Raw genomic sequence first — 72089 nt, forward strand, 5'->3', positions numbered from 1 at the left:
TCCAAGGCAACTCGTTTATTAAAGGCATAAACGTAAAGCTCTACATGCAGTTTCCACTACAATATCAGGAAAAGTCGGCTGTGTTTATAAATTTTGGCGATGAAAGCGATGGTTCCATGGCGTCACAGGTCCTGTTGACAGAAGGAAACTGGCACTTTATTTATATGTCCGTCTTGATCACATAATTATTTTTTTTTTACATTTCACTATGACCAGTTTCGGCCACTTGCAAGTGCTCACTATGTACCTACACGTTTAGTTTGACGTTGATACTACATCAGAATATTTTATGATCTAAACATGGCAGTGGCCGAAACTGGTCGTAAAAAAAAAAGTGATACTGACGGAACTGTAAAGACTGTGCCAAAAATATGATTACGGGTTCATTTTCAAACTTTATGTTTTCAATTAAGAAGGATACTGCACAGCTGCCATGTAATTCGCTCTACAAGATATCTCATAACGGCCACTCAGGTTTAAAATGTCGCTCTGTAATAACGATAGTAATTTGACACACGAGTATTTAAGAACGAAAAATTCTTTCGGTGGCACTGATGCCTTGTTAGTAAATAAATACAGAAATAAAACTTTCACGACGCATCAACGTTACTACTCCTGGGACTTATAGTAGTGTAGCATATCTTTCGCCTGATGGCTGTAGTCATTTCTGTATAAATTACCTTGGATACTATCAGCGATTGTGTGTTCGTGGTGTGAAACACAGGAATAAAATTGTAGCGCTTAATCCGAGAGTCCACTTCGCCTTGCCGCAAGTGCCTACAGAGATAGATCCTTAGTCAGGTATACTCTAAACCAGGGCCGGCCAAATGCTGCAGAAGTGCAGCACAGGTGTGTACATGTCAGCCAGCGGGCAAAGAGGAACAATGACCTTCATGACTAGACACGTATACCAAATGAGCGGGGATGGTTCCTCTTCCTTGTTTATGCGGTACCAGGCGAACCGAAGCAAACCCAGTGTTGCTTCGCTCTGGGCTTACGTGAGACGTACTGAGAAATGACGAGTTTTGGAAAAAAGCAAAGAATGAGAATTATGTGTTCTCAGTCATTTACACTTGACTGGGAACTGCAATTCTTCGTTGTAACAGTAGGTGAAAACTCAACAGTGTTTGCTGTGCCGACGAATAATAGGCGGCCACCGCAAGTTCACGTTTTAAAGGCGTTGAAATGTTCAAATGTGTGTGAATTCCTAAGGGACCAACCTGCTGAGGTCATCGGTCCCTAGACTTACGCACTAAGCTATGATAAGAACAAACAACACATACACCCGTGCCCGAGGGAGGACTCGAACTTCCGGCGGGAGAGGCAGAATACTGAACGGTGAAGAACTGCAAGATAAATGAAGTGTCCGTAAGAAAATCGATGAGCCACATCGACAGGTTTTTAATGTAAGTCATAATAATTATACCTCCTGACCTCTTCGTTTCTTGTCTTAATATTCATCAGTTTTACTGTACAAGGCCCCATTTTCAGTTTTCCAGAATGACAATCACAGTACATCTGCAATAGCAGCAAGTTTCAGAACTGCATTAAGAATAGAAGTTCCGGGAAACAGATTTCGGAAGGGGAGTCTGTAAAAGACTGTTTCATTGAATATGCAAACCTTTTGTGTTCCACAACGTTAGCAGGTTTCAGGAAATTGGCCTTTCCAAACAAACAGTGATACGAAGTGTAAGTGTTATGACCGGCGATGTGCACAAGCTGTTCATAAATACGACAAAGGACATTGTTACTTATCCTGTCGCGTTTGACGAAGCAGATGAAGCAACTGATCTTACAGATACAGCACAGGTAGTGATATACTGAGGTGTAGCCGAGGACGCTTTGGACTTGGGCTTACGTATCGCCAGTTTTGGCAGGAATTAGCAGAAGGTTAAGGCGACATGCCTTACTAAACTGAAGTTCGCTTGCTCAGTCGAAATTAAATGTTGAAAAGAATTTTTGATTTACGTTTGCTCGTAGTACATTTCTTACATGAGAAGGGGAAGAGTGAACCGAAACTAGAACACCCTTGCTGGTTATGAGACATTGCATTTCTCTTGCTGCATTTCAGACATTGCATTTCTCGCGGAAATTATGTCTCATATTAACAGCTTGAAAGTCACTTTGCAAAATAAAATAAAAATAATTCCTGACAACCTGGGAAAACTAAATGCTGTTGACAGAAAGTTTGCTCTTTGGGAGAGCCAACTACTGTCTGAATCCATTTACATTTCCCTGCCCTTGTTGTGTTCCTGGAAAGTGTTAAAGTTCAAGAAAATGTGTTAATAATTGTAAATATTAAGGAGTAATGTTGCCAGTGCGTCTCCTATCATTCCTTTCTCTGCGCGGCCATTCTTAGCATTAGTTGAAGATGCTCCGAATCATCTACAGATGGAACTGATCGACGTGCAGTGCAATACACGGCTGAAGAAAACGTTCTTTGCAGTACGAAGTACAAAATAATTCTACGGAAACTTTCCATAGTAAGAACTTCCAGCACTGCATCGCGAAGCTGTGAGAGCTATACCCACGTGCGGATCTACTTACCTGTGTGAAAGATGTTTCTCAATAATGAAAATGAATAAATGAAGGCTTCGATCGAGTATTAGTGACGAAGATCTTTGCAACTACTTGCATTTATCAATGTGTCGTGCTTTCGTGCTTGGCATTAACTTTATCGTTTCTCTTCACCAATGATAAACATGGTTCGGATTTCTTTCTTTTTCTAATTTAAAACTGTTATTCATTAACTGTGCCTCATACTGTTCCATGTTAAGGAAATGAACATTGTTACGTAAAATATCTGGTGTTTAACCGGTTTTTTTCTTTATTGTGATTTTAATACCCGTATAACAACAGGTAGGCTGGCAGCAGCACATTACGCCGCTCTTCAGCCCAAGATATTATAGTGGTAACACAGAGAAGACACATGAGTTGGAACAAATCGGCGGGGAAAAAACAGTAGATACATGAACATAAATAACATGAAGCCGTTCACACTCGATGACAATCCACACTAAAAACAGTTGACACGACGCACAAGCACTGATGACTTTCGTGGTACACGTGAACGATGGAGCATGACGATGAACACTGAACACAAAACACGATGGTACACATGAGGCACGAATGGTGATGATCTCCGACGCGCGAATGTCCATGTCCAGGGACCTGCCAAGAGGGGAAGAATGGTGAGGTGGGGGGGGGGGGGGGAAGAGGGGAGAACAAAGATGCCAATGGCAGAGGAGATGGGAGGAGGAGTACAGGGACGGGGGAGGGGAAGCCCGGGGGAGGAGTGGGGAGAAAGGGAGGAGCAAGGGAAGGGGGAGAGAAGGAGGGAGGGTGCCCAAAGGAACAAACACAGGAAGAGGGAGGGAGGAGGGAATCATCAGGGAGGGTGAGCTGGCGGAAGCCACCTTGGGAGAGGGTAAGGAGGGTGGAGAGATGGAGACCGTGTGGGACATGGGAATACAGGCATGGCAGCGGGCAGGGGTGGGAGAGGATGGGTGTGACAAGCAGGTGAGGAGGATCGAGTTTATGGGAGGTGTAGAGGATCCGTATCCGTTCGAGGAAAAGGAGGAGGTGGGGGAACGGAATTAGGTCGTACAGGATCCGCATGGGGGAGGGGAGACGGATGCGATAGGCGAGGTGGAGAGCATGGCGTTGAAGGATCTGAAGGGATTTGTAAAAGGTAGGGGGGGGGGGCGCAGATCCAGGCAGGATGGGCGTAACGGAGGACAGGGCGGATGTAGGACTTAAGGTGTGGAGTATGGTGGAAGGGTCCAGACCCCACGTATGGCCGGAAAGGAGCTTGAGGAGACGAAGTCGGGAGCGTGCCTTGGCTTGGATTGTCCGGAGATGGGGGGTCTAGGAGAGGCGACGGTTGAGGGTGATGCCAAGGTACTTAAGGGTGGGGGTGAGGGCGACAGGACGGCCATAGACATTTAGATATAAATCGAGGAGGAGGAAGGTAGGGGTGGTTTGCCTACAATGATTGCCTGGGTTTTGGAGGGATTCACCTTGAGCAACCACTGGTTGCACCAAGCGGTGAACCGGTCAAGATGGATTGGAGAAGGCGTTGGGAACGCTGCAGGGTGGGGGCAAGGGCAAGGAAGGCGGTGTCATCGGCAAACTGGAGAAGGTGGACAGGGGTGACGGCGGCGGCATGTCCGCCGTACACAAAAGGTACAGAAGAGGGGAGAGGACGGAGCCTTGGGGCACACTGGCGGAGGGAAAAAAGGTGTAGGAATCTGTGTTATGGATGGTAACGTAGGAAGGACGGTGGGGGAGAAAGAAGCCAATCAGATGGACGTAGTTAATGGGAAGGGCGAAGGTTTGGAGCTTGAAGAGGAGACCAGAATGCCATACACGGTCATAAGCACGTTCGAGGTCCATGGAGAGGAAGATTGCGGAGCGACGGGAATTAAGCTGTTCGGAAAGGAGATGAGTGAGGTGAAGGAGAAGGTCATCGGAAGAGAAGGACGGCCGAAAGCCACACTGGATGAAGGGAAGGAGGCGGTACTGGCGGTGTTGCTGGTGGATGCGGCGGGTGAGGATGGATTCCAGGACCTTGCTGAAGACCGAGGTAAGGCTGATGGGACGGTAGGAGGAGACGGCGGACGGCGGTTTACCTGGTTTAAGGAACATCAGGATACGGGAGGTTTTCCACAGGTCGGGGTAGTAGCCGGTGGACAGGACTACATTGTAGAGCGTAGCCAGGGTGGAGAGGAAAGAGACAGGAGCTTCACGAACGTGGCGGTATGTGACACGATCGTGATCAGGAGCGGTGTTGCGTTTTGTGCGGAGTGTAGCAATGAGATCCTGTGAAGTGATAGGGGCATTGAGTTCCGTGTGTGCAATGTTGTCCAAGTACTGAAAACCAGGTGCGAGGGGAGGGACAGAGGTGTCAGTTCGATCGCAGACATCTGGGAAGAGGGAGTAATCGAACTGGGGATCGTCGGGGATGGAAAAGACATCGGATGGGTAGGAGGCAAAGTGATTGACCTTACTAAGGGTGTCAGGGAAGGGGTGATCATCATGGAAAAGAGAATAGTAGGGGGGGGGGGGGGGGGGTTAGTTCCGGTAAGGCGACGGAAGGCTGACCAGAACTTGGACGAGTTGATAGGTAGGGTAGCATTTAAACGGGTGCATGTCTGTCGCCAGTCCCGGCGTTTCTTAGCCGCGAGCAAGTTTCGATGTGTCGCTGGAGTTGCCGGTGGCGTCGTAGTGTGTCCGGGTCACGCGTGTGGAGGAAGGCACGGTAAAGACGGCGGGATTTTCACCGGTTGTTCAAGGTATACCTATATACGTCAAAATATCCTTCAATTATTGAGCGAGGTGTTTGATACCCTTGCCTAACGAGGGCGTAAAACCAATCCGGTATATTTATGCACTTTTTATTCTTATGTTTTGTTTTAGAACCGTGACCTTCGTGATAGGGCGATGGAATAACACCATACCTTCCCATGACTGCGTTGGACACTGCGGAAAGATCACGATAGTGCCCCATGTACAGTGTGTCTCAGCTAGTGGGAAAAGCGAAGAGGCGACGTCTTTGCTTAGAGACAGACACTAAATGGGCGGAGCGGTGACGGTTCCGATTCCTTGTTCATATGTCTGATACGTATGCAAACCGTGACCAAGAAGTTGCACATGTGCAGCAACGAATGTGCAGAATTTCTGGTCGGCGCTGTCTTAACGTGTTACTCCAGTTGTACCAATAAGTGAGCCCTGTGAGTTTTGTACTCTTAGAGAACAAATATTTACATATTTTGACAAATAATGCAGAAAATACTTGGTTTCTTTAAAGTGCTATTTTGCTTTTGCTGCAAAGATACAACTTTCGCTAAATGGTTACCTAGTTCGAACTTACGCTATTTTGACGCCAGTGTAGTACAAACGCAGAGCTATCAGAAGAATATTATAGCTCCGGGGTACACACTGATAAGCTCTTTCACTTTTGTGGCCGTAAAATGACTGGCAAAATGTGTGTATGTGTGTGAATGCGCCAACTCCCATCCAGCTGCTCTCTTCGCTGGCCGTCCCCTGCATATAGGCAATCAAGGCGTGTGTCGTCATGGGGACAGTACTACGTATGGATGTTGCAGCAGTAAGCTCATGAACAGTGGAGCAGAAGTCTCACTCCCTGTACTACTCCAAGTATTTCTGCTGAGAACTTTTCAACATATAATCGTGCATGTCGTTGCCATCAATTTTGTCGTCTCTAAGCAGAATATCCATCGATTGTCAATGTAACGCTGCCAACAACGCTACTCCACTATCACGCTAAACAACTACCCAGTTGTGACAGCAACAAAGACTAAGGGGAGTTACCGTGCATACGCAATCCATGAATCCATGAATTCACTTTACACTGGTGAGTAGTAAATTCCATCACTAAACAGAGTAAGAAACACAATCAGAAGGCACACTGACACTCCGTGATATACAAATTACGCATTTCCCAACTGCGTTCCTTCTTCAGTAATGTGTAGGTTGCCATTCCAAGCAGGACACAGGCGTTTTCGGTGAATTTTTTATGCTTTGAATGTATATTTAGAAAACTGCGACCAGCTCCTTATGAAATATTTCTTTATAATAAATTAAGATATATGTGTTCGTTCTTTCCACGTGCTATACCTGATTGGAATAACAGAGAATTGTGAAGGTGGTTCGATTAACTCTCTGCCAGGCACTTAAATGTTTTTTACAGAGGATCCATGTAGATATAGATATTTCAGTTAACTAGTTTCCGATCCTTTAAAATGCGATTGTTAGATAGGACATAAGAGTTCGTATATTATTGACGTATCAGTATACCAATCTTATTAAAACAGCCTCATTAGAACTGCTTTCAAATCTAATTCACCACCTCTTGAGTACGGATACATCTTTGTTCTTTTCATGTTCAGCTGCTCTGATGGAGTTGTAACATTGCCATTCTTATATAACATGACACGATATGTAGATAATGGATGAACTTTCTACTGTGATGACGGTTATTAACCGATTCGAAGTGATATTAAACGACGTATAAACAGCTGCGAGTCACGCATTTCAGAAAACTGTGACGTGTTTGTTGCGCTCTATATCGAACACGTATTTTTTTTTTCGTGTTGTCAGTAGCGGTACAAAAATGTATCTAATTGTAACAGAATACGATTACACAGATCAAGAATGTAAGTGTAAAAAGTACGACAGCTCTGTAATTGTTTCAAGGCGAAAGTGAAAAAGGTAACTCAGAGAGAATACATCTAAGCACTTGTGAAGACCTATAATAGGGTTTGCTTTTCCGGTCGCCATCGTTTCCAGTCAAAGCGCGTGCTCTAACGATCTCGTCTTCGAAAAATTGCTTACCTTCTGCAGTTCAAAATAAATAAAGAATCACAGTTCTTGTAGCATGTATTTTGAATATTTTATTTTAAATATTTTCTTTTTGATAATTCTTTACTTTTTCACCGATTTTATATCCTATCTTGTACAGAACGTAAAATCATACACGATTTACAGACCACCATTCAGTAATTTTTGTGGAAATGGAAAGTATAATTCCTTGTTTCAATGTGTCTCTACCGGGATCAAAAGATGGAGAAGGTCAAAAAGCTTATCTACATATGAAAAGAAATTACCAGCTTTAGAAGAGCATAAAATAATTGTATAATGCGTAAGTTGTATTTGACGACTACTGTTGATTTTTAGAAACAGTAGACGGTACGTAAAACAGATATATTTGTAAATAAGTTACATAAAACTGCAACCTGTCACTTTTTTTAATAATTAATTTTTATTCCATGAACCAGTTTTTGAACCTTTTCAGGTTGATCTTCAGATGGTTTCTGGAGGTTACATCATTATTTATAGTATAGCGCTGGTTGCTGGCTTGCGACAGTATGGGCGGCTTTTTTCCGTTTGAGTCCATCTGTCTGCTTCTATTTTGTGGCCAGTTGGTGTACCACTTCACACACTTTTACACAATGTATATTAATTTACACTCTGACTGCGAAACTTTTCCAACATCCAACATGTGCTGTACAACACTATACATTCATGGAATAAAACGTAATTATTCAAAAAAGGTCACTGGTTGTAGTTTTATGTAACTTATATACATTCAGTTAACAGTCACGCGTTCTAAAGTATCCGTAATGGATAAGCTTAAACACATTTATTTTACCAGATCTTTATGATAAGGGGCCCAGTTAAATTGTGCAAAAGCCCTTGCCCAACATTTTGTGTCTCATATTTGATCATACTTTGAGAATTGTACTTATCTTTTCCATCAGAGCAAAATATTGTCTACCCCACTACTTCTCTAAATGCTTTTAGATAGCACGACTCGGAACGGAACGATCCTTCTCTATATATAAGACAAAAGATTTATATTTACAGTCACAAAATAAAGTTTATGACCTATCTCCCAAAACAGTAATAACGCATGCTATTGTTTTTTATTGTAGAGAAAAGAGGAAAACGGCAACTTTTCAATTGTTGTGTTATGGGCCAGCACTGAAAATTAGTTAGATAGTTTCATATTACACGTACGATTAATCGCAATGATGTAAAACCTGTCATTTTACATTCACTTCACACGGTCATATGTCTATATGGCTACAGGCTGACTGCTTAGAGATCTTTTGGTACCTTTCATTTGTTTAGTTTACTTTTTAAATACATGTGTGAATTAATAATTCATACCTACCACCCTTCACCAGTTGCTGAAGAATAGATAACTCTGTAAAATACACTCCTGGAAATGGAAAAAAGAACACATTGACACCGGTGTGTCAGACCCACCATACTTGCTCCGGACACTGCGAGAGGGCTGTACAAGCAATGATCACACGCACGGCACAGCGGACACACCAGGAACCGTGGTGTTGGCCGTCGAATGGCGCTAGCTGCGCAGCATTTGTGCACCGCCGCCGTCAGTGTCAGCCAGTTTGCCGTGGCATACGGAGCTCCATCGCAGTCTTTAACACTGGTAGCATGCCGCGACAGCGTGGACGTGAACCGTATGTGCAGTTGACGGACTTTGAGCGAGGGCGTATAGTGGGCATGCGGGAGGCCGGGTGGACGTACCGCCGAATTGCTCAACACGTGGGGCGTGAGGTCTCCACAGTACATCGATGTTGTCGCCAGTGGTCGGCGGAAGGTGCACGTGCCCGTCGACCTGGGACCGGACCGCAGCGACGCACGGATGCACGCCAAGACCGTAGGATCCTACGCAGTGCCGTAGGGGACCGCACCGCCACTTCCCAGCAAATTAGGGACACTGTTGCTCCTGGGGTATCGGCGAGGACCATTCGCAACCGTCTCCATGAAGCTGGGCTACGGTCCCGCACACCGTTAGGCCGTCTTCCGCTCACGCCCCAACATCGTGCAGCCCGCCTCCAGTGGTGTCGCGACAGGCGTGAATGGAGGGACGAATGGAGACGTGTCGTCTTCAGCGTTGAGAGTCGCTTCTGCCTTGGTGCCAATGATGGTCGTATGCGTGTTTGGCGCCGTGCAGGTGAGCGCCACAATCAGGACTGCATACGACCGAGGCACACAGGGCCAACACCCGGCACCATGGTGTGGGGAGCGATCTCCTACACTGGCCGTACACCACTGGTGATCGTCGAGGGGACACTGAATAGTGCACGGTACATCCAAACCGTCATCGAACCCATCGTTCTACCATTCCTAGACCGGCAAGGGAACTTGCTGTTCCAACAGCAATGCACGTCCGCATGTATCCCGTGCCACCCAACGTGCTCTAGAAGGTGTAAGTCAACTACCCTGGCCAGCAAGATCTCCGGATCTGTCCTCCATTGAGCATGTTTGGGACTGGATGAAGCGGCGTCTCACGCGGTCTGCACGTCCAGCACGAACGCTGGTCCAACTGAGGCGCCAGGTGGAAATGGCATGGCAAGCCGTTCCACAGGACTACATCCAGCATCTCTACGATCGTCTCCATGGGAGAATAGCAGCCTGCATTGCTGCGAAAGGTGGATATACACTGTACTAGTGCCGACATTGTGCATGCTCTGTTGCCTGTGTCTATGTGCCTGTGGTTCTGTCAGTGTGATCATGTGATGTATCTGACCCCAGGAATGTGTCAATAAAGTTTCCCCTTCCTGGGACAATGAATTCACGGTGTTCTTATTTCAATTTCCAGGAGTGTAGAACTAGTAGTCAAAGAGAAGCTTTACTCGTAGAAAAGGTAACTAGTGACAATGTACTGAATCGAAATGTGATGGACTAAGATTCAAGAGAAAATATGAGTAAACTAATAAATAATTTTCTGAAATATATTTGAGAAGATAGAAGTTAATGGGGCACTTCCTGAGGCATTAAGAAACGGTTGATATGGTAATGGACGAATATGTAGAGAGTGAGTATTGAAGAGGGAGACCATTGCTTTTCTACGGTAAGCAGGTTTAAGGGCGTTCTGGTTTCACTGATTACGGAAAGATGAACAGATTTAGACAGGACAGACTATCGTGGAGGTCTACATCAAAGTAGTATTCAAACTGAAGACCACAACAACAACGACATAGTTATAGAATGCACCTTTTATGTCACTACACCAGTTTACGATACTGTCTCAGTTTTTTTAAAGTCCATAGCTGGGTAAAACTTGTTTTGTCATAACCTTGTACTTTTATACTGCCCTGAATACAGTTGTATGTTCTACAGCCAAATTTATTTTTACTAATACTATTGTTATTATTAACATTTGCAGTAGACGTAATAGCAACATTATTATTGTTCTGATTTTACAAACGTATTCATCGAAATTGTCTTTTACATATTCGTTCTTCTTGCTCTTCTTCCTGACCTTTATCCTGTATCTTAAAGGGGCCGCATATTAATTTTTGGATTTGGCAATGTTGGTGATAGACGGAGGCCAGGTGCCCTTCTTGTCACCCCCCCCCCCCCCCCCCCCCCCTCCCCCCCCCCCCCCCCCCCCCAGTTACCAGGACACAATTTCTGCACTCCATCTATCAGCGTCTGGTGTTACCCTCTGTGGATGTGCGACAAGTTGTTGGAAATGTTTGCAAATCGTGTATCTGAGCCGGCACGCCGACATCAGCCTGGTATTCATCTGGTCGGATGAAGGAAACCTTAAAAACCACATCCAGATTGGCTGGTGCACCGATCAACTACGCATATCCATTGGAGAGATTAGATCCATGGTCGGCGCTCCTCACGAATTCCGGAAATGGAGTGTTAACGCGGGCGACTGTCTGGGCAGGTCAGCATTGCCTGCCAAAGAAGTGGGAAGAGGAAACAAAAGACTTGGCAGTGAAAGCACATTTATCAATAAGGAGCCGCACCTCTGTGGCCTGGATGCGTGCATTGATTTGGTTGGGAACTGTGTCATAAGGCAACTGTTGCCTCTCCTGAGGTTGGCTGATACACAACTGTTGTAACTGATCCTTGCTGTCCTAGATGCTGACACTGGGACAGAGATGACGTCAGACCTGGTCCCTCACATGCCCTCACGGGGACAGATATGGAGACCTTGCTGGCGATGGCTGCCCCTCAACATCACGCATATGCTATGCTATGCTATGAGCCAATGAGCATTGTCCTGTTGGAAAATCGCACCACAATATGGTCCATGCTTCCCAATCACAGTAGCACTCCAGATGCAGCTGTTAGTTTGTGGTGTTAACAACAGCCTAGGCATGAGGCGGTAACTACTTGGTCCTGCTGCTAGTCCGACCAGCGGTGTGAGATAGCACAGAATGTCGCAGGAAGTCTACTTATTATTCTCGCATGGCAGTAGCAAATGAGAAGGGGCTACGATGAGATGAATGCACAGTACGAGGATATTCCCTGGCCATGATCGACTGGAACACTGACGACGAGTATGCCTGTCCTCACATTCTCATGTAGTCCAACATCGGGCCACTGTCACATCCAGATGCCTCCACAAATCTCGACACTACACGATGAGACCTGCCCACCTAGTGTAGACAGACGATCTCTCACGCAAGTATGTGGCCTTTCCGGATTTTTCATAGTGATCACTCAACATCTGAAGCTGTTCATGCCCCTTATACATCCTACAACCCGCGCTAACATCTCTAAATACACACACCACTAGTACATTCTGGTAGACGTTCTACCTGTCATAGAGAGCTGCACCTCTGATCATTTACATACTCGATGGAGGTGTGTAGCATTCAGAGTTACACTGGTATTCGATTCCCCCTTATCGGTGCGTCATTGTTTTTGTCATGCAGTGCATTTCCTTACGAAAGAAAAATAAATGGAAATGAGCGCATGGCATCGTTGGCCGGGAGGCCCCTATTCGGGGAAGTTTGGGCTCCAAATGCAAGTCTTATTTCATTCGACGCCACACTGGGCGACTTGCGCGCAGATGATGAGGACAACACAACACCCAGTCCACGAACGGAGAAAAATCTCCAACCCGGCCAGGAATCGAACCCGGGCTCGCTTGCATGGGAGATGAGCACGTTACCACCGAGCTAAGCAGGCGGACTTCCTTATGAAAAACGCAGGACACAAGACATACAGCGTCTATGACAAATGTAGAATGGAAGTAAAGATGACTGACTTTCTCTGAAAGACGGAGCACTGGTTCAGAGGGGTGCGGCTTGAGAACGGTCCTCTCCGACGGCACGAAGGTCATCCGTCGTGATGCAAGAGAAATTGGCCATCGGCCGCTAACTGGAGCAAGTGGACCGAAACTTGTTGAGCGCCGAGGGGTGCCGCTTCGGTATATATACTGGAGAGCGTCTCAGTGTGGTCACTCGCCTCTCAGTGCGCTCCCCGTAAGCAACATGAAGGTAAGACAGGCGCAGCACAGAAAACACGCGCACCTTACGCACAGTTGGCTACAGAGTCGAATTCCGTATTTCTCAGTTTACAGGTGGCCTTCGGTACACTTTTTCATCGTCACACAGTAAGCAAAACACGTGAAACCGAAATACCAGATGAGATAAGCTACTGGAATGACCACTTTTAACAAATCGTTATTGAAGGAGAGGCACGTCGGAAGGCAGGGCAGCATTCTGTACACATCAAGGTATTGGAATAGGAAAGACTGTTACAAATCTTTTTAGCACTAGATTCAGGTGCTGAGAAAGATGTATACCCGTCTAACACCGAGGGTCTACGACAATAGGGGCGACAGCAACCGACAACGGCCAATTTCACTGGAGTCTTGGGAGCACACGGAACGAGCGTTTGTCTCTTTCAGTAGCAAGCGAGGGCACCATTCGGACCTTCGTAGTAGCCGTTATTGAAAATATTCTTCTCCGATGTAGACTAGCTGTCTTAGTTAGTATCCAACAACTTTCAACTTCCCTTCTGTCCGTATAGCAGTACAAATTCTTTGGTTGGTCTTGCTCTTATTTTTGTTATTCTTCACTACATCTCAGTTCCCTTGTGTTCTCTTTACGTAGATACTGTATTAAGCAGAGTGCAGGTTCATTTTAATGGAGTTCATTTAATGGACATAGTAATTAATACCTAGTATAAACGAGAAACGTACTAATGGTCTTTATGAGTACTGCAACTCTAATTCAGTTTCCCGTTCCTTGTGTGACTCGTCAACAATATAAATGAAACAACAAATATTACTGAGTGAATCGTTGCTTTAACTCTCATTTTCAGTATTAGATTATTTTTTTATTAGTATAATGATTCCTACTTGATTCTGAAGATAGATGATTATAGATTTCCACATATTTATTGAACATTCAGCGCTCTGAGGTGGGCCAGTTCTTGTGACTACTCTGCTGATTCACTACTTTCCGTTCCTCTGTTAATTGCACGCTGAGGGAACTTTGCTTTCAATGCAGACTAATCTACCACCAAAATTTCTTTCTAGCAGTCTACACTACAGTCAGTACAACTGGTTGGTATTGTCGCTTAACTTGAAAATATTACGCCTCATTAACACGCTTTCAAGTTATTTGACAAGATTACAATGTTCATAGACGCTGTTATATATAACTAGATATTATTCACAATTTTGATAAAACCAAAGTATGAAAGCTGTAAATTATATCTCAACGGTAGGCATGTAAAAAGAGTAAGGGTAAAAAAGGACAGCTGTAATAAACGTGCTTACTGTACTAAAACATTTGTTGGCAGGAAGCGTTAATTTGAAGAAACTGTAGACAGAACAGAGAAATACGAATGAAATAAATGAGGCAAGAGACGTAAGCAGTCACATGAAACTACGCGATATGGAGTATACCCTATCAATGGTAAAGCTGATTACATAGGTGGATAGCAGGTGGTGAGATGTGACAACTGATGGTCGAGGCTATCTAATGAGACTCTCATACACCAATTAAAAGTACAGAGTCTTAGGCACACTACTTGTTCAGTGGTAGTCAACGCAAATGAGGATAGGAAGTAGTTAGATGATCAAACTAGTGACCGTCGCAATACGTCACACACAAGCACTCATGGATATCTCGAATCGGTAGATGTACGCAACGCTGTACCGCATGAGCTTCATCACAGTAGTGAATATCTGGCGTGACCAATGATTCAGCGAGTCTTGTTTCAATGTACCGAAAATTAAAAAGTTTCTTTGACAGAAAATAGTTTTCATACTTGCGGTATTAGTGTGTTTCTCGCTCGAGTAGACATTTTATGACGCCACTTAATTCGTGTTGATACACAAACCGCACATATTTTATGTGGATGTGTCATAAATCTACATTTATATTTACAGATACATCATGTGAAAGGAACCACTAAGAAGCAAAAGTAGAAGACAGGTTAGGGAGTTATGTCAGGAAGGGTGTCATAGACAGAGCTTTATCAGAAAAAGAAATATATGAGAATGACCAGATGGAAATTTTATTTTTGTTGGCATCCCCCTTCCCGCAAATTCAAGTCCTTTGACTATGGGTCAGCTGATCCACATAGGAAAGTCAAACCAATATTTTTTTTAAATGCATATTGATCTAACAATAATTGACGAGAATTTTTTTTATCTCGAGAATTATGATAGTATCTGAGAAAATAAGGATATTACGATATTGCAATAACTACAACATATCAAACAGTTGCTGTTCGTTGTCGAAGAAAATAAACAAACCGTAAATGTTTTGAAGGAAAATCTGTGTAATTCGCCACAAACGGACGGTTCAATACGTGTGTACCGATTTTAAACGCTTTAATACAAATTTTTTGTTGTTGTCAGAATTTGCTAGAGAAGAACTTGAAATCTATTCACATGTTTATCAAAGAATGCTTGAATACAGCTATTGACGTACACGTCATCGATATGGGTTACAGGGAATCTGCCACAGAAATAGATATATAGCACAGAATGCATACCGTCAGTCTAATTTTTCACGCTGTTCGATCTAAGAGTTAGTGGGGAACTAGTGGACAAGTGTAGTAGTTAAATAATAGGGACCTGACCGACTGTACACCAAAAAGAGTTCCAATAGTCAGAAGTGGAAAGCTGCCACACACGTTCTTTGTTGTCCACTACTCATAATCTTCAGTGGTTAAAAAAAAGGGAAAAAACATAATATATCTTGAACTATCGAGGTATATTACTCTGATACAACAATTTTTATCCATTTCGTTGTCTATGAAGCATAGGTATGCACAATGCACTGTTTTATCTACCCTGGTAGAATTTCGCAGATTGGCCCTCGTTGACACAGACATGTATCTAGCAATGTCGTAGAATTTTTGTCTTCACTCGTTTCGCAATAATTCTACATACATTTCTTAGAATTGTATTCAAAACACGGTGGTCCCGGCACGTAATAGATAATTTTTCATCATAAGTCGGGTACGCGGTCGACAAATTAAATTACATTTTTATTCATCGCCAAAACGGTCTGGTAATGTCAGTATATGTAGCTCTACTAACCATGCTCCAGCGTGCTCTGCCATATAAAACTGTATTGATCATTTTCTAAATTATAACTATTTTTTGAAAGAATCTGGAGCATTTGAACATTATATTCCATTTTATGGTATATATTAGGCGAAGTCTGACAAATTTCAATGTATGGGTCAGATTACAAAGCATCTTGGTTACACACCTTAAGAAAATACTACAATAAGTGGTGGAACTATAGTAGTATGAGATCATAGTACAGGAACTGAAATGATGTCAGAAGGGATGTTACAATTTTACTACATTATCCTCATCCTGGCCAATCACTTCACTATGTCCCCTTGTTGTAGTATAGGTGACATTTACCGTATTAATTTAGAAATTCTATTTTACTTAACTCGGAGCTCATTTATTCTAATAATTTAAATATGATGCCTTATCAGTGTATAAATATATTTATTATCAATATTTATTAACTAAATTTCTATATTTGGTCAACAGGTTTATGTCCTCCTGAGTACGCTTGTCTTGTCGGTCGTCGCTGAACCGCCAGTCAGCCGCTCGTACCTGCCCCCCAGCTCTGAGTACGGACCTCCCTCGGCCTCCTCTCTCAGCTCTCAGTACGGCGCCCCAGCAGCCAACGGCCTCAGCACGCAGTACGGAGCTTCTGCGCTGACAGGCGCCGCTTTCGGTCGCTCTGGCGCTTCCAGCCAGGGTCCAGCGGCTCGTGTCTCCTCCAGCTTTGGAAGCGCCTCCTCCAGGAGGTTTGGAGCCGGTAGGAGGATCGGCGGTGGTCTCTCCACTCGCTATGGTGCTCCTTCGGCAGCTGGACGTGCAGCTGGCTTTGGAGGACTCGGTCTGTCCACACAGTATGGCGCCCCTTCTTACTCTGGTGACGCGCTCTCCACTCAGTACGGTGCGCCCTCAGGTAATGCTGGAGGCCTGTCTCCAGTCTATGGAGTGACCGGATTCGGCTACGGCCGCGCTGGAGGGCAAGAAGATTCTATGGCCGTAAGTATCTGAATTTACTGATCCAAATATATTTAATTTTTAACTAATATTACTGTTCCTCAGATGGTATAAATCTGATTTTACATGGGAAAGGTCGTGGTAAAACAATAGACATTAAACAATAGACCGAGCAAACTCGAAGTGCATTGGAGGAATTCCGGAAATGATTTAAATTTCAATGGATAGCCGAAGCATTTTATCACTCTCATTCCTTTTTTTGCTGAACTTAAATATTTTGAGGAACATAAAAAGATTCCGAATAACTGCCACGGTTACTTGAGCGTCGCTCAATTCCTTGGCGTCGCTCAATTCCTTTTACTGGCGCAGACCCTACGCTTCTCCCCTGGGTCAGTGTTCCGAATCTTGGTTTCTTTGGCGGCTTTTTACCTCACACATGATGTAACTACTATTAAAGAAATACTGCAAAAGATTGAGGCCTGGGAACGAAAAGGAAGCCGCTGAATGATGTAGTTAAAAGAAGGAAATGAGATAGATTTTGCTAGTAACAACACTTTCTCTCAAAATTGGAAATAGTTCAAGGTTGGAACCTTCTCACACTGGAAAAAATTACTTCAACACGCAGCCAAAGAGCTATCAGCGTGTGAATGTGTTAAACAAATTCAGAAATTTCACAAACGGGAAGCAAAGAGCGATAAAACTTATCCACGCCATAGGTCCAGGGTCATGATTAACAGCGCGTTGTCCTGTATTTACGAAAATCTATACAGGCCGAGTTATAGTGTTTCACCATACAGATTACACAATTTGGTACATTGCTGACATGCATATACAATAATTTAATTATCATCTCTACTCAGCTGTCGTGTTCCAACGGCCAATATTCCCTACTATTAGCATTCGGCTCTTCAAGTCTACACAGGGTGAATCCTCTAAAAGCCGAGCGGTTCTAGGCGCTACAGCCTGGAACCGCGTGACCGCTACGGTCGCAGGTTCGAATCCTGCCTCGGGTATGGATGTGTGTGATGTCCTTAGGTTAGTTAAGTTTAAGTAGTTCTAAGTTCTAGGGGACTGATGACCTCAGAAGTTAAGTCCCATAGTGCTCAGAGCCATTTGAACCATTTTTGAATCCTCTAAAACTTGCACTGTCAATATTGTGAAAATTCGAAGTGCTATTGACGTGCGTTTTTCACAGTCAATGGCTTGTATTGTGAACAAAACAACACATTGTAATAATATTTAAGCAGTGTTTGTTGTGCAAACATACACTTTTTTCAATGCAACAATGCCTATTTCAATCAACAGACAGACTAAAAGCAGAGTAAATTAGACTCTCAGTGATGTTTATTAGAGGACTCTAGTGCGAGTCGTTTACGTGGTATCATATTTTGAAAATTTCTCACACCCACACTTGTACAATGCCTCTCGTAGTATGCACTAAACAACAAGATTCTGAACAGTAAAGAGACAAAAAGCCACCGGCAGCCGCGGTATACGTTTCCAGTCTTGTATGGAACGAGTGCTCCACACCTGCTAGCGTTTTAGCGGCGATGTCCGAGCAGACTGCAGTAATACGTCGTTGTGTATAATCGTGTATAGATGACATGTGCTTGTAGATAGCGCCTTTCTGCTTTCCCACGGAAAAACGTCTACAGGGTCAAATCTGGCGAAAGGGCCGGCCACGGTATAGGTCCTCTACGTCCAGTAAAACAATTTGGAAACAATTCGTGAAGACATTTTGTAGTACTTCGTGCACTATGGGCTGGACAGCCATCATCTTGGTACCACACGATCCTACTAATTTGCAGATGAACGTCTTCTGGTAGCAGTGGAAGATAATCTGTTGGCAAGCTGCGATACTCTTGCGCGTTCAGTGCTCCATCTATGAATAATACGCCTATGAGCTGATGGTTCACTATCCCACACCACACGTTCACACTCCGTGGATGCTGACGTTCCACCTAACTAAGCCAACGGGAGTTGTCAACAGACCAACAGTGCATGTTTCGGTTGTTTACCTCAACAAAAAAAAGGTTCAAATGACTCTGAGGACTATGGGACTTAACTGGATTCGAACCTGCGACCGTAGCGGTCGCGTGGTTTCAGACTGTAGCGCCTAGAACCGCTCGGCCACCCCGGCCGGCTTTACCTGACAATCATTGGTAAATGTGGGTTTATCATCAAACAAGATACTTGATAATTTGGAGTATCCTGTTGTAATGAACATTTACAGAATTTTATACGGTTCCCATACTTGTTTCCATGCCACTCTTGATGGAGAGAGATGTGATAGGTATGGAACCTACGTCGATAATGCGTAGGACACTTACAGGACACTTGCCTGACGCATGCCATTTCTTCGGGTGATTGTGTGGGAGGTAACGTGCAGATCAACTGAAAAAGCTGCAATAACCTTAATTTCCCACCGAGCGAGGTGGAGCAGTGGTTCTGACACTGGACTCGCATTCGAGAGGTGACGGCTCAATTCCGCGTCCGGCCATCCTGATTTAGGTTTTCCGTGATTTCCCTAAATTGCTTTAGTCAAATGCCAGGATGGTTCCTTTGAAAGGGCACTGCCGACTTCCATCCCCATCCTTCTCTAACTCGATGAGACCGATGACATCTCTGTTTGGCCTATTCCACCAAATCAACCATTAATTTTCCCCTTTCCTGTCGTAACTTGTCTAGGTATTACAATACCACTTTCACGTAACTGGTTGAAGAGGTAGATAAATAATTGCCGAGATGGTTGACGTCTATTTTGAAATCTTTCCGCATACACCGTACAAAATGAACTGCATTTTGCCTACACTCTCCATACACCATGCTTGTGACTTTTTGTTCATTCGTAAACACTATGCCCCCCTCAGTACCTACTGCTGGGACTGTTATACACTAGGTACACACAAGCCCACTGCAAGCAAGCATAACAATATCGTACCTACTTTAACGAAATCGGTCGTAATGAATGGGATTGATTTGAAATTTCGTTAAGGAAGAATAATAAAATTTATCTGTTGTTTTTAAGTTAATTTTCTTTCGTGCGAACTTTGTTGTAGAACCACTCTCTTATTTTCGTGTGGTAATAAAAAAATTTTCACTTACTTAATTATTACGTACATTTAAAGAAAAAATAATATTTACGTGAACTCATATGAACTGGTTAAGAATATTAGGTTGAGAATTGGGTCCTTTAAATCATTCGGCCTTGGCATACACTTTCCTGATGCAGTGGATTTTTTGTTAAATATTTTTACTGAATTTTATCCCGGCACTAGCCATAGAACACAAGATTACCTCTATTAGCAGAAAATGTTTTAATTATTGCCAAGCCGACATTTACCACTGATCAAACCTACTTCACTATGCATTTAAGATATTTTGAAAGAACCAAACTGTTTAAATTTCAATGTTAACTAACATTAGCTATCCGCCTACGAATGCACAAACGTATAATTAATTCAAATTTTATCAGCCACCGGATCACTGAAAAAGAAGAACAATTTCTTAATTCACCATTGATTTATTTTTATGCATCTGTTCCCGATTTACGGGTTTGCTATTGTTGGTCGCGGCACAGCCCAGCAACACCGCTAAAAAATGCTGAAAAATTCTTAAAGAAATTTTATAGATGACGTGGGCAAGCTAATTTACATAAATAATTCACACTTTTGATAAACTCTAATATATTTAGATCAAACAACAATACAACTCACATTAATTCGTAACGCATCGTCTAATGGCGGCTAAGTCCAGACAGAGACAAAAGAAGTCTACCCATTCGTAAAAAACTCTTTCACAGTGTCCTACCGCAATGACTTCTGAACAGAGAAGACCAAAGAATACATAATGCATTGTGCTTAAATAGTATTGCTGACTATTAACATTTCTTTGCAAATTGACGATATTATTCTCTTCTGGCAACATATCTCTGCTATCGCAAATACTGACACATTTTACAATCACATAATAAATACAGAAAAAATTCCTATCCTAAATACAGACAAATATTACAACAAAAAATATAAGGAGAATAACAAATGTCTTTTACACCACATTCAGTAATATTTTTGTTCAATGATTACGATATATACAACTTGCCCAGAGCGGCGTATATGGTACAAATAAACTCTTTTTTTTTTTTTTTTTTAATAACGTGAGTTTGCCAGGGAACGTTACATTGCCCCCTGGCAGCATTTGGCAAAGAGTTTTTACACTTTGACACAATGGTGCCAGTAACGTTCTTTACACTTGTATATTTTACGGAATGGCTCTTTTATTTAGTCCCAGGGTTATATAAGTTCATGGCTCCCCCATTTGGGCGTAGGCAAACAGGAAACCTGGGCAAAACTGTGCCGGAGCCCAGCCATCCCAGTTGGTTCATGGTCATTTGAATTAAATGCAGTTATTCATTTGAATTAAATTCAGTTCGTCACAAACGGTTACACAATTACACAATATCACAGTCACATACAGTTCGACTGAAATTTTTTTTTTGTGTGTGATACTATTATTCGTGTGATACACTACAAGGTCACTTGTCCTACGTAGTAAATGTTCAATGTTTATCGAAATGAAGTCATTGACATGTTATTCAGTTTATGTGAACATAAAAAAAATCAATAATGCTGTATTTGGTGAGCGGTGCGGAGTGATTGTTGAGCGGCGCTCGGCGCGGCGCGCTGACTCCGTGTAGGTCACCGCCCCCGGCGTTGACAGCTACGGCGCGGAGGGGCGTGGCTGTCTGTCTGGTCTGCTACGGGCTGCTGCGGCCGCTGCATAGCTGATGTAGCCGGATGCGCGTTGGATATCCGCTCGCCCGTGCGACGTTTTCTTGCAGTGCTCCAGAAAGCATGCAACAAGTTCAGAAACAGTGTACTATCCTTATAGGCATTTTTCCTGCTGTGGGAAAGAACGCACACAGTTAGTGGCAGTTATTACTCAGTAGGCCTTCACTAGTCTGGTTTGTACAATATTTCGTTGTCACCGTAACACGTTTTATGGGCACACAATATTTTTCACCATGTCATGACTTGTCATTAGTCACACGCAAGTTTTCACCTTAGGACAAAATGTATCTTCGTAGTCAATGCGCTTTCCTAGCGTCCCTTGACACACAAAGAGTTAAAGTTTGACACTAGCTTGATCCACCGTCCGTTATCGGTTCACTGTTCGTGTCGTGCTAGTTCCTTGTCCACTTGCACACACGGCGATGATACAGTTTTTTATCACTTATACACAACTATTCCGTGACGTATTGCTGCAGGTTTAACAGTCACTGTCTGTCTCTGCCGCACAATACCGCACTTTTGTTTAAGTTCCTTTAATTTTATTTACAATGTCCGCTGTGCAATTTTTTTTTTGTAATAGCACATTCGTAACTCTTTACCAAGGTGTGATATTTGCGTACATGGTAACAAAATATTAAAATTTGGTATTAGTTTGCCCAAAAGTCATCTATATTCGTGTTCGAGTAGATTTTATTTGTGCGTTCCAGCCGGATTCAGGCATATTGTTCAATAACTCCTTTGAACTCATGTCACACTTTACTATCAACGTCCTACGTAACTACAGTGTAGTCTCTGTAGGCAAAAATTGACTTGGACTGTATCTGGCTAGCTCTTTTTTACTGTTTGAATCTGCACATGCTTCAATTGAAGCTTCTTTGTGCGTAACTTTGCATTACATAAATTTGCAACAAGTTTGCCTCCCGTGGTGCCCTCGGGTCACTACTGGGTGCATTATTTTCTCTAATAACATTGGTTAGATAATAAAGTTCTCAGGGCCTCATATTATTGATATTATTCTGGGTTCGAATCTGTCAATCTGACAGCTACACATATATACATACATACACATAATAGAGAAGATTGTGCCAAGAAATATTTCAAATTTGGGCACATAGAAAATTATGTAGTACACTAACTAATCATTACTAAAATGTTCTTTTTGATTGAACTCTGTCACAGCTTAACACTACAAATAATTGCACTAATCAGATTATCTGTGCAAACATTTAGAGCATGTTCTAGATAACACAAATTAAAAGAGTACATAACACAAATATCCATACACATGAGAAAGTCAATCATATTCTTATAACTAAACACTTCTACACTAGTACATTATCTCTAAAGATCACACATCATTAATGTTCATTATTTACAAAAGAATGGTGTCCACATAGGACCATTAGTCTTTTACTGTAGGAATGCTTTTACATCCTTACGCGGATACAGTCCCCGTACTCTCCCTGAGTGGGGATCTGCTAAGAGATAGCTACACTCATGTGGCACACTTACTACTCTAAAAGGTCCATTGTACACCAATTGCCACTTGCTATTCTGTTTCAAGGATGCCGAGGACTTAGGATGATTGCGTAAGAGTACCAAGTCCCCAACACTAAATTTTTGGTTATTCGTCACATGTCGATTATATTTTTCTTTCCTTTTCTGAGCGCACCTGGTAAGGTTGCACCCTGCTTTTCTTATCTTCTCTTCCTTAGGCTCAGGAATGACTGGGACCTTAGGCAAAGGTGCCAGCCACTCATTCAAAACTCTATTATTATTCATTATAATCTCGTTTGGTGGATACCCCGTAGAAGCATGCGGGGTTGCGTTGTGAACTTCTACAAACTTAGGTATCAGATCTGGCCATCTTGTGTGTTTATATGCAATGTATAACCTGAAAAATTTATTTAACTCTCCAAATGTTCTCTCTACTAAACTTGCTTGTGTGTGAAAACGGGAAATTAGTATACGCTTTATATCTTGTTCATGTAAATAGTTTTTCCAGGTATGGCCTGTAAAATAGGAAGCATTATCCGATATTATCGCTTCAGGCTTACCCACTTGTGTAAAATATTCCTTCCCTAACCATTTAACTATTCCACGAGCAGTGGCTGATTTAAGGCAGTATATTTTTAAATATTTAGAGAAAAGGTCATACACCGCTAAAATGTACTTCAATCCACCCCTGGCTCGTGGGTAGGGTCCTGCTATGTCTATAGATACTAACTGAAGTGGTCGATGAGGCACTATAGGATGCAGTTCAAACCTTGTGGACTTATTTTGAAACTTAGCTTTTTGGCACAGAGGACAAGTCCTGATAATGGTGCGAGTCTGCTGGCCTATCCCCTTAAAATAACAGAATTTGGACAAAATCCTTATTGTCTTGCCTATCCCAGCGTGACCCCATGCTAAATGCGTGTGCCACACTACAGCTGGGATAGCCTGTTGTGGTATACACACGACTCCATGGTCATTTGACACACCTGTTTTATAATACAGAATATTATCTACTATTTTGAAATTCTGAACACTTTTAAGATTGGTTCCTTCTTTAATTTTACTAATGATATCTCGCCAAATCGGATCAGTTTCCTGCAATATGGACATATTTTTACACATATGTAAAAAGTCCCTCCTATGTACCTTATCTTGTACTAATAGTATTCGATATTCCTCCGATTGTCCCAAAATATTTGACATTGAGGATTGCCCTAGTGGAAGCCTCGACAAGGCGTCTGCTACAACATTATCTTGTCCTTTAAGGTACATGATTTTAATTTTATATTCCTGTAATGCTAACCTCCATCTTAGCAAGCGGGTATGGTATAATTTGCAAGTCATTAAATAGCTCAAAGCCTGGTGGTCACTGAATACTTTGACTTCTTTACCATAGATGTAATAGTTAAATTTCTTTACCGCCCAAACCACTGCAAGAGCCTCTAATTCGGTAGCGGAATATGCTCTCTCGCAGCTGTTTAGTGTGCGGCTGGCAAATCCGATTACATTGATTGTTGTGGGGTCGTTGCTCCTGTCCCACTGAAATAAACACGCGCCCAGACCGTATGAACACGAATCTGTCGCTATACAAAAATCTTTTGTCATGTCTGGGTGTCGCAGTATGTTTGCGTTCACCAAGGCATTTTTGATAGCGTCAAATGCGTGTTGACATTCTTCTGTCCACACCCAGTGCGCATTTTTACGCAACAGGCTCAATAAAGATTCGTTATTCATTAATTGGTTTGGAACAAACCGTCTAAAAAAAGATGCTAGACCTATAAATGCTTTGAGCTGTTTCTTAGTTCTCGGACTAGGAAACCCACGAATTACATCAAGTTTTTTGCTGTCAGGCTTGATGCCTTGTGGTGTTATTATGTGACCTAGAAATTTAATCTGATTACGTCCAAATTTGGATTTATCAAGATTCGCTGTTACTCCCGCTTGCTTAAACCTTTCTAAGACTTTACTCAGTAGTTCTACGTGCTCCTCCCAGGTGGCAGTGGCAATCACTAGATCGTCTACATACACTGTTACCCTTTGCAGCAAATCCGGACCTAAAACCGCGTCGAGGGCTGTTATAAAAACTCCTGCACTTACATTTAGGCCGAAAGGTAGTACCCTAAATTGGTAGCTCCTTCCCCCAAATATAAATGCAGTATATTTCCTCGACTCGGGTGTGAGCAGGATTTGCCAGAAAGAACTTCTCATATCAATAGATGTCAAATATTGCACTCCATGAAATTTTTGAATTTGCTCATCAAGATTTTCCGGATGAGTCCTAACAGGTACAATAATTTCATTTATGTCTCTCGCATCTAGTACTAACCGTACCTGTCCGTCTGCTTTTGCTACCGCCACCAAAGGACTACTATAAGGGGACAAAGACGGTTCTATTATTCCCCACTCGATCAGTTTTCTTATTTCTTTAGCTACTATTTCCTTCTTGGACCAAGGAATGGAGTATGAGGCTCGACAGTAGGTTTTGTGAGGCTTTACCTCGATATTGTACTGATATCCCTTAACAATTCCTGGTCGTTCTGAAAATACATCTGCATAATTAGATAATAACTGTACCAAATCCTGCTGTTGCATAGAGTTCAAATTTTCGGACTGTGATACTTTGTTCACAAGTGCGTCCACATTTGCTTTTAATTGATCATCTTGTACGTCAGGATAATAGAGATTCTGACCTAGACAATGATTGTCTAAATGTAGTATCCACTGATTCCTACACCTTATGTTAATAGCGTTACAATTAGGTACAGGTACCTCTTCAGATCTGAGCATGGACAATTCTATTCTCCTACCAGCATTCATCAAGCTTAATTTTCCCCGAGAAAGGTCGATTATTGCGTCCCTTTCTCTTAAAAAATCTACCCCCAAAATGCAGGCTACCTTTAAACCCTTTACTACCAGGAATGAGCACGCTATGGCTTCATCCCCTACATACATCTCTACCCGCACTTGGAGTTTAATTATTTGTCGCTGTGCACTTATGGCTCCAGTGACTTTACAATTATTCACGGGAAAAGTCAGCATACGCCTTTCCTTCCCCAGTACTTTGAATAAGTCCATACTCATAACACTGACAGTAGCACCTGTATCTACGACCGCTTGCACATCAATATTGTTAATTTTGATCTCTATTATCGCTTGTACTTTGTCTTTGTGCTCCTTTATGCACGTGGATGGTTCAGTTATTAATTCATCTCCCATCTGTACCCCGTCATTATACCTAAGGATACAGATTTTGTTCGGTGTTTTGTTCTGTGTCGGGCTGCTCTCACTCCAAACCTCAGCCGACGATGGAGAGCGTATCTCGGCTGCATCTAGTTTGTTGAATTATTGCTAGTGGATGGGCGTGGCTGCTCTGTGCCACTGACCTCCACTATGTGCACGTTGTGTTGCGTCGGCCGCCACGGTTGCGCAATTGGCGCATTTTGTGGTGGCGGTCGGTTATTGTCATATCTATCACTGTTTTGCCGGTCCGGACTGGGCCTCTGGTTCTGCGGCCAAGTTCGGTTTGCATCATTATAAGTATTAGTGTTGCCTGGCCCCCTGGCATTTTTCCATCTATTATTGCTTGGTGGGCCTGTCTCATACCGGTCATCGAACCTCCTTTTCCGGTCATTATTCACCGGCGGACTATTGCCGTTCCGGTCTCTACCTCTATTTCCGTTTTGTGCATACTCCTGTCTCCTATTATTACCTCCGCCGTTTCCATTACTTGGTGGAGGCGTGTTATTTCTACCATTTCTATAACCATTTCCGTTACTTCTAGCCTTTTCAGAGGCTGCCTTAACGTCCTCCTGAATCAGGTCAATTGAGTCCAGAACAGACAAGAAATGTTCCATATCATTTTCAGGCACGTGTATAAGTTTTTCCTTTACATGTATCGGCAAGTGTGATTTCAAAAGCCTGATCAAATCCCGGGATGAAATCTGTTCGTCCCAGTAACGGGTCTTATTAATGTACTTCTCGAAATATTTTCGCAAATTGCCTAGTCGTGGAGAATACGGCTCTGGATTATATACCTCCTTCCGTAATCTCTCCTGGATACATGTTGACCAATATTTGGCCAAGAATGCTTTTTCAAATTGCTCATATGTATCACAACTGTCAGCTGCTTCGGTTGCCCATAATGCAGCATCTCCTTGTATGTAAGACATAACGAACTGTATTTTCTGGGTATGACTCCAAACGCTAGGCAAAAGTTTCTAAATCCCTTGATAAACACTACAGGGTGAACAGATTTCTTCTCCGTTGCAAAGATCTGAAACTGTCGGTTCCTAATCAAGCTTTCTTCAATCACTACTTTGGAATGACATTTATTTGTTTCGCTTACATTGGTTGCCTGTTCTGTCTCGCAGTCGCAATTTTTTACTGCAGTATTTATATGCCTATCATTGTTGGACCTGGCTGGCGTGACATACGCCCGTGCCTCGTCATGCCGCAAGCTAAGCTCCATCTCGGCAAGACGACGGTCCACACTCCGCTGCCACAGCGGAATGTCTTTGTGCACTATCCTTTTTAGATCTTGCACATCCGCACTTGAGCCCACATCTCTGGCCTCAATTGCGGCGTGCACTTTCTGATCTATTTCTTTTATGACTTCATTTTCTACTTTGTGCACTTGTTCGATCACTTTGTTCTCAATTACTTGAGTTGTGTCAATTTCTAGTTGTTCGACCCTATTAGTCAGGACACTGATTTCCTCTACTATATTGGCGTTAGCCACTTGAACACTATCTATTCTTTCGCTTAATTCTTGCACCGTTTTGGGTATGGTTTCATATTTTTGTTTCAAACTAACAATCTCACTTTGCATAACTTCTAAAGTTTGCATCAACTGCAAGTCCCTCTCATGCAGGCGTCGGTCACGCTCTGCTTGTTTAGCATCACGTTCTCTATCGCGCTCTGCTTGTTTGGCAAATTCAGCTACCAATCTCTGGTCACGCTCTGCTTGTTCAGCATCACGTTCTCTATCGCGTTCTGCTTGCATACATGCAAATTCAGCTACCAATCTCTGGTCACGCTCTGCTTGTTCAGCATCACGTTCTCTATCGCGTTCTGCTTGTTTAGCATCACGTTCTCTATCGCGTTCTGCTTGTTTAGCATCACGTTCTCTATCACGCTCTGCTTGCACACGTACAAATTCAGCTTGGAAATTGAGCATGCGCTCGAACATAACTCTTAATGATTGCACTTCTGACACCTCACCACTCTCTGGTCCGTGTCCAGTGCTTGCGGATGGCACAGTATTTCCGCTATCAACTGAATCACTGGGTGGCAATGGCAACATTTCTTGTCCTTCTGCCCCCAGATTCTCACATTGTACTTCCTGAACTACGTCACTAACATTACTTTGTGTCCCACTTTCCAACTCGGTATCACTACTTACTGACTGTTGCTCATTATCCATGTTGATATCCTTCTGACTACGCAATCTAACCATAGTAAACAAAAGAAATAAAATCTGAACTAAATATCCTAACACTCAGGTTTCACTGACATAATCACACAAGAAATGGACATTAACTAATACACACTTACTATATACTACAATGACTAACTACCTAAATGTCCTGTTATTTTAAAACAATTTACTAACAACAAGCACACCACTAATGATCCGAGAACACCGCACTGAGGCTACTTTACTACCCACAGCACAACTACACTGTAGCTTTACCTTTTGGTGATCTATCTTGGGTGCAGCTGCCCCCTGATATTGTGGTAGGTAATTAATTTTTCGAAATATTGAGCTCTCTTCTTCAGCTTGCCTCTGGGTACATAGTGTTCTCATGCAAAAAATCATACACAGGTATTACCACACAATATTGGTTATGCAATACATACAATACATAGAAAAATTATTAAATGTTCTGCAACAAAGTTCGACTATATTAATTCCCTAGCTATCTCACGGGTATTTAGTGGCCACTGCATATTCGAGCCCCACGTTGGGCGCCAATTTAACGAAATCGGTCGTAATGAATGGGATTGATTTGAAATTTCGTTAAAGAAGAATAATAAAATTTATCTGTTGTTTTTAAGTTAATTTTCTTTCGTGCGAACTTTGTTGTAGAACCACTCTCTTATTTTCGTGTGGTAATAAAAAAATTTTCACTTACTTAATTATTACGTACATTTAAAGAAAAAATAATATTTACGTGAACTCATATGAACTGGTTAAGAATATTAGGTTGAGAATTGGGTCCTTTAAATCATTCGGCCTTGGCATACACTTTCCTGATGCAGTGGATTTTTTGTTAAATATTTTTACTGAATTTTATCCCGGCACTAGCCATAGAACACAAGATTACCTCTATTAGCAGAAAATGTTTTAATTATTGCCAAGCCGACATTTACCACTGATCAAACCTACTTCACTATGCATTTAAGATATTTTGAAAGAACCAAACTGTTTAAAGTTCAATGTTAACTAACATTAGCTATCCGCCTACGAATGCACAAACGTATAATTAATTCAAATTTTATCAGCCACCGGATCACTGAAAAAGAAGAACAATTTCTTAATTCACCATTGATTTATTTTTATGCATCTGTTCCCGATTTACGGGTTTGCTATTGTTGGTCGCGGCACAGCCCAGCAACACCGCTAAAAAATGCTGAAAAATTCTTAAAGAAATTTTATAGATGACGTGGGCAAGCTAATTTACATAAATAATTCACACTTTTGATAAACTCTAATATATTTAGATCAAACAACAATACAAATCACATTAATTCGTAACGCATCGTCTAATGGCGGCTAAGTCCAGACAGAGACAAAAGAAGTCTACCCATTCGTAAAAAACTCTTTCACAGTGTCCTACCGCAATGACTTCTGAACAGAGAAGACCAAAGAATACATAATGCATTGTGCTTAAATAGTATTGCTGACTATTAACATTTCTTTGCAAATTGACGATATTATTCTCTTCTGGCAACATATCTCTGCTATCGCAAATACTGACACATTTTACAATCACATAATAAATACAGAAAAAATTCCTATCCCAAATACAGACAAATATTACAACAAAAAATATAAGGAGAATAACAAATGTCTTTTACACCACATTCAGTAATATTTTTGTTCAATGATTACGATATATACAACTTGCCCCTTTTTTTTTTTTTTTTTTTATAACGTGAGTTTGCCAGGGAACGTTACACTACCAGGTACGCAGTGTCGGTATGGAAATTTTTCAAAGTACGACATCTTGACAACGACTCCCACTATAATCTTGCAAAAAATGCCATTGACATTCTAATTTACCTGCTTTTAATTCGTCAATGTCAATAGGATTTGTTGTAATTTAAAAAGTGAAGTGTATTCTTGCACAAAAAATATACTTTGTGACTATTATCACAATCCGTTTAGTTGCTAACAGTACGAGTCCCTGACTGCCAATTCCTTCTGTGACAACCGCACGTCAATAGCACTTTCCAGTTCCGCAATATTTGCGGTGCTACTTTTAAGTGATTCACCCAGTTTATCCTTCTATGAGACCGAGTGCAAGTGCAAACACCGAAATTACAAATGATTTGAGATCTATTATCGAAGTGCAGTTGATCTATTAACGATCTTACCCACTCATCTTGATTTCCTATTGGCTTAAAGAACATGTTAACTTGTAATCGACAGCACTGCTTTGTGACATTATAAAACATTTCGATACCTCACCCATTAAGCATCAAAAGCCCATGCCACGTTGAATGTCTCTCGCACTAGGCCATGAAGCTTCCACAACGTTCTAGAAACACACAGCCTTCTGAGCACCGAATATCTGATCCTCCAAAGTGGCTACGTACGCTTAAGACAGGTTCATCAGACAGTAGTGGCCCGCAGCATTTGTTGTGTTAAGTTCCGTGCATATCTGTATCTGTCGACCCGTATGCTCTTCTAAACTCTATTCGTTGCGAATGATAGACTAGTTTACAAAGCTACAGTGCACTTCCTCAACCACATCTCCCTGTGGGAGAAGTGTTTTGTACTCTGTTATACTTAGGTGAAGCCTCTAAAAGAATATTACTCTCACAAATTTAACTCGAAGGAAAAAATATTTAAGCCAGTGGAGCAAAAAACCACTAATATAAAATTAATAGTAGGCGTAGTTACTACACCACTACTGTGATTAAAGTGAGCTCAAAATAGGCTGGAGAAGTGGCACAGGGTATTTACTTTGGGGAAACTAAATGCAGAATCACTTCTGGATGTCATTATTTAGTGTATCCCATTCATACCAAATCGTATGAGACGTTAAACATTTGCAGAGGGAAAATTTGCAAAATTATTTCAATAAAACGTGGGTTATCGTAATGAAACAACCAACTTTCATAGTAACACGTTCGTGCGAGAAAAGGCCACCTCAAAGAAGGATACAGTATGTAGTCTTATATTTCGGTTTAGTATCCTGTCACCAATGAAATCATTACAGATGAAGCTCAAGTGCTAAAAGAAAAAAAATGGAAACAGAAATCAACGGTGCCCATTTCGAAGTAGACACACGGAAATTCACTTTGATCAATATATGGAAATTTATCCAAATAGCCCAAGGGGTATTTGAATGCTGATCGGATAGAAGAAAACTTTCACTTGACTCACATTTTGCAGTTTTCAGCTGAATTTTAGAAAACCGATTTCATATGGCATATATCCCACCAGTTAATGAAGAAAAAGGCCTTTGACACGAAAAATCAGTTTGTAGCTAGTTCATAGTGTCTCTACGACAATCGAAGTGTCTGCAAGACAGCGAGAGTGTTATTCATTTATCTTCATAAATGTTAGGAGAAATAAAAGTAAATTAATGATGCCTTTCAGTTTCGAGCTGTGACGAAGTCTGGAGATGTAAGGTGAATGTACAACAGAGAAGTCATTTTTATACTTGGTACATGAAGAAAAAGGTATAGTCCAGTAATTTTCTTCGTTTAGTAGGGTTTGTTTACTGGAGAGATGCGCAGTTGCCGTGTTTCTATAGTCATATTTGCGGTTCTTATTCAATCTATATTTTCAGTTTGCAATTTTTGGTTGGATTATCGTTTCAGAGAGAGCTTACATTAATTTCTAAAGCTGATATTTGCTAGGAAATCAGTTCTTAATGATTATTCCGTGGGAGACGCATAGTTTCTTATAAGATACCAAAATTGATGGTTTACATGTTCTTTTATTTTTGGCCGTAGGAAAATCGCTCCGTATTGTGAAATAAATGCATATTAGATTGCGTTAGTTTTTCAAGAAACGCCGGTTCCTTTCTAGACTCAGATGTAGTAGCCTATACCATATTTCTCAAGATTTTAGATGATATATTTTTGTCCTTATCGAACATGTTACAATAAGGCACGTATAAAACTGTACTGCTATTTTTAAGTATCTTCTGCTTTCTATTGTGAGGTTATTGACAGAAGCAGAGGAAGCTTATATAATTCTTTCAGATAATTCGAAATTAATTTAGTTAAGATGAATTCCCTGACATCAGCTACATTAGGTATAGGTGTACTATACCAGAGGTGTTCAACCCATGGGCCACATGTGGCCCAAAGTAAGTAGCAATCCAGCCCTTGAATCAGCGTCTATCACAAAATCGGAAAAAATTCGGTCTATGTAAAGTTATGACCGTCCCTTTCCGTCCTCTATTTTTTGTTCAGTGTGTTAATGTTAAGTATTATACGAGCGGCCAAAAATACTCGTACTCTTCCAACGTGGCTCACCTAAGCTAAAAAGTTGCACACCCCTGTACTAAGCAATAGTAACGTATGGAAATTTGTACCAGACCCAGATTCGAACCTGTATTTTCCACTTAACGGTGAGCAGTCTCCTTAATCACTCCAGTTACCTGTGCATGCTCCCTGGATCGACCCAAACTTTTCCTGTCACACTGTCTACATCGTTATATCATAGTTCAGTATCAGATAAATGAAACTTACCTCCATTTTAGGATTGTGACAGATGATTATCAAAGACCCTATAACCTGTGGATAGTTCAGTATTGGGTCAACGAAACAAGTAGTTATAGTTTATGTACCTGGTAGTGCTATACATGAGTCTTTGTTGATGCCAAAGGAGCCGGCCAACTACGAGTTCAGCTACTCGGTGCAGGACGGCGAGACGCTGAGTGACTTTGGACAAGAGGAGTCCAGGCAGGGGGAGAGCGCCCAGGGCCAGTACCGTGTGCTGCTGCCTGACGGCCGCAAGCAGATCGTCTCCTACCAGGCGGACGAGGGCGGCTACAGGCCCACCGTAGAGTACCAGGACACCGGACTCACCGCCTATTCCACCGGCGGATACGGCTACGGCAGAGGGCGCGCCGGAGCTGGAGCTGGAAATGGTGGATACCAATACAGACGATGATGCTCAGTTGTTTTGGCTCTATCAGGACGAAATTCTCATAGACATACATTATTTATTTTAGATTTTTTGTTATCTAATTTCTAGTGATTTTCTGAGCTTATCACATACTTCCCAACTGCTCAAACATCTACATGCGAATGATTTTTGTACCTTGATAATCGTAAATAAAATGAATTTTAATAATAATAATAATACTATTTTTCTTACTTTCATATTCCATTAATGTGCCTACTAGTCATGACTGATTGCTTTCCTTGCATGAAAGGAGCAAAGATAGAACATGAATATACAACAGTTTTAAAGAAATAATCTACTTTTCTGTCGTTCTTATTTACTCCTAATTCTTGATTTTAATCTCTGTTCATTTTATACGTATAGAATGCATATTCTGTCCTAACCCTTTACTTCCTCATTCCTCTTAAGGAACAAAAACGTATTGCTGACACTCAGTATCTATATGTGGCAATAATGTACAACGTTGTTTTGTTACATCATTTTTTAATTTGATTTTGCTGTCGCTGAGTGTGAATTATGGTTGTATGAAGCACTATTTTTCCTTTCATTGGCATCCATTGTTTTAACTTCTGACTTGATGAGTGTTATCTGGTCTGTTCCTGATTATTAGATTTTTTTGTGGCTAAGGCAGTATGTACTGAACAATTACTTCTTAGACACTTGTCCGAGTGACAAAGCGTTTTGATACCGCCATGCATTCCTCTTCTCTGCCAGTTTCCCAGTCACTCTTCACCTATTGCACTTGCATCTGTAACAGCCCGTGCAGCCCAGACCTCTACCCTGTCTTCCAATGAGCTCTCGTTTGACACAATTGAAGTCGCAAATGGTGGTGGTTTGGGGTCTGTGGAATGCACGCTACGTGGCCGCTGGCTTGAGTTGTCCTTGAAGTACCCGACTTTTAACAGTTCGTTGGGTCTCTGAAGTGCCAAATATTGCTCATTTTGATGCTGCAGATGTAGAACGATGTTCAAGAGCCATACGCCGAGCACGATGGTCTTCTCTGTCGATGGTTCCACGAGGCCATCCAGAACCTGGTGTTCTTGCGCCCGTGGAAAGATTAGGACTGATTTTCTGTTATTGAAATGTAGGAAATACAAATATTATAAAAGAAAGAAAATGTTCTGTACGAAAATAAAGAATAAAATTTGGTACAGTGATGAAGGTAGCAGTAGCTTTACAGAAGCACTGAAAGAAAAATAAAACGCGTTTTTCAAACAAATTAGTGTTAATAATATTGAATTTTTTGTTGCAATCAAGATTACAACTTGCTTTATTTTTTCTATTGATAGAATATTTTATAATGTTATTGAGTTGTTCCTAGGACGCGTAGTTGACACAAAGGGAATGTGCGTTTTCCAAGCAAAGAACTTTGCAAAAATTATACCAACGAAGAAACTGAAAAAAATTGTCGAAAATAAAACCAATGCTAGTATCCAGTTGAGAATAGCTGCCATAATAGTGCAGAAATAAACTACGCTGATTACTTTTTATTCAGTCACTTTAACATGCTTCTTAAAAACAGGTAGTAGCTACATATTACAACACGTCAATAATACGCACATTCATTCATAGAAAAACATTATTCTACACTGAGGTGACACAAGTCATGGGGCACCTCCTGATACGGTGTCGGACCTCCTTTGCCGGACTTAGTTAAGCAACTCGACGTGGCAAGGACTCAAAAAGTCGTTGGAAGTCTCTTGCAGAAATATTGAGCCATACAGCCTCTGTCACGTTCCATAACTGCGAAACTGTTGCAGATGCAGAATTTTGTGAATGAACTAACCTCTCGATTTGTCCCATACATGTTCGGCGGGGTTCATGTCGGGAGATCTGGATGGTCAAATCATTTTTTAGAACTGTCCAGAATGTTCTTAAAACCAGTTGCGAAAAATTGTGGCCCGGTGACATGGATCATTGTCATCCCTACAAACTCCATCGTTGTTTGAGAGCATGAAGTCCGCGGGTGGCTGCAAATGGTTTCCAAGTATCCGAACATAGCCATTTCCAGTCAGTGATCGGTACATTTCGACCAGAGGACCCTGTCAATTTTATGTGTACACAGCCCACACCAATATGGAGACACCACCACCTCGCACAGTGCCTTTTGAAACTTTTTGTCCATGGCACTGCCGTGTCTGCGGCACACGCGAACCCTACCATCAGCTCTTGCCAACTGAAATCTCGACTCACTTGACCAGGCCACAATTTGTCACTCGCCTAGGGTCCAATCGATATAGTCACGAGGCCAGGAGAGGCGCTGCAGGCGATGTGCTGTTAGCAAAGGCACTCATTGGTCGTTTGCCGCCATAACGCAATATACCAGATTTTGCCGCACTGGCCTAACGGATACGTTCGTCGTACGTCCCACACTGATTACTGTGGTTATTTCACTGAGTGTTGCTTGTCTGTTAGCGCTGACCATAACCACGGCGGAAACCTTTTAACATGGATCCTTAGAATTAAAATAACAACTCCGCCTATGAGCTTCCCTTTTATACCTTGTGTATGAGGTCCTACCGCCATCAGTATATGTGTATCGCTAGCCCATGACATGTGTCACCTCAGTAATTTTGAAATGAATTTTTTCCTATTTTGTCATTACGACAATATAAACAGTTGCAATGTATGTTGAAAATGTACGAAGTGCACGTCTATGCATTTTTGTGTTCGTGGAACCGTATTCAATCTGCAACATCGACTGTTTCAGTACTCCGATTTACGTTCTCTTTTAGTTGGTCCACCATTCAAGGGTTAACTGCGCACAGTTCTCCTTTTAGATATTCCCATAGTAAAATGTCACAACCAGACTGGTCCGGCGAATAAGGCGGCCGCAAATGTTTGCGTTTTGTGCGTTCTTTTGTGAAAGCGCGGCTAGTGGTAAGACACGAATTTCTGCCTTCAATCCTGCTTTAACTGAAAGAGTTCTCGAAAAAAACCCTATTCACAATGGTTTCGAAGAACATCGGGCCAACAAGTACACTACCAGAAATCCCGCACCAAACTTCTGTTGTAACAATGAAGAGAAAGTTGATGCAAAATGTCACGGTTTGCGGTGTTCCACTTGCGACTAGTCTCGCTAGTAACATGCTAAGGAAGATGAAAGCGTACTTAATCAGTCATCAAATGCGTCTTCGGGTCAAGATGGCGATCCACAACCTTTCTAAGCAACCATTCACTTTCTTAACCCTCTCTACCTGATCAGCAGGAAGTAGTGCCTGAACACATGAAACTAGGTAAGGTTCGAGAGGTAAGGTGTAATAACATTATGTACAGAATGAGAAATATGTTGCGAAAATCAATTGAGAGATTTTTTTCGGGCTAGAAGTAATTTTCTGTTATATGTTCGCAGCAACTTCCAGCGTTCAATCTGAAGGCTTTTAAGGTTATGCTTAACTGTGGAAAAATCGTTGCTGGACCATCATTTTGTTGTTTACTTCAACATTATTTTTTTCAAGATTATTAGTTTGTGAACTATTCAAGAAAAAAATTCCCTTGTCTTTTTAAATGAACGAGTACGTATGTAAACTTCTACTATCCATTCCACTTCATTCACAGAGTACGACATATTTTACCTGATTAACTTACAGAACGACGAAATAACACTCCCAAAAAGCAATATACAATAATTGAGACTGTGAAAATTAACCACTCCCGCTTTGTGACTCGAAGTTTGGACGAGCAGGTAACAGCTAACTCATGTGATGCTTACGAGACAAGGCCGCTTTATTCCTGGGCATACTGCATCAACTTTCTGTGGAATAATCTTACGTGCTATAGCAAAACTACGGTTTTATAGTTTTGTAACAGTACGCAATACGAGTAATAAATGGCAGGATTACAGGTAACATTGGTAGCACTCGTAGGGAAAGAAACATAAATGGCTGCGTTGTAGAAGACCTGGGAGTCGACGACTTCTGTTTATTTCTTTGTGTTTGTTTTGTTGTCGTTTGTTCTTCACATAATTAGAAACTCACATCATTCAGTTTTACTACATTTTATGTCTTACACCTTTAAAGAAAATAATTTGCTTTTTATGAATGATAAAAATTATTATATCATGGAACTGCTGCCCTCTTATGTAAGCAATGCAGTTACTTTTCATGCAAGTACATTTTAAATGCACAAACATAAGAAAATCTATATAACCGTTGTTGTTGCGTTGTATTCAATAGAATGTTCTTAATCATGATAAAAGACAAGAGTTCCCTATTATTACTGGCAAATGCAGAAGTTGTTTATGAATAATAGAAACATATTTTATGTAAGGTCGACAAAGTATTGAAGCATGTTCCATACACCTTGTTTTGCATCTTTTTTTATTTTTTTATTTATTTGCCGGCCGGAGTGGCCGTGCGGTTCTAGGCGGTACAGTCTGGAGCCGAGCGACCGCTCCGGTCGCAGGTTCGAATCCTGCTTCGGGCATGGATGTGTGTGCTGTCCTTAGGTTAGTTAGGTTTAATTAGTTCTAAGTTCTAGGCGACTGAAGACCTCAGAAGTTAAGTAGCATAGTGCTCAGAACCATTTTATTTATTTATTTATTTACTTCCTTTTGAGAAAATTGCATTTTCTAGCGCTTTGTGATAAATCTGTATTTTGTATTTTCAGAATAACATCGATGTGTTTCGTATTACAAATCAACTGTAAAATAAAAACAAAATTAAATATTGACAATTTCAGAATTCGATAAATACAGATTATTTTGAAATAGAAGACAAGAGGGTAATTATATAGAACAAAAGTATTCCTTAGGTTGCGCTTGATACACTGATCAGCCAGAACATTACGACCATCGACCTAATAGCCACTATGTCCACCTTTAGCACAGATAACAGCGGTGGCGCGTCCTGGCTTGGAAGCAATGAGGCCTTGGTAGTTTGCTGCAGGGAGTTGCCACCACATCTGAACACGCAAGTCAGTTAATTCCCCTAAATTCCGGGGAGGAAGCGAAGAGCTCCGACTTCACGTTCAACCATATCCCAGATGTGATCAAAAATGGTTCAAATAGCTCTGAGCACTATGGGACTTAACTTCTGAGGTCATCAGTCCCCTATAACTAACCTAAGGACATCACACACATCCATGCCCGAGGCAGGATTCGAACTTGCGACCGTAGCGGTCGCGCGGTTCCAGACTGTAGCGCCTAGAGCCACTTGGCCACCCCGGCGGTCCAGATGTGATCGATCGGGTTCAAATCTGGTTAGTTGGGGGACCAGCAGACCAACTGGAAGTCGCCACTGTTTTCCTCGAATCGTTCCAACACACCCCTGGCCTTGTGATAAGGCGGACTATCTTGTTAAAAATGCCGCTGCCGTCCGAAAACATGATCGTCTTGAAGGAGTGTACGTGGTCTGCAACCGTGGTCTGAAACTCCATGGTCATCATGGTGCCTTGCACAAGTTTCACTGGACCAATGGATGTTACCGTGAATGTTCCCTCGAGCGTAGTGGAGCCGCTGCCAGCTCGTCTCAGTACAAGTATCAAGAAGCTGTTTCCCTGGAAGACGACGGATTCTCGCCATCCCATCTGTATGATGAAGAAGATATCATTCACCAGACCACCCAACGCTCTGCCGCTACGCCATCGTCCAGTGCCGAAGGTCACGTCCGCATTTCAGTCATAGTTGCTGACGTTGTTGCGTTAAAAGTGCACACGCATGGGTCGTCGGCTGCAGAGACACATCGTTAGGGGTGTTCGATGGACCGTGTTTTCAGACACACTTGTATTCTGCCCAGAATTAAAGTCTGATATCAGTTCCGCCACAGTTCGCCGCCTTTCCTATTTTAGCTGTCTCTGCAGCCTACGAAGTCACATCAATAATGAGCGGTGACTGCCCAACCCAACGACGTCTGGACGTGGTTTCATCATGGTTTCTCTACGTATTGAAGACACTCACCACAGCAGTCCTCGTACACCCAACAAGTCGTGCAGTTTCCGAAATGTTGGTGCCGAGCCTCAGGACCCTCCGCCAAACTCAGATACCTCGAGCCACTTTCCCATTCTGCACACTGACAGCACACTTGCTGGTACCATACGCACCATGTCTGTGTCTGATTAACAATCATTCCTCGCCAGGTGACGCTACTGTTACCTGGAGAGGTCTGTATCAGTAGAAGGTCTGTGGTCAAAATGTTTTGGCTGATTAGTGTGTATCTTCACTCAGTTTCAAGACGGTTGACCGCGTTCGTTTTCTAGGGGAATCTAGTAAGACACTTATCGCATATGTGAAGGAGACAATCGATATTAGGTAATGCCCAATATTTATGCAACACCTGATGTAGAAGTAACGCCGGTATGATCTCAACTAATCATCGTCGGTAGAGAAACTACAGTAGCCTACTCTTACTTATAGACAGCATTCTGGACACCACACCGCACGAATCAATACCCTGGCACAACGTACAAAGGGAGACATTTATAGGCCACAGGCCTCAGGCTTCCAAAGGAAGCAGGCACACCATATTGCTTCGAAGGTTCCGTCCTGGAGTACGTTGTCGCTGGAGCACCGTACTGCTTCGAAAGACCTACTTCAGCGAAGCCTGCCCTGCGGCCGAGAACGGACAGGACTCTGTAGAGGAAGGAGTCACACCTTAGACGTCTTTTCTGGAGAATGGGGAGCCTAAACTGGAGGAGACGCGATCTGTCGTCCTCCAGAGAGGTCCAGCACCGCACATCTCGGGGCGGCGGCTCCACACTGCGGGCCGAGGGCGAATGAGGGCGACGGAGGTCGACATCTCGAGGTTGGTGGCTGGTGCGATCGAGCGGCTGGCGGAGCAGCGACGGCGCTCTCCACCAATAAAGACAGTGCAATGAAACTCTGCTGCAAGAAACGCTTGTTCAGTGAATGAATATTCATTATAAATTTACACATACATTATAGCAGATTTTCGATAGTCCCTTCCCTAGTAGCATGGATGGCACTGCTAGATCTTAAGAAACAATCCTGTGACTATAACACTTCATATGCAGAGCATCCACAATCGAAATGTTCCATATTGAAGAAGAAGGACCGCCGTGACTGTTTAAAATCTTTATTCAAAGACACGAGTGATTTTGAAAACAATAGTTTCGTCATCACGTGTTTATCTGCATACATATACATAATACAACTAATTAGAAATTTGGCAATGACACGTACTGGAAAATAAAAGTGAATAGATTTGCGTTCACTTACAGTCAAACCATAAAACGATTTGTTTAAAAGCCACAGAAATCAACTTCCAACATTCTCATCAAGGTATTTAAAATTTCTAATTCGCAAATGTGCTAATGTCCATAGATAATAAAATGAGAGCTACGGCCGTACAGACGCCTAAAAAAGAAAGCGCCAGAACGGGGTACAAAATCAACAATTTATAAGGTTATTCTGCAATATAACCTCGTTTGAAACTGTCAGAATAATGTCACATGTATATAGCCTCGGGAGGAAGCCTTGCCGTTGCCAGTATTAAAGTTACCGTAAGCGGCAGAGTGGCTCACACTGACCACTTTTTATTTATGGGCGGTCGCACATTTGCGAGTTAGAAGTTTTAACAACCTTGACGAGAATGTTGGGGGATGTGCTTTTTCCAGTTTTTAAAGATAATGCCTTTATGGACTGACTGTAAGTAGGCACAAAATTAATCGTTTTTATTTTCCCTTGTCTGCCATGAACAAAATTCTAATAAGTTGTTCTATATATTTGTATACAGGTAAACACCTGATGATGCAAATATTGTTGGCGAAATCCGTCGTTTCCTTGAAGAAAGATTTTAAACAGTCGCAGCGCTGCTTCTCATTCAACAATCCTGTGACTATTTCATGAGTATTACACGATCGTATGCGACCCTTTCTGAGTTGTGTTAACAGGAGCAGATCGAGAAAGTTCAAAGAAGAAGTTAGTGCTTCACCACAGGTACTTTCAGTCAGTGGAAGTAGTTTACAAAAAGCCTCAAAAATGCATTAACAATACTGCTTTGGGGTCCGCTTGAAAAAAAAAACTCTTTGCTTTGTTATCCCCAAACAAACTTTCGTGACAGTTCACCATAATCGTTGGATTCTTTATCTATAAACACCCACAAACAGCGTTCTCACATTATTAGCTAGTCTATTGAATTCTAAAATGCAGAGGTGCTCTGCTAACAGAGAAGGAAGGTGGAGACATTGCGGAGTAACGTACCGTCTAAAATGCGATCACTAGTAGTTTAGTCAACCAAGAGAAATTGGGGGAAAAATCCTGTAGTCGTAAATTTTTTTATAGTGGTAGAAGGGAGTGTCATGGACAATATACTGAAACTCCCCACCGGTGGAGTGTGAGCGAGCGTAAAAGTGGAGGGGTGGGGGGAGAAGGGTCATTTAGCGGTAATTTTTTTAAGTTACTCTAGAATAACTTGAAATTCTTTTTCCAGCCCTAAATTAAGCTACATCATATTTCTTACAAAAAAAAAATGACGTATGTATTTTTTCTCTGGGACTAAAGATTCCTACATTACGTGGGACACAAAAATTACTGATTATTAAAAATAGTGTTTTATTGGTGTAAAATTACTGTTTACTGTTAAATGACGGGGGTTAAGAACAAATGTTAAAAGGGTGTACCACATCCAGTTGCAGTGGAGCATTATTAAGGGATAAATTGTATTCTGAGGTTGTAGAAGTGTAGGGGGACGGGGGTGGAAGGTAGAAGCACGAGGAAATGTATGTCGCCGGATATGATCACGCAGTTGCCTCCTCAAACTGAAGAGCGAGAAGGTGCTCGGCATTCTGTCTACCCGACTGCATCATAAGAAGTCACTACAGGCTGTTTCGCAAAGTTACACCGACCTTCTGCTGCCCGCCTTATATATCACTGGCGACGCAGTGACCAGACAGGCCTGGGGGTTTTAACTTTCCACAATGTGCATTAAACTACGTAGCATACAGATACGGATTACTGATAATACTAACACAACATACACATGTCTACAGAAACTACGTAAATTTCTGCATAATGTTCTATACCGCCAGACGGGAAACTGGTTCATAGCCATACCAAATGGAAGCTCAGCATTCTTTCGGGAAAGGCAACTGCGAACGATGCCCGCTTTTCATTTCGAAAACCGACTATACCTCCGCAGGATATTCTGTCTAGTTCTCTTATGCAAGTAGACAAAATGACTTCGTGTTTATACAGAGGAGTTACTTATTTGTGAGATTAACTGAGCTTTAATGTACAATATATTCCTATAAACAGTGGGCGAGAATTGCGTAAATTGTAAGTGTAATGTGGTCAGTAATCTCACTCGCTGAGAGACATGGACAAGAAAGGCTAGGGATGTGTAGTCTCTCTGCAAAATCCAAAGCGAGCTAGGATCGAAGTTGCTTTTCCCGAAAGAGTGCTGTAGGTGCAGTGCCGGATGAGTAAGAATCGATTTCCGCTCTGGCAGAGGAGAACAGTGTGCCAAATTTTATATATTTTCTGTTCACACGCTTATCTTGTGTTTGTGTATTAGCAACTCATGCCTGTATTCTATGTACTGTCAAAACGTTTTGTGTAAATAATCACCCCCTCCCGCCTCACTCCTTCTGGGTCATGTCTGCACACTGCGCCCCCAGTGATTCGTGAGGCACACTGTACAGCATCGCTGTTTGTGGAACACCCTGTAGTTGCTTCTTGTGACGTAGTTGGGTAGATAGAGTGCGGAATCACCCGCCCACTGTTCAATTAGTAGACTCATGAAGTAGGGAACTGCATGACCACACCCTGGCGACGTATGTTTTCTTGTGCTTCTACTCTCCATTCCTGTTCCCTCCAACCTTTTACAACCCCAGAGCACAATTTATCCTTCAATATAGTTCTACGGCACCTGGACGTGGCACACACTTCTAATATATGTTCCTAAGCCCCTTCATTCAACAGTAAACTGCACTTATTTACCATTAAAACGCCATTTTAATGATCTGCAGTTATTTTATCCCCTGCAACGGGAAAACTACGAGTCCTAAAGAAATAATGGTCGACATTTTTGTAGGAAATTTAATGTAATTTAATTTTGTAGTGGGAAAGACGTTCGGTAGAAGCTAAGGTTTCGAGTTATTCGGAAAACATAAACATAAAAAAAGCTCACACCCCACAAGTAGCAATTTTTAGCATGCTGTTCATGACACTCATTTCTACCGCTATACAAAAATTTGGAACTACACGAAATTTTGCTGCTACTCGACATTTTTGGGCTTCCTTGACAGAGCTATAGTGATTCAGTATAAGTTCGAGAGGGGCCAAGATGTCGCAGGAAATTAGGCGTATAAAGAGTCATCATATCATTTGCCATAACTGAAGTAGGAAAGCCATAAAGGCGTAAATCTGGACTGCCGGAATGGGAACTGAACCCTGTTTCTTCTGAAGGCTCTTTAAACGCTGGGTTGCGCTTATTACTGTCTTACGTATGACTTAATGAACGAATGGCATTATCAAAAACAATATTGTGTTTTCTGGTCCTCTGAGAGGAAACTACGTTTTAATGACATCGTGGCAAACCAAGTAATTGAAAATTACGAGATAAAGAAAACAAAGTACTTTTCCTAGATAACATGATAGTGCTCTAAATCTTGCCTCAGCTGAAACTTTTTATCTGAACACTTTTTCAGCGCAGTAGTGAGGGAAAAATCTAACTTGTGGTGAATATTTTTTTCTTTGAAAAGGGAAGCAGCATATATTGGGATTCTATATTATAGATTTTCGAACAAAACTCTTACTTAATGATCTATCTAGGCACGATTTACGACCAACTTCACAGCTTCCATCAGCCAGTACCTCTCTCGTACCACTTTAACTGGAATGGATACACATTCCAAAGAAATATACGAAACACTGAATGAGAGGTTTAGACAACTGTACATACTCCCCCACAGAGTAATAGTTTCGTTCTTCGACTGCATAAACTATTAATCCGGCTGCGGCATAGACAGCGTGACGTGTTTTTGTTGTGGATCACACTGTACAAAACGATATTATGGTGTTCTATAGTTCAGAGAGCAGAATACATAGTTGATTTTCTAGTACGTGCCAAATTTTGAGACTGCCAAGTAGAAACTGGTTGCAGCTAGGTTTTTGTGAACAGATTTTCTCTACACTTTCAAAGATGTCTGTATATCTAACACCTACGAACTATGCGGGTGTGGCTAGCGAGGGAGTCAGTAGTAGCGAACAAACAAATTTCCAACACATTTCGGAAAGACCTTAGAGAATATACCAACACTAACCAAGATATGTTCATATCCAGTATCTCCATTGGCTCAACGAATATTTTACCGACAGAAACAAACTTCGACTTTGTTTGCATGAGAAACTGTGTGCTCCAGAACCGTTTTAATGAGATCAAAGGTAGGAGGAAGGGAACTACGGATTGTAATTTTTAATCTGGTTAATGCAGATCGATTTCAGCTACTGTGTAGCTCTCATCACTGCAGTTATATCCAAGTCATTCAATTTACGATGAGTTATCATGAATTGGATACAATTGCACTGAAGATTCTTACACAGCAGCTGAAATCGATCTGTATTAAACAGATTAAAAATTTACCACTGAAGCTCCCCTTCGTCCTAACTTAGGTGGATAACGTTCAACAGAAACTACAGAAATTAATGTAGCATCAGGTGTGTCCTAAGGAAGCGTAAGTCACTTTGTATAAATATACAGAGATAATATTTAAGAGCCATAAGAGATGGGACGAACACATGAAATCAGTGCAAGGGAAGGCGAATGGAGGTCTTAGATTGTTTAAAAGATTTCTCGGAAAGTGCTGTGCATCTGTAAAGGAAGAGTCTTACAAGATGCTGTAATCGTTATGATCTTCAATCCGAAGATTGGTTTGATACAGATCTCGACGCCATTCACTTCTGTGCAAACCGCTCCATTTCCGCAGAGTACAAGTCGCTAGCGCGGCTAATTCTAGAATGGTGGGACAGCGTTAAGAATTGTTATCAGTGAGGCATGGCTGCAGAAACTGTCAGATTTAGACACACATTGATAAAATCTAACCAGATGGTGTATCCCACACAAAAGTGTAGTAGGGATGTTTGGTGAACTTACATGACTTTGTTCTGGTGAAACCTTGATATTAATGCAGACAAGCGTTAGCGGAGAAAGACTATGCGACAATTCTGTTGCCACCATCGAATTTCTTGAATATACTCGTATGTGGGGAAAGGAGGCGGCAGCAGTCAGGTCTTGAGAAGAGAGATTAGGACGTATACAGTGGCTTATAGACTTTCATCTTTCCGTCGTTCAATACGCGATATCGAATAGGCCAGACATTTGTTAATACTGGCACAAAGTACATTACTCCATACACTGCACAGTCAGTTGTGAAGTATACGAGTAAATAAATGTAAAGGTGGAATTAAAGAATCATGTAGTGAGAGCCCGATCTGAAGAAGTTAACAGAAAGTTATCGTTCTGTAATACCTTTTTATGACTCTCGAGTAAAGATGAAACGAACAAAAGACAAGAAACATCTGCTAAAGGAGCTTCAAGGTTTTTGATGCTGCGTGGGGAGTGACAGCAAGCGTCTGTAACTGTACAGGGAGAGCTATTATGGCACTCTGTGCTGGGTCGTAATTCCTTTGTCCATTGCTGCTCGAAGAATACTACTCAATACTGCTGTTTTGTATATAAGGAGAAACGTAAACGATAACTACTAGAAAGCCAATGATAGAATTTGAGTTCCGTAGTGATCCTAACTGCTGAACTCCGCAACATCGTTCCAATACAATATTCGGAGAGGCACCTACGCCAACCGGCCTTACTTTCATCTAATCCGTGGACAGAATGGCTCAAAAAGGCAGGTAAGTACGTCCTTGGGCCAGTTCGCGAGATTCACCTCTGCTGTTCCAGTTATCACCCTGATGGACGGGCAGCCACTTATATCGCCACGACGGCAAACCATGTGGCCTCGCAGAAGACCGTACATTGTCACACGAATCCCGTGGCCATCTCGTCTCTCTAAGGCACTCATTGTTTTTCAAAAGTATTGCGAGTGCAGTACAGTACAGGCAAAGGTTCATGCGACTAAGGGAACTATTTTTTTCATGTAGAGACATTGAACTGCAAGTTTCCTTGTCACGTAGTACCAAATTCTGCTAAAATGCCACGAATGTATGGCGCAAATTATTCACTTACCCTTCTCTAAGAATCATGTTACGCCGAAAACAATTTTTTTTTGTTATTCTGCAGATTATTTTCTGCATATGTTACCTCATCTTTAAGTAGGCGCTTATCTTTTCCAAATCTCAGATTCTGTACAAATTTACCTTTGGACATATTTTCTGGCATTACAAATTTGTACATTCCTGTTGTGGCTCAGGTGCAATGGCACGGTTGAGGACATGGTTCAGGTCCATTGACACGGTTGAGAAGGAGATTCGTATTTAACGTCCCGTCGACGACAAGGTCATTAGAGACGGAGCACAAGGTCAGATTAGGGAAGGATTGGGGAGGAAATCGGTCGTGCCCTTTAAAAGAAACGATCGCGGCATTTGCCTGATGCGATTTCGGGAAATCACAGTAAACCCACAGAAAATCGGGATGGCCTGACAAGGGGTCCAGTGTGCTAATCATTGAGCTACCTCGCTCGGTGACACAGTTGAACCGTTGTTATGAAATTATTTGCTGCCGTTATAGTGTAGACTGTTTCAAACTTTTCACGACAAGCTAGCTTTATTGTCAACAACTTTTCATTAAAAGTTATTCTCATTTACAGCTGAAGCTTCCAGTTATTCCACTTTTTGTACACATACAGAATGAGACGTCACTGTTTGGTAACTGCATTTTTTTTTTTTTTTTGCTTTTTGAAGAACATTGCATAGTATTTTCGTAATGCGATACACAATAGGAAAGAACGAACCACAGCTACTAAAACTTCATTTTAGCCTTGCATTGTTTTCATTATCGTTTACCAATCTTCTTATGACTTAACAAAACAAGTCCATAGCATATACATCTTGAGACAACCTTGGATATCTACGATTACGTCATAGTTGTTAGTCGCCAATTCTCGTTAAGGGCGTTATGAAGCAAATCAAACAGTTTCTAAAAAACATGTTACTTCATTTCTTTTTACTTGCGCTATTTTAAGTACCGTGGACAGTTATGTAGAATTCATTCTATACGTTTGTCATCTGATAAAAGTATGTGAACTTCGGAAACGCACTCCGCAACATGTAACATGATAAACCTTTCGAAGATTATCGTCTTCAGATAACTAGCCACTGCTTCCACAGCTATCTCGTTCGGTTAAACGCTCTACGTTTCAGAGCAGAAGTAAATTTCTCAAGCTCACTGTACTGAAATAAGTACTCTAAAAACATTCTTCTGCTAACTTAAAGAATACCTGTCAATTAAATCTGTGGTGTTTTCAATGAATAACTACCACATTCTCTAGCATTTTATTGTGTTATTTCAAAAAATTACAAAATGGCTATTTCATTGGTTTGTACCGCAGAGGCAGTAATTATTGCACATTATCACAAGCTCTTGTAATTATATTCTGTAGATATCTTTAGAAAAATATTCGATGACAGTGAAAAAAGAATCAAGATCGCGTTTACGATTAGCCGTCACGCAGGTGACACTGTGATTCTCCCTGATAGCATAGAAGGCGATCAGGTCATTCTAAATAAAATTAAGATCACGATTCAATATCAGTTTAAAAATAGAAAATGTCATTTGCAAAATGATTTTCAACTTGGATTAGAATGTTTGAGAAAATCAGTGAAACCGAGTACATAGGCTGCTGGCTAACAGAATATCTGATTATGATGAAGCACTAGCACTTCGTCTTGAGGCCACGAGTGGCCTACCGGGACCATCCGACCGCCGTGTCAACCTCAGAGGAGGATGCAGATAGGAGGGGAGTGGGGTCAGCACACCGCTCTCCCGGTCGTTATGATGGTATTCTTGACCGAAGCCGCTACTATTCAGTCGAGTAGCTGCTCAACTGGCATCACGAGGCTGAGTGCAACCCGAAAAATGGCAACAGCGCATGGCGGCTCGATGGTCACCCATCCAAGTGCCGGCCACGCCCGACAGCGCTTAACTTCGGTGATCTCACGGGAACCGGTGTATCCACTGCGGCAAGGCCGTTACCTGATTATGATGAAGAGTTTATTATAATTACTACTGTGCAAGCAACATTTCAGTAATTGAAAGATCATATACTCTGGCACACTTAAGTTTTTCTGTGTGCAGTAGAATATTGAGCTACAAAAACGTCATCCACTAACAAGATGATGGGTTTGGGATGAGGATGCGTTGTCACCTGCTTAAGATCCCGTGGCTACATCGTGTGCCTTACCGTGCCGGTAAAAATATACACTCCTGGAAATGGAAAAAAGAACACATTGACACCGGTGTGTCAGACCCACCATACTTGCTCCGGACACTGCGAGAGGGCTGTACAAGCAATGATCACACGCACGGCACAGCGGACACACCAGGAACCGCGGTGTTGGCCGTCGAATGACGCTAGCTGCGCAGCATTTGTGCACCGCCGCCGTCAGTGTCAGCCAGTTTGCCGTGGCATACGGAGCTCCATCGCAGTCTTTAACACTGGTAGCATGCCGCGACAGCGTGGACGTGGACCATATGTGCAGTTGACGGACTTTGAGCGAGGGCGTATAGTGGGCATGCGGGAGGCCGGGTGGACGTACCGCCGAATTGCTCAACACGTGGGGCGTGAGGTCTCCACAGTACATCGATGTTGTCGCCAGTGGTCGGCGGAAGGTGCACGTGCCCGTCGACCTGGGACCGGACCGCAGCGACGCACGGATGCACGCCAAGACCGTAGGATCCTACGCAGTGCCGTAGGGGACCGCACCGCCACTTCCCAGCAAATTAGGGACACTGTTGCTCCTGGGGTATCGGCGAGGACCATTCGCAACCGTCTCCATGAAGCTGGGCTACGGTCCCGCACACCGTTAGGCCGTCTTCCGCTCACGCCCCAACATCGTGCAGCCCGCCTCCAGTGGTGTCGCGACAGGCGTGAATGGAGGGACGAATGGAGACGTGTCGTCTTCAGCGATGAGAGTCGCTTCTGCCTTGGTGCCAATGATGGTCGTATGCGTGTTTGGCGCCGTGCAGGTGAGCGCCACAATCAGGACTGCATACGACCGAGGCACACAGGGCCAACACCCGGCATCATGGTGTGGGGAGCGATCTCCTACACTGGCCGTACACTACTGGTGATCGTCGAGGGGACACTGAATAGTGCACGGTACATCCAAACCGTCATCGAACCCATCGTTCTACCATTCCTAGACCGGCAAGGGAACTTGCTGTTCCAACAGGACAATGCACGTCCGCATGTATCCCGTGCCACCCAACGTGCTCTAGAAGGTGTAAGTCAACTACCCTGGCCAGCAAGATCTCCGGATCTGTCCCCCATTGAGCATGTTTGGGACTGGATGAAGCGTCGTCTCACGCGGTCTGCACGTCCAGCACGAACGCTGGTCCAACTGAGGCGCCAGGTGGAAATGGCATGGCAAGCCGTTCCACAGGACTACATCCAGCATCTCTACGATCGTCTCCATGGGAGAATAGCAGCCTGCATTGCTGCGAAAGGTGGATATACACTGTACTAGTGCCGACATTGTGCATGCTCTGTTGCCTGTGTCTATGTGCCTGTGGTTCTGTCAGTGTGATCATGTGATGTATCTGACCCCAGGAATGTGTCAATAAAGTTTCCCCTTCCTGGGACAATGAATTCACGGTGTTCTTATTTCAATTTCCAGGAGTGTATGTTGGAGTCGTAACCACCATCAAATGCAGTAAATACTTCTGCATGCAGTTCATCATCAAAGGAAGGTAAACGAAAACGTTGTCCTGCTCAGAGAAGAGCTATGTGGCCACATAATTTGTTAGAGAGGCCTGGTATCCCTGTATTACACTCTGATTAGAACAGCTGAGAAGAAGCCCCTTTGATCACCGCCAGTCTTCTTTAAGAAGAAGTCACTCTTATAAGAAGAAGTCGAAGAAGCAATCATCCAACTGTGCATTATTCACAGTTAATGGATGTTACGTGGCTTACAGAATTGACGTATTTTACTGACATTCGCCAATAGTTTAGGTAATTGAACGTAAAGCTGCAAGGCACAAAGAAAACAATTATTATTGTGACAGACATTTGCGCTTATAACATAAACTGCAGGTTTTCAATAAATGTATTGGTTCCAAAAGCTCCAAGTATTTCCCAGATTTGAAAATAATTACCAGCGACTCGGATTTACACGTAAAGCCAGATCAAAAAATACACTGAGGAATTTTCTTCGGTATTACATTCTCCAGTCAAAGGATTTTCATCAATATTTTCTATGTTCGAGGAGAGTTATCCAGAGGTAAATTCACTATATAAAGTGAAATTGCCTAGATTTGATTGGTGGGAAATTGAAGAAATTAAAATGCCGGTGATAGATTTCTAGTCTAATTCATTACAGGCTCAAAAAATTATCGAAACAAGAAAAGAACTAAAAGTAAACGAATTGGAATGACTGTCAAGAAAGACGAATAAAATGCCGACATTAAAATTATGGGAATGTGTAATTCAATTCTAGGCACAAAGAAGCTGCTGTCATGACAATATCTCCTTCTGCCTACGCCGGTGAGCCATTGTTTTCTGAAATGAACCACACTAAAGACTTCTTAAGAAACCATTTCTCCAATGATGAGTTCATCCTTCATTCTACTAAAAGTTAAAAAGTATGCACCTAATATAAATTATTTGATCTCGTATTTGCAGCTTCAGAAATCACATTTGTTTCTTCTTATAGATAAACTAAACATATTTATGTCATTATTAAAATATAAAAGGTCAATTTTTGGTTAGAAATAAAGAGTATAAATATATAAGTAATAAGTCCATTTTTCATTAACAATTTCTACGCACCATCAAATCTGTTGTACAAGACGGTAGATTTGTGCTGAATCTCTGGCACCTGTTGTAGAAGAAGCCAGGTTAATGCTGAACCTGTGGCACATGCTGTAGAAGACGCCAGATTATTGTTGAACCTCCAGCACTTCTTATGAGATGTCAGACAAGTGATGGACCTCAGGTATCTGTTATAGAAAACGTCAGGCTAGTTCTGAACCTCCGGCATCCAGCATACTCGTAGAAGACGCTAGACTAGTGTTCATCGTCCAACACTTGTTGTACAAGATACCATGTTGGTGCTGAAGTAGATTAATTCTGAACCTCTGGTCACTTGGTTTAGTGAGAAGTGAAGCTCACTGCAAGCCACATCGTAGCTATAACCCGGGTGTACTACTTACGTTGCCGGTCACGAAGCCGATGGGTTTTAAATGTTACAGCGGTGCCACATACAATTATTCGGTTGTTACTTTGTGGTACAGAGATCGGTATTTCGTTGTGTAAGACGTCAGTCACAAACAATACAATGATCATAAAGAAGACTCGTGTAGGTGTTACACATATTGCCAGTATAAATGAACTGATGCAACTCATGTTCTCTAGAATTTTACATTTCCTGACAAGTACGTCGAGTTGATGATTTGAATTGTCTTACAAAAGAACTCGTTTCCATTAGTGCACGCTGTACTGACCGACGTCCATTCACATTGTACCGACGGCTGACAAATTCATTTAGTTGAGAAATGCAAGACGTAAGGGTTACCAGTTGCGAAACCTATTACAGGGTTAATAGTGAGCTCTGAAAGTTTTGCGTCCATCCCGAGCAGTGTAGTTCGCTGACATATGTTGACTTTTCTCATTTACTCGTATCAGCTAAATTTCGACTACGCGAAAAGTCACACAATTCTGAAGGCTCTAAATTCAGCTAAATAGTTAGGGATTACAATTACAAATAATCTAAATTGGAACAATAACATAGATAATATTGTGTGTAGAGCAAATCAAAGACTGCGATTCATTGGCAGAAAATTTACAAGGTGCACCAGGTCTACTAAAGAGTCTGCTTAGACCACGCTTGTTCGCCCTATTCTGGAGTATTGCTGTGCGATGTGGGATCCGCATCAGGTGGGGCTGACGGATAACATCGAAAAAGTGCAAAGAAGGGCAGCTCGTTCTGTATTATCTCAAAATAGGGGAGATAGTGTCACAGACGTGATACGTGAATTGGAGTGGCAATCATAAACAAAGGCGTTTTTAGTTGCGACGGGATCTTCTCATCAAATTTCAATCACCAGTTTTCTCCTCCGATTGCGAAAACATTCTGTTCGCACCCACCTACATAGGGAGAAATGATCATCACGATAAAATAAGAGAAATCGGGGCTCTCATAGAAAAATTTAAGTGCTCGTTTTTCCAGCGTGCCGTTCGAGAGTGGAACGGTGGAGAGACAGCTTGAAGGTGGTTCATTGAACTCTCTGCCAGGCACTTAATTGTGAACAGCAGAGTAATCACGTAGATGTAGATGTAGATTGTGGTGTCACTGTAATTCGTCCTGCATCATTCTCAGCTGCTGAACCTGCTATCTCCAATGTGGCTCACGCCGGAATCCCTCTCGCAAAAATTGTGATAGGCACTGTGTTTTTCTCGTCAGGGAACAAGACGACAGTTTTCGTTGTCAACAATGAAACAAAATCGATCGTCCTTTACAAATGTCGATAAGGTTCAAAAATGTTCAAATGTGTGTGAAATCTTATGGGACTTAACTGCTAAGGTCATCAGTCCCTAAGCTTACACACTACTTAACCTAAATTATCCTAAGGACAAACACACACACCCATGCCCGAGGGAGGACTCGAACCTCCGCCGGGACCAGCCGCATAGTCCATGACTGCAGCGCCTTAGACCGCTCGGCTAATCCCTCGCGGCGATAAGGCTCAGAAATACAATAAGTGTAGTTAGTCAAATTGTGGCAAGTAATGAAAACTGATCTCTTTGGTGATGGCTAAACAATAACTGCTATTACTAGAATTAATTTTAAGGGACATTTGTGACTTAAACGTATTAGAAATATAAATAATGTGCCGTGATTTCTACGTACAAAAAATCTCTCGGAGAAAGTTATGGGAATATAAATTTATTACTTAGTCCATCAAATTTTCAAAAAAAGCCTGATGAAAATTAAGTACACCACTTCCGCTAGGTTACTGCTTTTTAGCACGATAAGGGCTTTTTTGTCCGTTAACTACAGGCAAATGTATATGCTGCGAACGAATGAGAACAGTTAGCATTTACCACGACACATGGTAGGTCCTTACGATTATTTATAGAGAAGGAGAAGTGTCATGATGTTTCCACAAATGTCTTCTCACTGTGGGTGGAAACACGAATCCATAAATTCCGTAAGAATACGCAGTGCAACATATATCTCAAAACTGTTGGCTCTACTAAAATATTGTAGTAATGTGTAACTATGTTCTAATTAAGAAAAACGTTAATAAAAGACATGTCTCATGATGTATAACACAGCGTGCAAATTAGCACAGAGATCCTTTCACATTTAAAGAATGGGTAGAATTCCTAAATTTTAACAAGAATAGATTTTAAGAAGGTAAGATCTGATTAAATTTAAACAGAATGCATAAAATACTGATAAATAAAGGCCTGTAATATGAGAGGCAAAATGTCAGGATGAAGGAAGAAAATACTGGAATATTTCGCACAAATTCAGAGTTTAATTTAAAGGATTTGTGCGGCAGTGCTCTCTCAATAAAAGACACTGATTTCTGTCACACGAATATTCCGATTGCACCACCCACAGCATCATCATATTCGCTGCTGCGTCCTCCTGGAGGACTTGAGGCAGCTGTATGAATGGCGTGGGAGTTTTCGGCGGGCTCTCCATGCGACACGGCTTTGGAGTAGCGGTGAGCCGGTTCTACAAAAGGCGGCCTGGCTTTGAACTCTCGCCGAACAGCATTATGTGCTTAGAGCAGCGCAAAGTGCTCTTAGCACAGCGATTCCTCTTTGCACTCTTCTGTGGACGTATGATGCCCCATTCCCCACCCAGTTACGAAACAGACTTAACGAGCTTCGACCGACTTCTTTCCAAGTACAGACCAGAACAGCCCTTCGTTTACTGAAAGATCGGAGAGTGTTGAAGGTCTACACAGGTGAAATAAATGACAAACTTTTCACAACAATGAGGATGGAGACTCCTTGAACCACAGCGCTAATGCACCTCTATTCTTTAGCTATAATCATAATTGGTGTTTATTTGGATACTTCACTCACACACGGGTGACATTCCTTTCGAATTCTTTCATGAAAGAAAACATTCCCTCTTGTTGACTGTATATCTGTCATTCACTTGTTGTGCTACTGGTTAATTTTAGCTAAGGCGCCATAATCAAGCACCTCTAAAAAGGTATCAATCATAGAAGAGCAAAAGACATAAGTACAAAGATACTAAAAACACAATGAATGACGACGTCGTAAATTGGGCATACGGTACAATACATTGCTTAGATATGCATTAACTTTACGAACCATGGTGCATGAGCCGGCATCTCGTGGTCGTGCGGTAGCGTTCTCGCTTCCCACGCCCGGGTTCCCGGGTTCGATTCCCGGCGGGGTCAGGGATTTTCTCTGCCTCGTGATGGCTGGGTGTTGTGTGCTGTCCTTAGGTTAGTTAGGTTTAAGTAGTTCTAAGTTCTAGGGGACTGATGACCATAGATGTTAAGTCCCATAGTGCTCAGAGCCATTTGAACCATTTTTGAACCATGGTGCATGATAAATTACGCGCAAATCAGTTTGTCGGTCCACATGCGCATCAAACCGACATCTGTGTTATAACGTTATGGCTTTATCTTATTCAGATCCTTTACTTCCATAGCAGGTACGATGGAGTACAACCAGTAACACGCATGGACAATAATTGCCGATATATTTACGTATTATCTTTGAGTATAGCTTTGACATAAGTAAAAAAAACTGATTACGACTTCAGTTTGTGCCTTGATGTAACCATTGTATAATCTGAAGATCGCACATGATGTACACTGACGAAAAAAACACAACATCAATAATAATTAAGGTAGAGTAATTGCTCTGCAGATGACGAAGAAGTTGAAGAAATGTAGGATGAAATAAAAGAAATTATTCAGATTGTGAAGGGAGACGAAAATTTAATAGTCATGGGTGACTGGAATTCGAGTGTAGGAATAGGGAGAGAAGGAAACATAGTAGGTGAATATGGATTGGGGCTAAGAAATGAAAGAGGAAGCCGCCTGGTAGAATTTTGCACAGAGCACAACATAATCATAACTAACACTTGGTTTAAGAATCATGAAAGAGGGTTGTATACATGGAAGAACCCTGGAGATACTAAAAGGTATCAGGTAGATTATATAATGGTAAGACAGAGATTTAGGAACCAGGTTTTAAATTGTAAGACATTTCCAGGGGCAGATGTAGACTCTGACCACAATCTATTGGTTATGACCTGTAGATTAAAACTGAAGAAACTGCAAAAAGGTGGGAATTTAAGGAGATGGGACCTGGATAAACTAAAAGAACCAGAGGTTGTACAGAGATTCAGGGAGAGCATAAGGGAGCAATTGACAGGAATGGGGGAAATAAATACAGTAGAAGAAGAATGGGTAGCTTTCAGGGATGAAGTAGTGAAGGCAGCAGAGGATCAAGTAGGTAAAAAGACGAGGGCTAGTAGAAATCCTTGGGTAACAGAAGAAATATTGAATTTAATTGATGAAAGGAGAAAATATAAAAATGCAGTAAATAAAGCAGGCAAAAAGGAATACAAACGTCTCAAAAATGATATCGACAGGAAGTGCAAAATGGCTAAGCAGGGATGGCTAGAGGACAAATGTAAGGATGTAGAGGCCTATCTCACTAGGGGTAAGATAGATACCGCCTACAGGAAAATTAAAGAGACCTTTGGAGCTAAGAGAACGACTTGTATGAATATCAAGAGCTCAGATGGAAACCCAGTTCTAAGCAAAGAAGGGAAGGCAGAAAGGTGGAAGGAGTATATAGAGGGTCTATACAAGGGCGATGTACTTGAGGACAATATTATGGAAATGGAAGAGGATGTAGATGAAGATGAAATGGGAGATATGATACTGCGTGAAGAGTTTGACAGAGCACTGAAAGACCTGAGTCGAAACAAGGCCCCTGGAGTAGACAATATTCCATTGGAACTACTGACGGCCGTGGCAGAGCCAGTCCTGACAAAACTCTACCATCTGGTGAGCAAGATGCATGAAACAGGCGAAATACCCTCAGACTTCAAGAAGAATATAATAATTCCAATCCCAAAGAAAGCAGGTGTTGACAGATGTGAAAATTACCGAACTATCAGTTTAATAAGTCACAGCTGCAAAATACTAACATGAATTCTTTACAGACGAACAGAAAAACTAGTAGAAGCCAACCTCGGGGAAGATCAGTTTGGATTCCGTAGAAACACTTGAACACGTGAGGCAATACTGACCTTACGACTTATCTTAGAAGAAAGATTAAGGAAAGGCAAACCTATGTTTCTAGCATTTGCAGACCTAGAGAAAGCTTTTGACAATGTTGACTGGAATACTCTCTTTCAAATTCTAAAGGTGGCAGGGGTAAAATACAGGGAGCGAAAGGCTATTTACAATTTGTACAGAAACCAGATGGCAGTTATAAGAGTCGAGGGACATGAAAGGGAAGCAGTGGTTGGGAAGGGAGTAAGACAGGGTTGTAGCCTCTCCCCGATGTTGTTCAATCTGTATATCGAGCAAGCAGTAAAGGAAACAAAAGAAAAATTCGGAGTAGGTATTAAAATTCATGGAGAAGAAATAAAAACTTTGAGGTTCGCCGATGACATTGTAATTCTGTCAGAGACAGCAAAGGACTTGGAAGAGCAGTTGAATGGAATGGACAGTGTCTTGAAAGGAGGATATAAGATGAACATCAACAAAAGCAAAACAAGGATAATGGAATGTAGTCTAATGAAGTCGGGTGATGCTGAGGGAATTAGATTAGGAAATGAGGCACTTAAAGTAGTAAAGGAGTTTTGCTATTTGGGGAGCAAAATAACTGATGATGGTCAAAGTAGAGAGGATATAAAATGTAGACTGGCAATGGCAAGGAAAGCGTTTCTGAAGAAGAGAAATGTGTTAACATCCAGTATTGATTTAAGTGTCAGGAAGTCATTTCTGAAAGTATTCGTATGGAGTGTAGCCATGTATGGAAGTGAAACATGGACGATAAATAGTTTGGACAAGAAGAGAATAGAAGCTTTCGAAATGTGGTGCTACAGAAGAATGCTGAAGATTAGATGGGTAGATCACATAACTAATGAGGAAGTATTGAATAGGATTGGGGAGAAGAGAAGTTTGTGGCACAAGTTGACCAGAGGAAGGGATCGGTTGGTAGGACATGTTCTGAGGCATCAAGGGATCACCAATTTAGTATTGGAGGGCAGCGTGCAGGGTAAAAATCGTAGAAGGAGACCAAGAGATGAATACACTAAGCAGATTCAGAAGGATGTAGGTTGCAGTAGGTACTGGGAGATGAAAAAGCTTGCACAGGATAGAGTAGCATGGAGAACTGCATCAAACCAGTCTCAGGACTGAAGACCACAACAACAAAAACAATTAAATTTCAGAATACATTTGTCTAGATAACATATTTCAGTGATTAACATTGCAAGATAACAGATTACTCTAAGAGCGAGGTATGCCATTGCAAATTTGAATGCTGGTACATTAATTACCGGTGTTACTGCAGGGGTATTTAATGTCAACATTCAAAGTTGTGCACATGATGTCAGTTTCTGGGATAGAGTTCCACACCTGTTTCTCGTGGTCGGTCAATGCAGGGACGGTTACTCCTGTTTGTGGATGACACTGGAGTTCTTGCCAATGATGTCCCATATGTCCTCTATTGACTGAGTAGGACAAGGCAACGTGTTGACACCCTGTAGAGCATGTTGCATTGCAACAGCCATACATATGAGAACGTTACCCTGTTGGGAAACACCCCTAGAATTCTGGTCACGACTGGCAGCACAACAAGTCGAATCACCAAACTGACGTACAAATTTGCAGTCAGATTGCGTGAGTGCTGTCATACAAAATCGCATCCGAGACCACAACTCCACGTGAAGGTCCAGTGTGTCTAGCACGCAGACAGGTTACTTGCAGGTCCCAAATTGGCCTCCTTCCAACAAATACATAGCAACGACTGACCCTGAGCAGAACTACCCTTCATCAGAATACAACTGGCCTTCATCCTGCCCTCTCCCTTGTCACCAATGAAGTCGCAAATGGTGGTGGTTTGGGGTGAGTGGTGTAAGACGTGTATATTTATATTGTCGATTGTCAAGCCACAATTTATGAAAGATATTTTATTAATAGTATTAAGTAGGAATAATTAATATTTGTCATGTTGGAAATAATTGTGGTAGAAGGGAATGTCTGCACCAAAGTATTGATAGCAAGAGAGACCGCACATTGATATAATTTTAAAAAGGGCTGGGGAGACCGCGTATGGATACATTTTCAGAATAAAGCGGGAAAGACCGCGCATTGATATATTTTGTAATGGTTGGTTGTTGTTTCGGGGGAAGAGACCAAACAGCGAGGTCATCGGTCTCATCGGATTAGGGAAGGAAGTCGGCCGTGCCCTGTGAAAGGAACCATCCCAGAATTTGCCTGGAGCGATTTAGGGAATCACTTTTGTAATGGTGGCAGGCATTGTCTGCACCAGAAAGCATTGTTGGCTGGAGAGACCGCACTTTAGCGTTCGTAGGAAGTCAGTAGTAAGCGAGATGTGAAGCGAGTTGGTAGCAGGTCTGAAGCGAGAGGTTGAGAGGAGCAGTGTGCCTGCCAGCCACCAGCTATGATTTACAAGAGATTATAAACGGATGTACAGAGCCATCAGCTAACTATTATCATAAGAGGAACTAATATTATTGAATTATTTTCTTTGCAAAACTCAAGACTAGTGAAGGTATGTTTGCGCAATGCTAGTTGTAAGATTATTGTAAAAAGTAAGTCCCATTTGAACGTTTGTAAAATCATTTCATTACCAGCAGTAAACATTTAAAGAAACATTTTCAGAATATAATTAATTTTTGCCAGCAATGTTGCGTTACTGATTATAATCCATCCCAAAAACCATCAACATAAAACTTTGCAAAAAATTTATTGTTGTCAAGAAGAGTAACTATGTATTACGTAACTTCAGTCACATTAATTAAAGAATAACGTCAGCTTTTCTATTAAAGAATAACGTCAGCTTTGGTAATAAATACAGCCACTTATTATGACAGCCCACCAGCTGTTAATAGAGCATAGTAAACCAGAGTAAGTATATTCATGTCGCAGTTCGATGTAGCAGTCAGATGGTGATCCAGTAACAGTAAAAAAGGTAAGGAACAGTTTTGGGTTATTGCAGATAACGACTGAGGGATACGACGACGACACATTCTATGTTTCGTCGAAATAATAAGAAAATCACTTTTAATAAGCAGCAATTAAATATATATACGAAGATTGAGAAAGAGAATAAATTTCAAAGAGAAGATTTCATTTTTATTATTATGCAAGAGATAGAAATCCTAAGGAAAGGTTTCATAGGTTATCGTAGAAGGGAAAAAAGAGATATAGAGGAGACGGGAAGGTTTCAGTGGAACTGCAGATGCAATAGGATGCGCCAGAGGCATATTCCGAACGAGATGGTCTTCCCTCACGGTAATGTCACAGTGCGGAGACTGTACATTCTCGCGACTGCGGCTGTCAGGAGTCATGTGGCTACATTCCTGCCAATTTCTTCTGCAGTACTGCAGAAGGAACATCCAGCTACTCGGAGACCTTTTACACGATCTCGTTCAAACCTAGCTTTGTCGCCTTAAAGCCATTCTTGAGTGACATCAACTCAGCACCTCCAGACTCGAACGTAACTAACTCTCACGTCCGTTACAGGGTGTGTTTGAAGCAAACTTAATTTGCAACTTCATAGTGGCGCTACTATCTCCACTCTTAAGTGACTGGCGCGAAATTTGACTAAATATCATTCTTGGGATGTAGGAATACTCCCGCGAATTACCGTTTATGTCGCACAATTCCTTCTTGGTGGTGCGATGTTTTCCTCTGGCAGTATAACAGTGAAATTTAGTTCTGTAGTTATTCTGTACGTACGTTTTTTTACATAGTGTCTTTCCGATGGTATCGGATACGCAGCACGCTAAAGTTGATGTGTGATTCCCCATATGAATTGAAAATTTGATTTGCACATCACATCTCATGAAATTTGAAGCTTAATGTTACTGTATTTGTAAGTAATGGACGATTATTTTGTTATTTATTATGTTTTTAAGATTTTTATTCTGTTATCCAAGACATACACTACTGGCCATTAAAACTGCTACACCAAGAAGAAAGGCAGATGATAAACGGGTATTCATAGGACAAATATATTATATTACAACTGACATGTGATTACATTTTCACGAAATTTGGTTGCATAACCGGCCGGAGTGGCCGAGAGGTTCTAGGTGCTACAGTGGAACCGCGCGACAGCTACAGTCGCAGGTTCGAATCCTGCCTCGGGCATGGATATGTGTGATGTCCTTAGGTAAGTTAGGTTTAAGTCGTTCTAAGTTCTAGGGGACTGATGACCTCAGAAGTTAAATCCCATAGTGCTCAGAGCCATTTTTGGGTGCATAGATCCTGAGAAATTGGAACAACCACCTCTGGCCGTAATAAAGGCTACAATCCGACCTTTGTCCAAGTCGGAAACGTGATGGTACGCATCTCTCCTCCTTACACGAGGCATCACTACAACGTTTCATCAGGCAACGCCGGTCAACTGCTGTTTGTGTATGAGAAATCGGTTGGAAACTTTCCTCACGTCAGCACGTTGTAGGTGTCGCCATGGGCGCCACCTTGTGTGAATGCTCTGAAAAGCTAATCATTTGCATATCACAGCATTTTCTTCCTGTCGGTTAAATTTCGCGTCTGTAGCACGTCATCTTCGTGGTGTAGCAATTTTAAAGGCCAGTAGTGTATATTTCACTCTTTTATAGATGGTACGTTTTTATAATTGTTTGGTAATAACGCCTTATTCGAATTTGGCCAGTAGCACAATCAATTACAGAGAAATCCACAACCTACAATGAACAGCACTTTCTTTTATGATATATACTGAAGCTGTGGAGCCAGATTTCCTTCTGATGCCGTTAGCAAATGGAGCAATTCAGCTTTCAGTCACTCTTTGCATCACCCATTATTCTTCAGGTCCAGAGGGCAACAGCAGATCCTGGAGATGTACACCCTCTGCAGTGCGACCTGACTGGCAGCTCACCCCAATTTACTCACCAAAAAGCGATTCATCAAGTACCGTATGGGCACTAGCAGCTGCACAGTGTGAACTTCTGAACTGCATGTTAGCATTCAACTTTGTCAGCTTCCTTTAATCTTTATTAAGATGTAATTTAGGACTCTTCAACCTGTTCCTAGTAGTATCACTTTCTCCAGTAATCTCTCAGGTTTTCTCAACATGAATAGTTAACGGTATGCTGGTAGAACTTCTAACAATACCACCACTTGCAAAGTAGGTTAGGAATCAGATTAATAATGTTGCTCACGCAGCATATGTTCACTTTATTGGGCAACAACAAAGTTATTGACTGTGGATGGTATCGTCAGAATGGAAATAATGAAGTCACTGTAAGAAAGTCATTAATTTTGGCACTTATCTTGAATGGATTCCCACGTAGATTTCGTCGAAGTTGTTATGGGTCATCTTATTGATTCTACGGTGTTTCCACTTTGACTGCTAGAAGGTCTAGATCTGTATTTTAGCAATATTTGAAAACCTAAAAAATGCTTTTTTCAGGAAATTCATAATGATCAGACAATCCCAGATCAGAACAGTGGTATGGCAAAAAAAGTTTTTGACTTGGTGTTCACGATCCACATTTTTATTAAACTTCTTGTAAATTCACATATACTTCTTCTTAATTGTCACATCATCAAGGAAACAGTTTTGTATCAATCTTCACAACGAAACGTCCCCTTAGAAAAATTATGAATTACTGTGCTGGTAAACCCCTTACGTTATTTGATTTTCAAACAGCTGAGCACAACTGAACGTACTTAGTCATTTCTCTCTACACTTATTCTGATCATCACTAAACTGACACACAATATTTTTAGCGCAACGCAATCTGACTTTCAATAATCCCTACAAAAGAATGGCCCTGACTAACATTAACCTATACCTTTCACAAATCACTTACCTCACACAAATCTTCGTTACTCAAACTACTGCAATACAGCGAGCGCCACTACTGTCATCTAAATAAAAGATTCAGACTATTGAAGGCATTAACTACTGATAGGCATAATTAGCAAATGAAAGATTTTGATAGAGAACAAACAATGTATTTACCTTAATTGTGTTCAAAAGTCATAATACATATATCAGTTCATGATATCCAGTATTACAAATTTACTCTCTCTGATGGACACACGTCCAGATCATCCGCTCTCAAAACTCCGCCATCTCTCTCCCCACATCCAGCACTGCTGGCGGCTCACCTCCAACTGCGCAATGCTACGCGCTGTTCACATCCAACTGCCCAACACTACAATAATGAATACTGCAACAATGCCGACCAGCCTCAGACTGCACACAGCACAGTCAGTGATTTTCATACAGAGCGCTACGTGGCGTTACCAACATAAAAACCTAAACAGCCTACTTACAAAATTCCGCCATCTCTCTCCCGACATCCACCACTGCTGGCGGCTCACCTCCAACAGTGCAATGCTATGCACTGTTCACATCCAACTGCCCAACACTACAATAATGAAAATTGGAACACTACTGACCAGCCTCAGACTGCACACAGTACAGTCAGTGCTTTTCATACAGAGCGCTACGTGGCGTTACCAACATAAAAACCTAAACAACCTACTTATGTAGCCCCCATGCTCCCCGCAAAACATTTTACAAATTCTTTTGGGCAGTGGCCAATATAGATTCGAAAAAAAATTCCATAATTACAATAACAAAGAAATCAAATGCACGTGCTTATTGATACACTGTTGGTCAAAAGCTAAAATTTTCACACAGTCCATAAAGACAGTCCTGATCATTCATCACAGTAAAATTGTAGTGTTTTTTTTCCTCAAAGTCTGAGCAGTAAAAGAAAATGCACACAGAAGTAGCGGATTTCCATGCAGTCTTGAAGAAGTAGTGTTGTACTTCCAATGGAAAGACAGTGCTGACTCTTGACATGCAGACAGGTAATGGGCCACAACAGAGCAAACCCACTGCAGAGTCAGTCGAAATTTTGAAGAATATCTTTAGGTAGGTCATCACAGAGTAGACCCACTGTAGTCCTAGTAGAGATTATGGTATTGGTGGGCCACCAGATGTGCAGACCCACTACAGTCCTTGTAGAAATAATGGTATTGGTGGGCCATGAAAGATGCAGGCACACTGTAGTCCTTGTAGAGACGGCCAGCACCCATCTGTTGCAACTGTGCAGGTGCACAATCACCACAGAAGAGTCTTGCGGATAATATAGCAAGTCCATAAACCATGACTTGTGCACTCACAAAGTTTTTTGGAATTGTCCTTAGAGCCAGCAATGCTGTCAACCAGTCCCTTGCTGAATTATTATCACACATGCAAACACTAACAGTCCCAACTTCTCACATATTGTGCATATCCTATGACAAACAGAAACGTGTGCAGTGAAATGAAACTTAATTTGAAGAACGACATGAGAATACAATTACAAAGGTACAAAATACATCATTAAAGAACATAACAATACAGACAACATTTGTGGTAATATGGGCTTTACAAAAGAATCGAAATAACATATACTGATGTATACAGGAATTATGACATAAGTAAATACATAAGAGGTCAGAATAACTTTGGAACATTAACTTCACACATGAGCATTAAAACAAAACAGAATAAATAATGTCTAAACATCTTTACAAAGTAAATAACATATTATAAATGCAAATTATATTTGAGGATACCAGTGTTCCTCATCATAGTGAATGTAGCTGCGTATTAGAAAAATTCTACAACATAAGTCTTATCAGATAAACACATAAAGACAGGAAGAACACAGACACATAGTGGAATAACACAAAAGGACAGGACAGGGTTTGTTTTACTGCAAACAAAACTTTCTTTGATCCTTGGAGATCTCCCTTCATTCATCATTATTCCCAAAAAGTCCTATCTACACCTTTTGTCCCTAAACCCCACTGTTTTGTTCATATCCTGTTTCTAAATAAATATTTCTCATTGTACAATACTCATTTTTCCCCAAATCTTTTTCATATAACTTCTCAATGCATTCTTTCCCTATTCTTCATAGTTAGTTTCTTATATAGTCTACTCCCTCTTAAGCTAACTAAAATATACTGAGCTCAAATATATATACTAAGGGAAGAGGCAATGCAGCAACACACAACAGATTAACACAAACAGCAATGACAAAAAATGCAAATTGGCAAAGCAAGCAGCAGTATATCTAAATTAGCAGAGCAAATGCAACATTACAACTAATGTAAGGCACTGTGCAGCAAACAATAAAAATAAATCAGTAGTACAACTGGTTTAACAGTGTAATACAAAGTGAAATTCAGTAGCACTATGCCTGGTAAGCAGCAGCAGCAAATGGTATAACTTGTATCTAAACATAACAAAGGTCAAGCAGAAAAAACAGTACACTAAAGACGACAATGCAGATAAGGAAAATGTCTATTCACATCTTAATGTCTATGTAATTAAAGTGGTGCACCACAACTTATTCTACAAAAGAAAATTACCAAGTACTTGAAAAGAAAATTATGTATGCTGTTACTGTTATTAGTCCCTTCTTATTGTTCTTTCCTTTCCAAGTGCTCCTTTTTCGAAGAATGTGGATCATGAAATTATTATTTAATAGATCTGTTGACAGAAAGTGTTCACATTAGCAAATGCATTTAATTTTATTTTATAAAACCAATGCTGCAACTCAGCTGGAAACCAGATATTAAATGAAATAAGCAACTATGTAAAGCAAAGCATAAAAATATCATTCAATAGTCGTGGGGCATTTCATAAGTTAGTAGAAATTCTCTCAACTCTCGTAGAAAGACACTTGTCATAATTACGTGTGCAGATGTAAGAATATTTACCATCAGCTTATAAGCATTTCAGTAAGTAGCACAAAGTACGCACTCCACAATATAATCATATGTTTCCAAGTAATGAGCGTACCGTATTTGCGATGCTTTCTGTAAAGGAATGTCAATAGCGAGTTTATGGCCTCTTTTTCTTTTCACCTAATGGCTTTTTCTCCAGGCGACTGGCACAGCTGCGTGCCAAAATGCATTACGTCAAGGTCACTTAGCTTTCTTACCGAAATATTTACGACAGCAGTTTGCCCTACAGTGACAGTCTCATATAAAAAATTTCAAAGATCAAAAAATTACGGTAGAAATGCGTTACAAATGTGTAGAAACAAAATCCTATAAATGTAACAGTGTCCAAAAAATTTTCGCCGGCATTGTGAATCATTCACGCATGCACACACATTTCATAACTCTTAAAGTACGATTCTTGGTTTCCAACATCCGTTTTCACAAATCAGAGTCCCTAACCACTACTCATTATTCCTTACCTTATTACACACATACTTATTCGTCAACACTTCTTCAATATTTTATCATAATAAATATGTAGCATAATCAAATTCCTCATATAGCATCAGCTTATTGATCATAAACATACCTCAACAGCATAATACACAACGTCGTCATAATAATAACATCATACCACCTCAGTCAAATCTGAAAATCGTCGTAGCTTCCTCCAATAATTTCAAAACCTAAAAAAAATTCTCTGTTCATTTCAATGGTGTCATCTACCTCAAACGTACTTTAAAAATCATGATCCATACCAAATACGTCATTCAAAGCTCTCTCAGTATCACAATGGTTCCGAAAAAATATGAAGAGTTCACAAAGTACAGACAAAATACAACTTCATAAATGTGAAGTTATCCAACTGTGTAATTGCGTAAATATGTGTCACTGACGTAGTAAAGAAAATGTTTGTCTCTTTCAGTTAAATGATCAGACAGCTCTGTAATTTATGTGTTACAGAAACATGGTACCAATGTGTAAAGTTGTATAAGCAAATACCATATTAGCTAGGGCTCCTTGTGCTTGCCAAACATTTGGTACACAAAGTAGGCGTGTACCCCCTGAGGATTAATGTAATTATACACTCAGGTGTTACAGATTGCAGCAATGGAATGAAATGTGTCATAGAAAACCTTTGGATCCTTGTAATTCAAATTTTTTTAAAAATAAATGTTTTAAGTACAAAACGAATCACTCAAATACGTGTACTGTGGCGCTAAACTGTGCGTCTTGCTCTAAGATAAACTCTGTCATTACTTAAGGGTAAAAATGTAGCAAGTGTCGTAATTAACGTCGTCCATAAGCAAAGTTCTGTAGATGTAAATGTACTTACCTCGTAATGAACAAAGTGATGTGCTATGGGTATAGATATCGTAGTTATTACGTTTATTGCTGTGATGAAGAAAGTACTGTACTGTAACGTATTGTTGTGCTACGGAAAAGGCTGTATCACTGTAGCTATATCACAAAAGTTACTACTAAAACATGCTTTCCTTTCCAGAAGAATTCAGAAAAACTGTGCAGATCTAAAGCAGATACAGCACAAAAGCAACAATGTAAATTGTGTCACACATTAGTAGCGTCGTGAGATAACCGTGTAGCTGTCAAATAAACCAAATACTAAGTCATGTTTAATCTCACAGAAAGTACTTCAAATAAAGAATGTCTTTTCAAGTAAACCAAAATGTTGTATTAAAATCTCATTAGCAGTATATGTTCTAAGTATGTAAGCCTTATAGTCGTTATGTAATCGTGCAAGTAACAAGCAAGAATGTACACACACACACACTGTGTCCTCTGTTGACTATAACAATGCATTTGTAATTACTTGTCAAAATAAGTTCCCTAGGCTCTTGACTGGATAGTTAACTTCAAAACACTGTTGCATGTTAACAGTTTCTCAGTGTGACAAATTGTACTAGCAGCGTGAAGTGAAAAATTTTATGGCAAAGACTAAGTTAAAAAAAAACAGATTATCTCTCAATAAACGGTTTTACATGTGAAATGTGGTGCAATCCTTTACTCTTCAAAGTACTCAGAGTTTCAACTTCGACGCAATTATCATGTGGTATACGTCGGTAAAGAATAGTAGAATTTTTCTCAACGTTAGCGTCTATTTTATTTTTCGCTGAGCCAGCCAGCGCACGTGGCTGCCTGCAGTGCGAGTAATTGTCTGTCTCTTTGTTGGCGCGTCGTTATTGGGATTAGGAGACCTAACTTCTACAAATTCACCTTGTCGAGAGGGCCCCGCCCTGTTTGAATCTCGCCAGTTCTGATGCAATTCAGGTCTGCCGTTACGATTATATCGTCTGTCGTCATGTCGGTAGTTTCATAATTTCTTTTTTGTCGGTCATGTGGTGGAGAATTTCTCCCGGAATCGTAACTGCACGGTGGACTGTTGCGTCTGAAGTTATCCTGTCTCCCTTGATAAGAATTATTTTGGTTCCCATACTGTTTGTTTCTCTGATTGTCTCTGTAACAGTCATTACCGTGGAGAGGTGATCTTTCCCTGTAATTATTACTACTCTGCCAACGGTTGTCATACGGATGGTGTCTGTTTTGTTCACGATTTGCGTTGTATGAATAGCCTTGTCGTGTCCAATTATTATTTCTTTCATCACGGAGTTGTGACGGATGTGACCTGTAATTGTTATGTTCCTGTTTTCGCGTCGAGCGATTGTCAGTGACAATTTCCAATTCTTGTAAGAGTCCCTGAAAAGCTTCAGTGTCGTCTTTGCAACGTCCTGCCAAAATAATATGTCGTAAATGTTAAGGCAATTTGATTAAGCAAATGCGGATGAGTTCTGAGGGGCTGTATGAGTTTGAAAGATACTGATTCTTATGTGACATGTCTTCGAAATATTTGACAAGACTGGAAGATTCAGATTGCTCGGAATGTTTCATCATTATGAAGCCATGGTTTACTCGGTCTTGTGTAGCTTGAGGCCAGTATGCTGAGAGGAAGGCATGATAAAATTCTCCTTCACTGTGACAATCGTGAATGACCGATCGCATTCTTACAGCTGGTTCATTCTCTAAATAGCCACACATAAATTCTAATCTGTGCTCTAATGACCAGTTGGGAGGAAAACAATGAGAGAATTGATGAAGCCACGCTTGTGGATGAATGTCGTTGCCGAAATTCTTAAATGTTTTGAATTTACGTGTTGGTATAAACAGCTTATAGTCAAAATCATCATGTCGGCGAGTTGCATGTCGGTCCCTGTTACGTCGTTTCGGCGGCTCCATCTCAAAATTCGGTGTACCTTGCCAATTTCTTTCATAATTTCTGAAGTGCCCTATGTTATTATTTTGTGGCTGTTCCGTATTTCGATGTCCCTCTTCCTGTATTGGAGCGCGAGTGTCATCAGAAATACGTAATTCTTGTATTACTTGTGCTAACAGATCTTGTACTTCCTGGATTTCTCTTTTGTACTGTGTATTGACTTGGTTCTGATTTTACTGGAATTTTCTAATTTGTTCATACTCTTCTGTGTCATTAAAGACTACCGGTATTGTGTCATTCAGGGTATCACCTACCTTTGCAGATAAATTATTTAGCTGATCCGAAAGTTCGACTACTTTCTCTGATAATGAACTAATTTCGTCCATGTGTCTTTCTGAACCAATTTTCAGAGTATGTGTCCTTTAAGTTTTCCTGAGTTTTTGCAAGTTGTGTAACCGAATCGGTAGATGCAACTGAGTCAATTTTAGCCCGCAAGGTCTCGTGATTTTCATGAACAATAATTTGCAGTTCTTTTATGGCTGCTTCGTGATTCTGTAATGCATTTTCATGACGCGAAAAAATAGGTTGGAAATGATCACAAATTTGTGTTTTTACGTCATTACAGACTTTTTGACATTTCAATTCGATGTTATGTAGCTCAGTAGTTAAATATTCACGTGTTTCTTGAAGTGTTTCTTTAATTTGTTTCTGATTTTGTTCCATTTGTTGCTGTGATTGTTTTTGATTTTGTTCCATTTGTTTCTGATTTTGTTCAAGCGTTGTGTCTAACTTTTGTAGCCTTTGTCCCATTTGTTGCATTAACTGTAATAACAATACACTGGTATCTGAAACATGTTCCTCAGTGCTATTCGGCAGTGCATTTGAACCGGCAGTATTCGCATTTTGAAAAGCAGAAAATGTGTCTTGACTTATTTGAGAAAACGTTACCTTGAGGACTCAAAACCTGAATCTACAGTATTTACACGATTGTGTCCTGTCATTTCGGATTCCTGAGGTGAGCTGTTGCCGACCGATCGATCGATAATGCTTCCCTGTTCACTAATTGTTTCACTGTTTACACCATTATTTCTTGCCTGGCCCATTTCCATATGCACAGTTAACAAATTATTATTCTGAATATTTGTTAATTCATTACACATTGGCGCTAACTCACTACTCTCGTCTTCACTGTCATTTCTTAATTTACTTTGGAGCCTAGTGTTACGTTTTTCACATGGCATAATTATCACGTATTTCACACGATAACAAGAAAAGCACAATTTGGAGAGCAAAAACAAGAAAACATATTAGCATAGCACTAAAAATAATATCTCGTTAATTGCAAGCGCAGCAGCGAAATACTTGGTGCAAATATACATGCATGCCACAACTGTTTTACTGTACAACAATGAAAGACTACAACTACAAAGGAAATTCTCTCTATAATTACGCTCTAGCAATAAACAAAAGCTACACTAATTACACAAACTACAAGAAAAAATCAGAAGATTCCAGTGAGGTATCCTCGGCGAAGGGTCGACATATGAAACGTCCCCTTAGAAAAATTATAAATGACTGTACTTAAACTGACACACAATATTTTTAGCTCAACGTAATCTGACTTTCAATAATCCCTACAAAAGAATGGCCCTGACTAACATTAACCTATACCTTTCACAAATCACTTACCTCACATAAATCTTCATTACTCGAACTACTGCAATACAGCGAGCGCCACTACTGTCATATAAATAAAAGATCCAGACTACTGAAGGAACTAACTACTGATAGGCATAATTAGCAAATGAAAGATTTTGATAGAGAACAAACAATGTAATTACCTTAATAGTGTTCAAAAGTCATAATATATATATATATATCAGTTCATGGTATCCAGTATTACAAATTTACTCTCTCTGATGGACACATGTCCAGATCGTCCGCTCTCAAAACTCCGCCATCTCTCTCACCACATCCACCACTGCTGGCGGCTCACCTCCAACTGCGCAATGCTACGCGCTGTTCACATCCAACTGCCCAACACTACAATAATGAATATTGCAACAATGCCGACCAGCCTCAGACTGCACACAGCACAGTCAGTGATTTTCATAGAGAACGCTACGTGGCGTTACCAACACAAAAACCTAAACAGCCTACTTACAATATATTTAATTGCCTCTTTAACCAAACACAAGACTTAACTGTTCTTTTACAAAGCGAAATAACAACTCAACTTCTGCAAAGTGAAACAACGCATCCGCGCCAAAACGGTTACAAGTGAGTCAAAGATTATGACAGTCTCACAGAAATGAATACACACAAGAACGATATCACTGTAATATATCGATACATCGGAGTACCTATACATTAATAAAGTCAAGTGTGAATATTGTCAAAAAATATGTCTGTTACTTCGCAGAAAAGTAGTACGATATTACTGGTATCGAGAACTGGGGTTGGAGTGCCGTAATGGTTACGTAAATAAAGAACCATTATAAACTTCAGTTAGCGATTACGTATAATAACACAGCTTGTAGCACCTGAAAAAGGCTGGTTTGTTTGTAGAAATATTGTGTATAAAACGGAAACAGAACTCCCACTAGGCGTGGTATCGTTTTTACGTTTTAACGTATATAAGTCGCGCCCGTATTCTATATGTTTTAACGAAGATTGTCATTACTATTACACAAATCATTTCTTTGCATTGAAACTCAACAATAAGGCGGTCTACTCTCATTAAGCTCACTATATTTCATTGGAATCTGCACCTGTGGCTAAAAATTAGTTAAATAAAAGAAAAGATATTCATCAGAACTTCTTACGCATTGGAGGAGAGAAAAGGAATTTACACTTTCTTTTCATTGCTTTCATTAAGTGTGTTCTTTCTCTTGTTGTTGGAACGTGATTCGATCTTCCTTCCCAGAACACTTTACTTTCTGGCTTAAACTTCAAAAATCGACACTGAAAGGAGGAAGGTAGCATTACAAACGGCCCACAAATTGATAATTCATTCGCAACTGAGACTTAAATAATTTATAAAATTTTATCATACGCGTCTATTTCAAGCTCGGAAACATCACAGTCCCACCCTCGTCACCAGGCACGAAGTTTACTTGTCATTGCCATCCGATGGTCTGTGTGGTACGTCACGAAAAACAGCATTAGAGGGTCCTTGTCCATCTGCATGTTTTTGTCAAACACATAAGACTTATCGGTGCCTACATGGATACTGGAGATGATGTCTTATTCACCATAACTGCCACAATTTGTAATCCAAAATTAGGTGTATGAG

The 72089-nt window shown here is 41.3% G+C and overlaps 1 protein-coding gene and 1 pseudogene across 1 annotated transcript; one reads left to right on the plus strand and one right to left on the minus strand.

Annotated features, from left to right (window-relative positions):
- The first annotated feature begins 12775 nt into the window (after positions 1-12775).
- LOC124798631 (pro-resilin-like) lies at positions 12776-33635 on the plus strand. The gene is made up of 3 exons (XM_047262111.1): positions 12776-12800; positions 16337-16846; positions 33161-33635. Exons 1-3 carry the CDS (start codon positions 12795-12797, stop codon positions 33446-33448), a joined length of 804 nt encoding a protein of 267 aa, XP_047118067.1. The 5' UTR covers positions 12776-12794; the 3' UTR covers positions 33449-33635.
- Positions 33636-48451: 14816 nt separating this feature from the next.
- On the minus strand, positions 48452-48568 carry LOC124799796 (annotated as a pseudogene).
- Between the last annotated feature and the right edge of the window lie 23521 nt (positions 48569-72089).

The sequence above is a fragment of the Schistocerca piceifrons genome, chromosome 5 (assembly GCF_021461385.2).
Source record: "Schistocerca piceifrons isolate TAMUIC-IGC-003096 chromosome 5, iqSchPice1.1, whole genome shotgun sequence".
Taxonomy (NCBI): Eukaryota; Metazoa; Arthropoda; class Insecta; order Orthoptera; family Acrididae; genus Schistocerca; species Schistocerca piceifrons.

Excerpts from the sequence above, each read along its gene's own strand:
- LOC124798631 (XM_047262111.1), top strand. Across the intron at positions 16,847-33,160 it reads GGCAAGAAGATTCTATGGCC|GAGCCGGCCAACTACGAGTT; the intron begins GTAAGTATCTGA and ends TTGATGCCAAAG.